Source organism: Natator depressus, chromosome 13 (genome assembly GCF_965152275.1).
Source record: "Natator depressus isolate rNatDep1 chromosome 13, rNatDep2.hap1, whole genome shotgun sequence".
NCBI classification, from domain to species: domain Eukaryota; kingdom Metazoa; phylum Chordata; order Testudines; family Cheloniidae; genus Natator; species Natator depressus.
The window spans coordinates 34,911-100,995 of NC_134246.1; the positions used below are offsets into that span (position 1 = coordinate 34,911).

Genomic DNA, 66,085 nt, shown 5'->3' on the forward strand with positions numbered 1-66,085 from the left:
TGTATATGTGTTCATTTTTAAACAAAGGTGTGTGAGTGGAAAGTAAAAGTTTCCTTTGCAGGTTAATAAAAGTCAAGAAGGGAAAAAGAAAAAAAAACAAAGAACGAGCTAATTCAACCCTGTAGCTGGCAGGCTCGGTCCAAAGATAAGACACTGGCCTGCCCAAGGACACTACTTGCAGCTAGAATTTGGCTGACAGCCAAGAAAGAGGGGGGCTTAAATGTGCCCAAGCAGCTGTAAAATCTGCAAAACACTGCCAGACATTAATAAAATGTGTTAGGTCTCTGTATTTACAGGTGAAAAAAGTCCTGCTCCAAGGATCCTGAGCAAACCTGCCATTTGTTAAAACCAGGTGACTGGGTCTACATAAAGGTCCATCAACAAAAGACTACTCTGGCCCCATGCTGAAAAGGCCCTTATTAAGTCCTGCTAACTACCAACACCACTGTAAAGTGCCAAGGACTGACTGCCTGGACCCATGCTTCTTACTGCAAAAAAACCCCTTCACCTTAAAATAACTTCACTTTAACTACTGATCAGCCTGTCCCTCCTTCTGGGTTTTTTCTTTCCTCCTTTTGAACAGCAGGGAAAAGGACAAGGTAAAGTGCTAGTAACCTCTCCCTTGTCCACTGACAAAGCTAACCTGCATTCAGTATTTGCTAAAAAAACCAAAGCACTACAGGGTAACGTGCTAGTAACCTCTCCCCTGTATAATGCAAAACCATAACTGTTCCAAAAGAGAAAAAAGAACGCCTGCTCTGCTGAAACCACCAAAATCCAAAAATTCCTAACTGCAAAAAACATTAAAAATTGGCCTTGGTGGCAAAGACAGAGCATTGTACATTGGCAGGGAGGAAGTTGCAAAATGTATTCTTGGAAATGTGGAGTAAAGTGGTAAGGTGGGTTTATTCCAGGGGTTAAAATCTGTGCTTGTGGGCAAGTACCATCAAAATGCACTGTCCTCCCTAATTGTCTTCCGAATGATAAATACCAAAGATGCCTTACAGCCACAAACATTAGTCCCACCATCTGCCACCACTCCTTTGCAGGTAAAGGTTCCTAAATCCATCATAGCTACGTTAAGTTGGCGCTGGGACCCCCACCTGATCCTAACAAGCCATCGGACGAGCCACTTCACAAATGAACGCCACTTCCAACCCGTGGACTAAGCTTTCCAGTTATTGAAACCTTTACAGCCCACCAGGACTTCTTGTGTTCCTGTTTATTGAACTTACATTGGTGGTGTTGTTTTTTGTATGGTATAGAAAAGGATGCTGACACTGGTATGGTTTGCCTAGGGTGTTCCATTCTGGGACTAGTACCACTACTAACAGGGCCAGCCATAACATGCATAGGCCGTTACACCGTGAGACTTCAAATGGTACTTAAAAAGGTTGCCTTGAAGTTAAAAGACTCAATTAGTGGTTTGGAATCACTGGTAAAAACATTAAATAAGGAAGTACAACAACTCAGAACGTATTCCCTCCAAAACAGGTTGGCCTTAGACTACCTTTTAGCATCCCAGGGAGGGGTCTGCGCTCTCATTGGGTCCTGTTGTTGTGTGTATGTAAATAATAGTAGCTATAAAGTCTATTAGGAAGTGGTACGGGCAGAGGCCCACGCAGAAGTAGAAGCACAAGCTGCCTACACCGCCCCTAAAAGCAATTGGTTGCAAACTCTGTTTTCGGGGTGGGGTTTATCATCATGGCTTAGTGGTTTGTTTAGTTTATTACTTAAAATTTTCCTTCCTGTATTAATTGTACTAATAATATTATGTTGTGCAGTGTTGTGTATTAGAAAGCTTTTGCAAAATATGTTAATTCGTTCTTTTCAAGGCTATTGCAAAGTGCTCATGCAAAGTAAATTGTAGAATAAATAGGCAGGAATGCCTACAAAATCAAAGGGGGGACTGTTATAAAAAAGTGCTTATATGCTATTTTATATGAATGTTCAATCAGTTTGTTCTTATAACTTAGCATAAGTTACTAACTTAGCATAAGTAATTAAAGTAGTTAAAGCCTTAGGCCAAGGTCAAGCTAATCTAAAAGAAATGCTAAAAAAGCAGCTACAAAACCAGTTCAAACTGCCCGTTATCACTGAAGATTAAAAAAAAAAAATACAAGAAGTAGAACTGACTGTCTCCCAGAGCAAATCCAGCGCCCGGCAACGGACTGTCCACTCAGCAACAAAACTGTCCAATGGAAAAAAGCAAAAACCCCTACTCAAATTAGAAAATTGAACTTTAAACATGGGCAAGGGCGGTGTTACCAACTGTAAAGGGTATAATTGCTTGCAATTTCTGAGGGGCGGGGTCCCTCTCCGGCGGCACCCAGCTCAAGCTGTATTTCTGTACACCTATAAAAGATGCCTGTGTAAACTGAACTCTGAATCTAAAACACTGTGAAATCCTAAAGTCAAATCAAGCACCTAAAGGGGTAAAAGCAAGGGCTAATTGTTTTTTCCCCTAGCAAAATCTTAACAACCGGTTCCCTATAAAAAGTTCTGATTTAAGGGATGTGCCCCAGTATGTATTTTTTGTACCAACAGGCTTTCCATACATCTGTATTTTCGCAGGAGGAATTTTTAAATGATTTAAGAACCAAAAAGCCTGACCTGTCCGGGAAAATACGGATGTATGTTAACCCTGCCTAAAGCTCTTTTTAAAAAATATGGGCCTGAACTAGAAATGAGCGCCGTTTCACACGTGTGGGTCCCCGCCACTCCCTGGGGGTGACCAGATGTCCCGATTTTATAGGGACAGTCCCGATTTTGAGGTCTTTTTCTTATATAGGCTCCTATTACCTCCCACCCCCTGTCCTGATTTTTCACACTTGCTGTCTGGTCACCCTAGGGTGTGCACATGTGTGGGTCCCAGCTGCTCCCTGCCCCCCTCATTGAAGCAGGTGTGCAGGGTTACTGCCCTGGGAACTGCAGGGAACCAGTGGACGTGGGGCCAGCTGCAGACAGGGGCGTGGGGCAGGGCTAGCTGGAGGCAGGGAGTGCAGGGCTGGCTGCAGGCAGGGCAGGGGGTCAGGGGGGTGGCTGGAGGCAGGGCAGGGGGTGCGGGGGTGGCTGGTGGCAGGGGCTGGCTGCAGGCAGGGGGTGTGGGGGTGGCTGGAGACAGGGGCTGCCTGCAGGCAGGAGGTGCAGGGGCTGGCTGCAGGCAGGGGCTTGCTGCAGGCAGGGAGTGCAGGGGGTGGCTGGAGGTAGGGCAGGGGGTGTGGGGGTGGCTGGAGGCAGGGGCTGGCTGCAGGCAGGGGGTGTGGGGGTGGCTGGAGGCAGGGGCTGGCTGCAGGCAGGAGGTGCGGGGGTGGCTGGAGACAGGGGCTGGCTGCAGGCAGGGGGTGCAGGGGCTGGCTGCAGGCAGGGGCTGGCTGCAGGCAGGGAGTGCAGGGGGTGGCTGGAGGCAGGGCAGGGGGTACGGGGGTGGCTGGAGGCAGGGGCTGGCTGTGGGCAGGGCAGGGGGTGCGGGGGTGGCTGGAGGCAGGGGCTGGCTGCAGGCAGGGTGGTGGGTGCTCACGGGGAGAGCAGCTCAGAGCAGCCCAAGCAGCAGGATGCAGACCAGGCCCAGCAGAGCAGCTGGGGACCCACCAGGCAGCAGCGGGAGCCCCAGGGCCAGGGGTTGGGGGAGCAGCAGCAGCACCAGGACTCGTGCCAGGGCCAGGCGGTAGCCCACATGGCTCCAGCAGTGCAGCGCCCCAGTGGCCGGAGGAGGAATTACATCACTTCCCAGCAAGAGCCCAGCAAAGCCTCAACGCCCCCTGCAGGGAAGCGGGTTAACAACCAGTTCTAAAACTGCTTCAAAATGTAACAACCGGTTCGCGCGAACTGGTGCGAACCGGCTCCAGCTCACCACTGCCTCTGTCCCTATCCCCTGGTGTATCTACCACTCCTCCCAGTTTAGTGTCATCTGCAAACTTGCTGAGGCAATCCATGCCATCCTCCAGATCATTTATGAAGATATTGAACAAAACCGGCCCCAGGACTGACCCTTGGGGCACTCCGCTTGATACCGGCTGCCAGCTAGACATGGGGCCATTGATCACTACCCTTTGAGCCCGACAATCTAGCCAGCTTTCTATCCACCTTATAGTCCATTCATCCAGCCCATACTTCTTTAACTGGCTGGCAAGAATACTATGGGAGACCGTATCAAAAGCTTTGCTAAAGTCAAGGCATAACATGTCCACTGCTTTCCCCTCATCCACAGAGCCAGTTATCTCAACATAGAAGGCAATTAGGTTAGTCAGGCATAAGTTGCCCTTGGTGAATCCATGCTGGCTGAGTCAGAGTCTAACATATTCATAGATGCAGAGTCAAAAATAGATAGTATTTTTAGTATAGTATAAGTAACTAACACTCTTCTCTAAAAGGCAGATCTCCCTCGCTCTTTGTCTTACCCTATAACCACTAAAGCATAATCCCTCCCCTTGTCTTGAGAAATTTTGCAACTAGAAATTATAATTCAGAACCACAGGAAAAAGATGACAATGGGAAAGAATATAGCACCCCCCAACTCTCCCCTTGTAATCACACAAATTGATCCTGTGGGATATGCCCTAAGTTTGCCTATCACAGTTTGTTTGACTGAACCTTTTAAAGTAAAAATCTTGAGCAAAACAGTAATTTCCCACTGTTTGTAATTCTATAGGTTAGTCATGATGATGATGTGCTAACGCCATACTTACTTGCCTTCTTGTAATTCTGGAGGGACTACACTTCCCTCATTTCCTCATCTATGATGAACTGCAGACTAATTGTGAGGCATTGACGTGACTGTAAAATTGTAGTGCCAGAGATACATAGATTTCTTTAAAGTGCAGTTATAGGCTGAAATGTAACTCTTTAGAAATAATGCCTTTGAATATGTGTATCTTTACTTCTTTTGTGTCCTGTGGTCCCCGTGTATCTGTCCAAATCATAACCACCTTGTTTACTGCAATCACTCCTGAGCCAATCTGTCTTTGGCAGAGTAAAACTGATTCTGTCTTAGTCACAACTGCCAAGTAAGTTCCAGTTCCAGGGTTTTTCTTGTTGGTGACAACATTAAAAAACACAAAGAGCACAGGATGGCTTTTAAAAAAGTGTGCAACACAGTCAGCTATAGGCAGGGGGGATGCTGAAGATGCTGTGCCTAAGGGTGCATAAGGTGTAAACCTGGCCCTGACCACTTCCCTTGGGAGTTAGTTCCACTGGTTAATCACCCTCCCAGTTAAAATGTGTTTCTTATTTCCAATTAGAATGTGTCTGGCTTCAGCTTCAAGACATTGGTTCTAGTTATCCATTTCTAAGCTAGACTAAAGAGACCATTAGTATCTGGTATTTTCTCCCTGTGAAGGTATTATACACTGTAAACAAGTCACCTCTCTGTTTGATAGTGTAAACAGATTGTGCTTCTTAAATCTGTCATTGTAAGGCATTTTCTTCTGCTCTCGAATAATTTTTGTGGTTCTTTGCTGCATCTGCTCCAATATTTCAACATCCTTTTTAAAATATAGACACCAGAACTAGACGAAGTATTTTAGTATCAGTCTCACCAACACTATGTACAGAGGTAACTACCTTTCTACTCCTATTCACTGCCCCCTGTTTATACATCCAAAGATTGTGATATTCCTTTTTGCCACATCACTGGAAGCTCATGTTGAGTTGCCTGGCCACTATGACTATGACCTCTAGATCCTTTTCAGAGTCACTGCTTTCCAGGATACTGATCCGCATTCTGTAGGTATGGCCTACATTCCTTGCTCCTAGATGAAGAACACTACATTTGGCTGTATTCAAATGCATTTTGTTTGAATGGGCCCAACTTACCAAGCAATTCAGATCTCTTTGTACGATTTCCCTGTGCGTATCATTATTTACCACTTTACCAATATTTCTGTCATCCGCAAATGTTATCAGCAGTGATTTTATATTTACTTCCAGATCACTACTAATCAACATTTTCATCCTCAGGCCTAGTACTGATCCATGCAGACCCCTGCTAGAAATACCTGTTTGGATGACGATTCCCCTTGACAACTACCTTTTGAGGTCTGTCAGCCAATTCTTAATTCATTTAATGTGTGCTTTTAGCGATACTGTATAATGCTAATTTTTTAAATCAGAATGTCATGAGGTACTAAGCCAAACATTTTAGAGAAGTCCATTACATCTGAACAGTTATCTTTATCATCCAAACTTGTAATCTTTTTAACGAATGAAATCAGTTTTTTTTTACAAGACCTATTTTCCATAAAAACCATACAGACTGGCATTAGTTATATTACTGTCCTTTAATTCTGTATTAATTGAATCCCATAGCAACTTTTTAATTCTTTTGCCCAGGACTGATGTCAGGCGTATCAACCTATAGTTACCCTGGTCATTCTGCTTGCCCTTTTTTAATATTGCCACAACATTAGGATTCCTCCAGTATCCTAGAATTTCCCTGATATTCCAAGTTTTTAAAAAATGAACATCAGTGGGCTAGAGATCACCTTACCCAGCTTTTGCTGGGTGCAAGTTATTCAGAATTGCTAATTTGAAAATGTTTACCCCAATAGATGTTCTTTAACATCCTCACTGGTTACTAAATGGATGGGAAAGCACTTTGTCATCCTTAAGGGATAAAAGCACATCACTCTGCTTCTTTCCTATTCTATGGGATAGAAATGTTTATTGATCACTTCTGCCTTTTCTGCATCATAATGAACAATTTTACCATCTCCATCTGCTAAAGGGCCTATGCCATTGCTAGGATTTCTTTTTGTACCTAATATACATTTATAAAGTCCTTATCCCTGCCAGCCATGGACTTTTCCCTGATGTCTTTAGCTTTCCAATTTTCTATATTTCATAGCTTCTCATTTATATTGACTACTCCCTCTTTCCCCTTTTTCTCTATTGTTATATGTTGCTTTATATTTCTAATTGTTGCTTTCACGTTGCCACTGAACCAAGCTGAGCTTTTAGCCCAAGTTGTTCTCTTTCTTCATCATGGAATCATGGCTTTTTTGGACATCTAATAAATGCTTATTAAATAACTCCCAATTTTAGCGTTCGAGTTTGGATGGTCACATATTGAAAGAAGAAAATTACTGCTCTGTGCCAAAGGCTAGATGGACAGAGGGACAAACATGCTTCAATTCCAGCCAAAAGAGCTGCTTAAAATTCTTAGGACAATTTTCACACTGAAAACAGTGACCACAACCCTAAAAATGCCACCCTTACGCTAGATCAGGGGTTCTCAAACTTCATTGCACCGTGACCCCCTTCTGACAACAAAAATTACGCTGTGACCCCAAGAGTGGGGGGGGAGGGCAAAATCTGTGCTCGCTCCGGGTGTAGGGAGGGGAGCCTAAGCTTGAGCCCTGCCACCCAGGGCTGAAGCCCTGGGGTTTTGGTCCAGAGTAGTGGGGCTTGGGCTTTGGCCCTGAGCCCCAGCAAGTTAACACCAGCACTGGCGACCCCATTAAAACAGAGTCGCAACCCACTTTGGGGGCCCAACCCACAGTTTGAGAATTGCTGTGCTAGACAATTGGCTGATTTCAACACAGGAAATTGAAACAGTGTATTCATACTCATGCATAATTTATTATAGAGGTGGTTGTCACCATTTCATAGTTGAAAGGCCTTTTGAGAGTCATGAATGAAAATATTTGCGATTAATCCACGCAAGTTGGGGGTTTGTTTCTTTGTTCTTTGGAGAGTTTCAGAAGGCCAATATAAGTCTTCTTTAATGGCCAGAAGATGCCTTGAAAATGCCTGGGGGGGGGGGAGGAGGGAAGCGGGGGACAAGAAAAAAAGAAAAGAAACACACACTGATGAGTTCAGCCAGCCCTGCCTTTAAACACAATGCTCTATGAAGTCCACAGTTCAAACATAAGTAGATTTTTGGACTTCTTCATGCACAGGTTATTAGAATGTTGATTTTAAAACAAATAAGTTATCAATATACTTTGTTGTAATGGAATGGATTTCCACCACCAACTGAAGTTGTTTTCATTACTAAGCGATTAATTCAAAGTTTTCTCTGTCACCATGTTGCTCCAACTGCTGCCCCAGCTTCCTCCTAAATACTTATGTTCAAATTACTTGTACATTATTGTTCCGAGAACAAGCAATACAAACACATCTTGCTGATCATGAGGAGCAAAAAAAGACAAACCAAAATCTACCATGTAAGAACACTGATAAAAGGGAAGGAGAGGCACATGCACTTTCTGCTTAGTGTGCAGCTTTGATCAAAATGCTAGTATTCATAAGAAATAGAAGAGGAAAAAATACTGAAATCAGTATAATGTCATCAGTTTTATCTCTGGTTTGGTACCTTCATTTTTTGCTCCATTCCCCACCCTCAAATCTCAAAAAAGATACAGCAGAAATAAAGAGGCTCTGAAATGGGGGTGACAAATATGACCAAGGACAGACTTCGGTATGAAAAGAGACAGAAAACATTAGAATTATTTACTTTAGGGAGGAAACAATTAAAAGGTGATATTAAAGAAATAAAATACTGATTGGTACAGGAAAGTTTTGGGCACGTATTAACCTTTACTCATAACACAAGAACAAAGGGATGTTCAATTAAAGACAAGTTCAGAAATAAAAGACAATTATTTTTTACACAACACAGCTTGTGAAACTCATTGTCACAAAATAGCATAAGCTGATTAATTTAGAGGATTAAAAAAGGAGGAGGCATTTACATAAAAGAGAAGGGTTATTAACTTCCTGCTTCAGGTGGTAAGCTCCTAAATGACAGGGATAGGAAGAACCTTCCCCTATGGACTGCTTATTTCAAAATGTGACTATAAGGGTTCATGCAGTTTCCTCCAAAACAGCTGGTACTGTCAGAGACAGAATTCTTGACTAGATGGCTTACTGGTCTGACCCAGTATTGCCGTTCCTGTCTTCCTATGCAAAACATTAAATTGCTTGTTACAAATCAAGGCTCTGTTTCCAAAGACATAGAGCTTGACATAGAGCTGTGTAGGAAATCCATCAGGTGTATGTGTGCGTGTGTCACAGCACTTAGGAATTTTAAAATATTTGACCTGGCATTACGACATAATGTAAGTTTATAAGTCACAGCTAAGACACATTGCTGAATCAACATTTGGCGTGGAAACAATCTTCCTATAAGGAATAATGTTAAGTCAATTTATTCAGAATGTACACATACTGAACTCTTCTTTCATGCCTTGCTGGTTTTAAAGATAGAAAATTAAAAACAAAATTATGTTATGCAGCTCAACTTCAAGCACTAACAAAATAGGGAGAGGCCACTGTGAAGCTGAAACTTTCACCTGCCTTGTTTTAATTCTGCTTGCAATGTCCATACAGAACTTCATTTGCAGCAGTCTCTCAACATAAGTGATTTGATACCCTTTCCCCTAAAAAAAAAAAAAGTTAAAAAAAATTCAGCAACAACAGACCAATGGTCCCATGAGACCATACCACAGCCCAGAGGGCATATCCCAACATTCATGAATTACCCCATAACAGCAAATCTCTCTGTGTGTGTTTGTGTGTTAAACAAACAGACTCCAGCATGTGGTGATTTGTGCCCATAAAATTTCTGCCTGTATTTTTGTGTTATGAAATGAACTACTGGCGCAAGTCAGAATATTTGACCCTCTAGCTATCTGATTTGTGCCCAGAGGTAAATTCGGGCGAGGGGTAAATACTAAGTTGTGAACCCACAATTCAAGTGGAAAATATTTGTGTAATTTGTGCCTGAAAAAAGGAGACCACCCTTTTAAAAATGTGATTCTCTTTCGGGTAGGTGTTTATTACCATATGAGAACTTTACTCTCCAGGGATATGTGGCAGTAAAGGGGATTGGTGACCACTAGCAAACCAGTCTACTTTGAACGTGAGGGAAAAACATAATTCAACAGGCTCCAGTGATTCATCCATGAGATAAGTCAAGTCCCTGGTTCTGAGGAGCTGGAAGCTCTGCTTTGAGCATACAGCAGGAAAAAAGACCTATAAATTATATAATTGCCTATGGGACATATAGGGGAAAAGATATTAATTCTTACTGACTCAAAAATTACTCCTCCTCATCCCTAGAAGTGATACATCACTATACCTGAAACCTGGAACTCCTTTCTCACTAAGTCAGATCCCTCTGAACAAGTAACTTGTAGATTCCACTACCCTGGCTTTTCCTCCTGTCTTGCATAACTATAGTGACTTTAGAGCCTATCAGATAGCATACTGTCATCTGAAGATTTAAACGCATTGTCTGAGTGCCTCACCCACCTCATTTGAATTGTAATTGGTTTGCACAGAAGGAGAGGCCCAAGGTTTTCTCTATAAATGGTGTTTCAAACACAGCTTGAAGCCTTATCATACAGCACCATACCTGCCCAGAGGAACACAGAACACGAGTCACAGACTAGCAAGAAACCATGGCTGGTGAGTAAATTACAAGTCTCTCAATAAATACTCTGCGAGCAACTGAATAAGGCTATATTCCCTTATTGGGATAGTTTATTTAGTGGGGGTTTGTTGCAAAGGGCTCTAAGTGTTGCATACTCTATATTCTGGGATTTGGAATAAGTTGTATAACTGGTAACAGATATTTTAAACATTTATTTTCCTAAATTTTTAATAATACAACAAACAGAGAAAATAAGATATTCCATACGTTGTAATACTGGAGTACAGTATTACAAAACAGATGCAGAGCACAATGGGTTGTGGAGAACCACTAAGACTGTTCAGATGCATCACCCAAGAATTTACCAAAGTGTACAGAATGTGATTATTTTATGCTGGTCAGGTTAAATATTAGGAATTTAGAAGGCAAGCTAGAGATACGAATCAGAGAACATAAGAACATAAGAATGGCCATACTGGGTCAGACCAAAGGTACATCCAGCCCAGTACCCTGTCTACCAACAGTGGCCAATGCTAGGTGCCCCAGAGGGAGTGGACCTAACAGGTAATGATCTAGTGATCTCTCTCCTTCGATCCATCTCCATCCTCTAACAAACAGAGGCTAGGGACACCATTCCTTACCCATCCTGGCTAATAGCCATTAATGGACTTAACTTCCATGAATTTATCCAGTTTTCTTTTAAACCCTGTTATAGTCCTAGCCTTCACAACCTCCTCAGGCAAGGAGTTCCACAGGTTGACTGTGCGCTGAGTGAAGAACTTCCTTTTATTTGTTTTAAACCTGCTACCCATTAATTTCATTTGGTGGCCCCTAGTTCTTATATTATGGGAACAAGTAAATAACTTTTCCTTATTCACTTTCTCCACACCACTCATGATTTTATAGACCTCTATCATATCCCCCCTTAGTCTCCTCTTTTCCAAGCTGAAAAGTCCTAGACTCTTTAATCTCTCCTCATATGGGACCCGTTCCAAACCCCTAATCATTTTAGTTGCCCTTTTCTGAACCTTTTCTAATGCCAGTATATCTTTTTTGAGATGCGGGGACCACATCTGTACTCAGTATTCAAGATGTGGGCGTACCATGGATTTATATAAGGGCAATAAGATATTCTCCGTCTTATTCTCTATCCCTTTTTTAATGATTCCTAACATCCCTTTTGCTTTTTTGACTGCCACTGCACACTGTGTGGACATTTTCAGAGAACTATCCACGATGACGCCAAGATCTTTCTCCTGATTAGTTGTAGCTAAATTAGCCCCCATCATATTGTATGTATAGTTGGGGTTATTTTTTCCAATGTGCATTACTTTAAATTTATCCACATTAAATTTCATTTGCCAAGAGCTAACTATTACTAATATAGGCATTTATGGTAGACGTATTTTGTGAGCATTAATAATATACTTCTGTGGACTCGGTCTCATGTCTACAAATACTTACTGAAAACTAGCTTTTAAGATGGAGTTTGTGTGTTAACAGAGCCTGTGTTTATAGAAGTGTTTGTGTGTTGAGCACACATACGGGGCTAGATACCATCCTGTAGGTGCAGGGAGTGTGCACCCCTTGTACTTGCAGGAGCAACTATACCTGATGGGGACAACACCTTTAAATCTAGACAGGGCTTCATATGAGCCCAAGCAGTGAAGTCTAGCCTGGAGAGAGATTGTGCCCCTCTCTTGGCATACCCTCTTTGCCAGAGTTTGGAGCCTAGGCTCTGCAGGCATAAGGTGAATCGGGACCATCACTTGGTGAAACTGATAAGAGAACCGTGTCCAAAGAGCAGAAACAGAGAGCTTGATTTTCCTTTCATACTGATGTAAATCAAGAGTAAATCCACTGAGGTCAATGGAACTACACAGAGGAAGTGAGAAGAGAATCAGGCCCATGGACTCTAAAAGCCAAGCATTTTATCTATACAAGTTGTTTGGGGTTTTTTTAAATTTATTGGGGTGACTTGAACCACTTACTATCTTGGCATATTCCTCGTGGATTCGTTTTGCCAATACTTCCTAACTTGTTGGTGAAAGTGCAGTGTATGGTCTGCCAGTGCCCACTAGATGAATTTCTAAATGTACCAGGTGGGCTCTGACATTCCATTAATCTAAATGTTCATCTCTAAGAAATGAACCAAGAAGCAGGAGGGTTGGAAAGGGGTCAGGTGTGTATTATGGGCAGGTACCAAAAAATCTGCTCCACTAAATATTGCTTAAGTAAACAGCCATGAAAAATGCTACTGGGCTGTTTAAGAGAGCTCTTTGTTAACAGAGGGAGTATGTGTTAAAACTGGACAGTAAAAACAATAACCACAGATTGCAGCAACAGGAAAATAACCACAAATCCACAATTTCCTCCATGTAACATTTGCGCAATGATGTGCCAACATCATAGCCAATATTTTAACAAGTGGCTCCCCAAACATTTTCCACTAAACCTCCAGTATGCTCCATGTACCATTGGCATATGCTCACAGAAGGAAGCAGGAGAGAATAGGGAATCTGTCCATTTGTGTTTTTCTCCATTTAAACAGAACTCATTCTCATAACCCTAACTGCAGGAACAGGAAGAGGCAGCCCCACTTGACAAACAAGACAGCACTTGGTGGATGTGGTCAGACTTTTTGTGAACCACTCAGAGCACATTCACAGCCCCGCCCAGTGTTCCATTTGTGGGATCTGAGGCAGGGGTGTAGACCTGGGGAAAAGTTGTGGGGGATCCTCCCCATGGTACTGTTTAAATGCAGGACCTGCCACTTGGTGCTATCAAGGCTATTTTAAAGGAAATATTTTGCTCTACAGCAGATCCAAATGAACCCAGGTAAGTCATTTCTGGCAGGGCTAATTTAGCAGTGTCCAGAAAGGGGGTTGAGAGCAACTCCTCCAGACCCAGGGAAAGCACCCAAACTTTCCACTCAATTTGACTGCAGAATTTTAATAAGGGGTTCGTGGAGCCCCTGCTACATCGCAGGATTCAGCTGCTTGTTTCACAGTCTCCTCTCAGTCACAGTCTGACAGCCTTCAGCCCTAGTAGCATAACAAACAATTAAGGTCTGAGTCATACTCAGAAATATCATGTGTGGACACTAGAACTATAAAGTGGGGGCTCAAGGAAATGCAAAGCAGATATTTGTTCCAAACCCTAGAGAAAACATTCACTGCCATGTAGAATGGTGATAACAAGAGACACTTCTCACTTGTAAGTAGAATATGCAGTATTAGCTGGAGGTCACATCTTCTGTATATTATCTACACTGCACTTGTGGAATTGGTGTAAGTGATATGCATGGGAGAGAGATGGAGACAAATGCTTAAACGAAATCAGAACTAATTCTGAAGGGTCCTGGATGGCCATGTTAAATCTGACCCCAAGGTCTAAACAGGTGTCTTGTCTTGATGTGCCAGAGACCTGAGCTGACTTCCTGCTCTTTGGAGCCACAGGGGCTGAGTTTGCTGCAGAAGTAAGTCACATCACTGTTTAAAAAACAGGAATATGTCTCAGCTTTATAGGTTTTTGGAGTCCCCTGCTTCCTTCCCAGAGGCCAAGAGGATTCCCCTGTATGACCCTGCTTTATACCTCAAATTTTCAGCCTCACGTCACAGCCAGTATTTTGACTGAAAGAATCAGTCAGTAGAATTAAACTGCATTCTTTATTCAAGCAACTCACTCTCAACTCTACCATCTCTCTCCTCTCAGATGCTTTCCCAGCCTCCCTCTAGTACTGCATTAACCAAATCTTGTTCTATTTTAGTCAGCACTAGCTACAACAGTCTCTGCTTTGAGAGATGCCATGTCCCAAGAAGCTAGATAAAATGCTTGCAAAATGAACAATTGGTTCCTCTGTGTGATGGAGACACAAACACAGGAAGAACCTCCTCCATCAAATTGCCTCCCATTGCCCCAAGTCACCTGTACTTAAAACATGTACAACTCCAAAGAAGATGCCTGAGTTTTTTTCTGTCCATCACTAGAGACTCCTCTGCCCCCACAAGGCCTTGAGATTCTCCTTACCTTTATTTTCTCTTCTCACAGCTCTGACATTGACAAATAGCAACTGGCAGCTTGAAGCAAATGCGAGTGCACACCATACTGATAAATACTCCAGCACAGAGCTGATTGTGAGGAGAGGACAGGCCTTCACCATCACCTTGACCTTCAACAGAGCACTGCAGACTGGAGAGAACTTAACATTCACTGCAGAAACAGGTAATGCCCCCTCTTCAGTCCCTCACACAAACAAGTTGCTGCCTCAGACTGGTGATGTCCTTCCCCTGCAGATGCCCACTCACCCTGTCAGAAGCAGATAATAATGCCCGCACGAACTCATCCCCTCAGAGCTATTGTTAACACAGTTGTACCTACCCAGGTGACCGTGCAGGGTGTTAAATGTATGACTCACTTAAGCTAATAGTATTTGGCAACAATTTGTCTATAACATGCTGACATATGGTACAATCTCACTCATCAGGGGTTGCCTCTCTGCTGGGTTGAATAGAAATTGTATGTAGTTTCAGAGTGCAGGAGAAATTTCAGTGTTCTTAATCCTCTTTGAAAGGGCCACAACCATCACTGCGAGCTAAGACCCAGGCTGTATTTGACATCTCCAGCACAGCGAGCAATAGTACCTGGAGTGCAGTCCAACAATCCACGAACTCCAGCTCCGTCAGCATCTCTATTTCCAGCCCGGCTAATGCTGCCATCGGACGCTACAAACTGAGCGTGCAGCCTGCCTCAGGTGGTAGGGCCTCCCATCGGACCCTCGGAACATTCGTTCTGCTCTTTAACCCTTGGTCTTCAGGTACAGACACCTTGGGTTTCTCTCTAAGTAACTCACTGCAGCTTTAATATGTGTAGCTTGCCTATCTGATGTACAGCAACTGAAGAGTAACAATATGTACCATAACACTGAGCGCGAAGAGTGGGAATCAAGAGTGTCCTAGTACCTTCCAGTGACACAAAAAAACAGCTGAATGTCTTAGAGATTTGCTGTATAGCGCACAGTAGGGAGTGCACCCCACCTCCTCTCTGTGCAGAGTCAGGGTCCTGTGGGATTCCCAAGAGGGAAGCTACAAACTCATCATGGTCACTCTGTAGCTTTTGTGTGATTATGGAGTCCTACCAGAGAGCCCTTACGCTGAAAGGCATAGACTGAGCCCTGTATCTCCCACAGCTCAGCACCACCATAGAAGGGAGGAGACTGGGCACTACTAGGCACTGTACTATCCCCGAGAAAAAAAAAGACAAGGCCCTGAATCTATCACACACTTCCTTTCCCCTGCAGGACAGAGACTTAGCCACGGGTGTGTCTTCGCTATCCCCCGTCCCTCTTCCTTCACCCCACAACTGCAAAAGGGTTGAATTTCTAAAATCCATTGAGAACACTGAGAGCAGAGCAGATGGGTGTCTACAGGAGCTCATCTGAGGCTTTCAAACCCCTGCCCCATTGTGGTTTTACAGCATCTCTGCTTTGGATTTTCAGGGGATGATGTGTTTATGCCTGACAGCTCTGAGCGCAAGGAGTACGTGCTGGAAGAGTTTGGAATTCTCTTTGTGGGCAACGTAAACTATATTCACAGGCGGGGCTGGAATTATGGCCAGGTAAATGCAAAGTGAAGAACTTGGTGTTTGGGCCTCCTTTATTCTCACAAGCTAGACCAATACTTTGCCTGCTCTTTCTAGTTCATACTTTATGCTGCATTATGTGCTGCACTGTCTTTGAGAGACCTTCTGGGGCACTGGCAGCCCTAGCCATGTTCCTCTTTACCTCCCAGTGACTTATCTGGACAACAGGAGCCTGGTCACAGGCATCAGGCCTCATCTCATGCCCCCCTTTATACCAATTCACATAAAGGTCAGTATCGATAACTGCGCATTTCTCATAAACCAGGACTCCCATAGTTCAGCTATAAATGTTTTAAAGTCTCTGCTGGATAACACTGTACACAGACAATCTGTGCATCTGATGAAGTGGGTTCTAGCCCATGGAAGCTTATGCCCAAATAAATTTGTTAGTCTCTAAGGTGCCATAAGGACTCCTCATTGTTTTTGCTGAGACTAACAAGGCTACCACTCTGAAACTGTACACAGATGTAACTGCTGTGATGCTTGGCAGCACTATCCCAACTGTTATTACACAGTCATAAATTCTGAGGCCTGAAAGGACCATTGCGATCATCTAGTTTGATCTTCTGAATGACACAGGCCAGAGATTTGTACCCAGTAACTCCTGCACCACGCCCATAATTTATGTTGGAGCTCAAATGGCTCCTTAAGAAATATGTAGACTATTATTTCAAATACTGATTTAGACTATTGTACCCTTAAGATTTATAAGGAAGAACAATTTGCATCACCTATATATTAACTTATTTTTAAAACACAGTTTCAAGAGGACATTCTGAATATCTGCCTTTCCATACTGGATAGAAGCCTAAGCTACCGTCAAGACCCTGCCACTGATGTGTCTCGCAGAGATGATCCCAAATATGTGGGCCGTGTGCTCAGTGCCATGGTAAGAAAAGGGTTGATTTACTCAGCATTAGAAACATTGCAAAAGCCAAATCCACTAACTGTTTCTTTAAAAGCAGTTCTTTAAAAGCAGATGGAAGATACTTCCCTGTGAGGGTAAATCCACCGTTTGTGTGGCTCAGAAACCACAGTGATGGACAACTACCCAATTTGTGCCTGCAAGTTCTTCTTAGTCTATGGTATTTCTGAGGCATCTATCACTTTGGCATCCAGTTGTCAGACAAAATAAAGAGTTCATAACTCCATTTCCCCCCTTAAACAGAGAGTGAGATTGAGAGTGGGTCTGGTGGTATTCACAGAGGTCATTCCTGGTAGTCTTACATTTTGGCTTATTTGATCACTTCTGGTAAGGAGTTCTATAGGCAAGGGATTTTTTTATTGAGAAGGCTCTTCCCCAGAATCCTAGATGTTACTCCTGATCTCTCCAGTTGCTCTGCCCCTGAAGTAGAGGATTTTATTCTCTGGGGCTAGCATTCCTTCCATGAGCACTAAATTGACTTAAAAATTTATAAAGGTAGCAATAAAAGCAGGAGACAAAATACTATTAAGACTTCTGCATCCAGCCAAGACATTTTTTCTAGTAGTTTCAGTTTAAAACCATGAAGCTGCTCTAAGTCGGTCCTGGGGCCGGTTTTGTTCAATATCTTCATAAATGATCTGGAGGATGGTGTGGATTGCACTCTCAGCAAATTTGCGGATGATACTAAACTGGGAGGAGTGGTAGATACGCTGGAGGGGAGGGATAGGATACAGAAGGACCTAGACAAATTGGAGGATTGGGCCAAAAGAAATCTGATGAGGTTCAATAAGGATAAGTGCAGGGTCCTGCACTTAGGATGGAAGAATCCAATGCACCGCTACAGACTAGGGACCGAATGGCTAGGCAGCAGTTCTGCGGAAAAGGACCTAGGGGTTACAGTGGACGAGAAGCTGGATATGAGTCAACAGTGTGCCCTTGTTGCCAAGAAGGCCAATGGCATTTTGGGATGTATAAGTAGGGGCATAGTGAGCAGATGGAGGGACGTGATCGTTCCCCTCTATTCGACACTGGTGAGGCCTCATCTGGAGTACTGTGTCCAGTTTTGGGCCCCACACTACAAGAAGGATGTGGATAAATTGGAGAGAGTCCAGCGAAGGGCAACAAAAATGATTAGGGGTCTAGAGCACATGACTTATGAGGAGAGGCTGAGGGAGCTGGGATTGTTTAGTCTGCAGAAGAGAAGAATGAGGGGGGATTTGATAGCTGCTTTCAACTACCTGAAAGGGGGTTCCAAAGAGGATGGCTCTAGACTGTTCTCAATGGTAGCAGATGACAGAACGAGGAGTAATGGTCTCAAGTTGCAATGGGGGAGGTTTAGATTGGATATTAGGAAAAACTTTTTCACTAAGAGGGTGGTGAAACACTGGAATGCGTTACCTAGGGAGGTGGTAGAATCTCCTTCCTTAGAGGTTTTTAAGGTCAGGCTTGACAAAGCCCTGGCTGGGATGATTTAACTGGGAATTGGTCCTGCTTCGAGCAGGGGGTTGGACTAGATGACCTTCTGGGGTCCCTTCCAACCCTGATATTCTATGATTCTATGATTCTAAGTTGTAATGTACATCTCCCCACATAAGGGCTTGTTTGTGCTGAAACTTAGCGTGTTTCAAGCTGGGGGAGTACATCTACAGTATGCTGCACACCAGCTGGCACATGGATCCTGATATGATGCACTTAAAGTTCTGTAAAGTGCTTTGACCTACTGCTGTTATTTTTGGGTGGGAGGAGCAGAGGGGGCTAAATATTTTCATTTCTTGATTAAATACATCTCCTACTTCCCTTAAAATAAGATGCCTTGTTCGTGGCAAGCCAGTTCCCTGAAGCAGTGGCTTTGCCCCTTGTATAATGATTAGGGCACTAGCCTAAGATTTGGGAGACCCAGGTTCAGTTCCTTCCTCTGACACAGTCTCCCTGTGTGACCTTGGGCAAGTCACTCAGCCTCTATGTGCCCCAGTTCCCCATCTGTAAAATGGAGTCAGTAGTAGTGTCCTATGGCACAAGGGCATTCTGGGGATCAATATAGTAAAGACTGTGTTGCACTTTGAGATCTACTGATGAAAAAGCACTTACATAACAGTTATAAGAGGTATTAATTATTACTATATGCCACACAGGGCTGTTTCTCCCTCCTTTCCTTCTTCTACTGCAAACTATGCTATGTGTTAATCTATGGTATATTTTTTTCCAGGTCAACAGTAATGATGATAACGGTGTGGTGCTGGGAAACTGGAGTGGAAATTACTCTGGTGGAACAAGTCCAGGCAGTTGGAATGGAAGTGTTGAAATCCTGCAAAAGTGGAAGGATACAGGATTTAGACCTGTTAGATATGGACAATGCTGGGTTTTTGCATCAGTGCTGACCACAGGTATGTTTCATTAACACAGACGTGTTTGTTGTACAGGCTCCATTATGGGAAATGCTAAACACTGTATACTGAGGCCTGTTTCAAAGCACTGGCAGTGTCAGAGCCTGGTTTGGCCAGGATCATTATCCAGAAATATTAGCTGAGGATAGTAACATAGAAACTTTGTATTTCAGAAATACAGGTTTTTAATTATTTGTTTTGGTTTCTTTAGTGCTCAGGTGTCTGGGGATTCCTACTCGTGTGATTTCAAATTTCAACTCTGCCCATGACGCAGATAGAAACCTGAGTGTGGATGTATATTATGATGAGTCTGGAAATCATCTGAACATGGGGAGTGACAGCGTCTGGTAACCAACTACTCTTCTAAATATCTGCAGTATTAAGCATTGACATCATTGGGACTTATAGATGCAAGTCAAAGGCATGATTTGGTCCTGTGCATTGACGGGATAGATACAGACTCCTCAATCAAAGTGTGTAGATTCCCACACTAAACACACTGTTAACGTATAGTTAAAGCTGCAACTCAAAACAAGACACACATCATTAAATAAATAACAAAACAATAAAAAGTATGGAAACCACCAGCTCGGGTGACCCCAATCTTCACACCCAAATTATGGTCTCTCTCTCTCTCTCTCCAAAGAGCAGAACAATTCTCAGTGATCAGCACTATTTAATCCACATGTACTTCATTTAGTACAGAGTCTAATTTAACAAAGAGTTACGACAGAAAGAGTTCGAACAATACTACAACTACAGGACCAAAGTGGATACAAAAATCTAAGGTGTCAACCTGAAAATATCACACAATGGGACTTCATTAGTTTGGGTTCAGATTTTTAGAAGGGTGCACACAGTGGTGCTGGAACAATTTTTGTAGTGGGGGTGCTGAGAGCCATTGAACCAAACTGTAAACCTTGGATATGATGGAAACCACTTCAAGCCAGGGGGTTCAGCAGCTCTCCCAGGACCCCTAGTTCCAGCACCTATGGGTGTTCATTAAGATGTGAACTTTCAGCATGACCAGGACACAAGCTTCCTTTATACAGGTATAACTTGTCCCCATATCAGGTCACTGGGGTGAAAATCCACAGAATTATGCTCAGAATTAAATGGTAGATGCATAAATTAAGGTACAAATTTAGTGTGATATTATGCTGTGCAACTGCAGAGGTGCTCAGGAAGGGAGAGCATCCTGGGTGCAAGGACCAGGCATAATCTCAGTCCTTGTACTCCAGGGAACACTGTAGAACCCAGTGAAAGCTGAGAGTGCTCAGAACCTTTCAAAATCAGGTCCAAGGCTTCCTGTATATCTATAAAATGTCTGGGATTGTTTTCAGTTATGTCAGACATAAAATTCTTGTTGATTTTACATTTCCCAATGAAACTCCCATCCAGAACTTCAGGTTGAGATTCTCAGGATCAAGTCTGAAATATTCAGTCTCAGGAGAGAACATATACAGAATTACAACGTTTGCTATAGTAAGCAATAAATGACAGACAAGGAGTGCATTTCCTGTAAATTAGTGGGAGGCTGGAAGTGCTGAGGGCCCTCAATGAGGGCCATTACTTGCTGAGACATGCCTGATCCAGAATCAGGATAATTTCTTATTTCGCATGGCTTATAACAGCAATAAAGTAATATTTATGCTGTTTCATTTACCATTCTGTTATTTTCTTAGCTATTAGAGACCAATACAGAAACCAATGGGAAACCATGTCTCACTGCGAATGCTTTGTTAGGGGGTATAATGTGTGGCTAGGAAATGTATTAAGTTGTGCAGACATTTAATGTATTTATGGACCCCATTCTCCCTTATGGTCTTTCTGCCAGCAGCAAAGAGTAGCCAGAAAGCCATCTTCATCAGAAACCTGAGGGTTTCCCCTAGGGGAAGAGGAGGTTTTGGATCACCCTACTGGCAACTCCCAGTTCACAGGATGTGGCCAGAGCACTGCTGCACTCCTGTAATCCCTGGCTGCCACAATATGCTTTTGGGGCTGTAAGCATCTGAACATAATTTAGAACTCCCCTAAAGCTGCAGTGAGTTGTGTCCTGGGCCGAACTAGTTCCTGGCTCAAGGAGCCTCAAAGGCAACATGAAGCCTCTGTTTTTGTTTGTTTTGCTGGTCCTTCAGCATGAACAATTTGGTCAGATGAGAGAATCTGGGTTTACAGACATGTAGAAGTGGATACAATCAGTGACCCTCCGAAACTTGCTACACAACTGTCACACATTAGTTGTTTACCACGTTTATTCTTGTCTCTAGGAATTTCCATGTCTGGAATGAAAGCTGGTTTACCCGAAGTGATCTGGGGCCCTCCTACAACGGATGGCAAATTCTGGATTCAACTCCCCAGGAGAGAAGTGCAGGTACAGGGATTTTAATTCAGGAAAATGTTAAAGCAGGGGGACAACTAGTCACTCTCAGGACTTGTTGGGGAGAATGAGGAATTCAACCCTGGCCAAACAATATCACTTCTCTCCCTGCCCAAAAAGGGAGGGAAATGAGAACATTCATCCCTTTCCACCGTTAAGACCTTAGTTTACTCCTTGGTGCCAAAACACAAAACAGGCTTCCCTATCCAGTTTCTTCCAGAAACTCCTATGTTTTCAGCACAGAAATCTGCAGCTATTGAAAATTAGATGGCAGAATAAAACAAATTGGATTTATCATCAAAACAAATAAATACAAAGTCTAAGCTGCTGACTGGAATGGACAACTTTAAGGGGGAGAGGGCTGGAGTGGGGTGGCAGGGCTGTATAATTCAGGGGTCCTTGACACACAGTTTATGTCTAATGTGCATTGCTTACATTCTATTAGAGAGCTTTGACTAGTCTAGCCCTAATTGATTTTCTTTTCCTTGATACTCTAGGAATATATCAGTGTGGTCCTGCCTCACTTATAGCCATCAAAGAAGGAGATGTAGACCTTGAATATGATTGTCCATTCGTATTTGCTGAGGTGAATGCAGACCGTATCAGCTGGACTTACGACATTAGGCGTAGACAGGCAAAGCCGATCTCTTCTGAGACCAAATCAATTGGCCAGATGATCAGCACCAAGGCAGTAGGCAGTTATGGCCGTGTAGATGTCACTAATAATTACAAATATGGAGAAGGTAAAGAGAAAATCCTCTGTTTTGTGATAGTAGCACAAAAGCTTAATTCTTAAAATGGTAGAAACATTGTAATAGGAGCCAGTACTACAACAGCTAGGACAAAAGTTACAGCTAGTTACTAAGACAAGGGGAAGATGGAAGGTATAGTATCGTGCCATACCATTTCTGATATGTCCGTTTTGATTCATGAGATCTGGGTAATGTTGCTCTTAATTACATTGTGCAAAACATGTCCTGTCCCATCCTGTCCATGATAACACAGGCTGCTCAAATTGCATTTGCTACTGACAACACAGTTGTTAGATAGTTTACAGGTACTGTATAGAAATCTAAGATAGACAGATAGCAAACTCCACAAGAAGGGCAACGCTTTCAAAAGGACCTCAACCGGCCGCGAAATTCGCACCTTCAGTTTTGCCTGTACAAAATACAGAATACAAACATCTATTAGCTAAGTTTGCATGTGCAAAAAAGAGTAAGACACAAAGATATTAAAAATATCTAAAGGGGGGAAGTGCTGATAATTCAAACCCTCATATTAGAGTAAGGCCTGTTCAAGTAAGCTGCAGGCCTGTCAGTCCCATCGGTTTAGAGGGCTGCTTCATGTTACAGAATAAAGTGAAGCAAGTTGGAATTTATATTTACCACTTGTACAGCCCTAGGAAAAGTTGGATGAGGAAAGGTTTCGGAACTAAGCTTTAGTTCCTCTCTGGAATTAACAGGTTTAGCGCTCTCAAGTTTAAGGACAGCAACTCTGAAATGAATGCATGCCTGTCACTCATCCAACAGGTTAATAATGGCTGCAGTAAACAGTTGCTCTGTCTCCCCTGGGGGCAGATCTGTCAGGGCCCTACATCCTGGCTGGGTAAGCATCAGGCTTGTCAGTTAAAAGTGGAGAGACAAGATGGTTGTCTCTCTAAATATCCTAGGACCAACGCCACTACAACTACCCTGCATACAACATTTACAAATGGACATATTTTACTGGTTTTTTTATTATGATTTTCATGGCTCACTCTTTCTCTCTAATAGGCTCTCGGAAGGAAAGAGAAGTGTATGAAAAGGCTCGTACAAAGCTGGGTCGAGTATATGGTTTTAGTGCCACATCAGAGAAGCGACCACAAATTGATCAAAAGCCTGACATTTCAGGGAAGTTCAAGGTGGATGGCTCCTTACAGATCGGCAAAGATGTCAGCCTAATCTTGGTTCTCAGAAATTTGACCTCTGATGCTAAGACTGTAAAGGCAAATCTGACTGCTTGGACCATCGTGTACACTGGGAAGCCAATTCATAAGGTCTGGAAAGACTCCCTTTCAGCTACTTTTGCTTCTGAAGAAGGTAATTTTTCATATAATTGTGTAACCAAAGAAACAAGTTTGTCGTAACAGTATGAGAGAATTAGATTTAAAGGTGGCAAAACTGAGGGAATGAAGAAATCTACTAAGAAAGGTGCAATGTGAAAGGGTCTTAAATTCCAGCGTGGAAGGAGGCTGAGGATTCCTAGGAGACACCATCTTTAATCCAAAGCAGGTTAAAGTTCTTCTAAAAGAGAAAAATCTAAGAAATAAAACATTTCCCATATGGTTCCCAAACACTGCTCAGATATAGGGGGTGAAGGAAACATACCAGAAATGAAGAGGTGGTGGCAAGTAAACCAGAATACTCAGTTAACCAAAGCTAGTATGGAAAAGATAAGGACAACAAAAAAGCAAGATGAGTTAATGGCAGCCAAAGGGCTTCTGAAAAGTTACATGGATTTTTATAATGGGAAGAAGCAGCACAGTAAAAGGAAGAAAACTGGTTCATTGGGGGGAATGAAATTATTGATGATTCAAAAGTGGTTGAAATGCCCTGTTTATACTATATCTTGAACAAAAAGAAGCCTGAATTATTAGTTCAGAAGGAAAATGCTATAAAATAACTTTGGATAAAGTGCAGATAGAGGAAAGCTTGAGAAAATGCAAGTACACAACACAAGCAGGTCCAGGTGATGTGCATCTTATGGAATTAGTCATGGATAGGGCCTGAGAGGATTTTCCCATTACAATTAAATAGACACTAACTAGTTAATGAAATGCAAAGTGGCAAGTTATCTGCCTCATAGAATCATAGAATCATAGAATATCAGGGTTGGAAGGGACCTCAGGAGGTCATCTAGTCCAACCCCCTGCTCAAAGCAGGACTGATCCCCAATTAAATCATCCCAGCCAGGGCTTTGTCAAGCCTGACCTTAAAAACTTCTAGGGAAGGAGATTCCACCACCTCCCTAGGTAACGCATTCCAGTGTTTCACCACCCTCCTGGTGAAAAAGTTTTTCCTAATATCCAACCTAAATCTCCCCTACTGCAACTTGAGACCATTACTCCTCATCACCTTCCAGAAAGAACAATGGGGAGGAAAAAAGGGGCAGAGAATGAGGCAGAAGGAACTGAAAAGGAGAAACCAACCCCAGTCCAGTCCCAGACAGGCAGACAGGCAATGCAGCAAGAAGTGAGAGAAAAGCAGGGGAAGCTCATGTCCTATCTAGCACCAGATACTGGGTGATAGGAAAATACTCATTTTAGGTGAATGACATTTGTTAGACTTTTGCAAGTGCATCTCATCCTATTTATTTTTAAAATTTTATGTTATTATTGCCTTTCAGAGAAACAGTTTCCCGTTAAGATAACATATGCTGAGTACCAGCAAAATTTAACAGGAGACAACATGATTCGAGTAACAGCTTTGTGTCAAGTTGAAAGTGGGATTGATGTGGTGGTGGAAAGAAACATCACTCTGGATAACCCTGACCTTGTCATGCAGGTAAAGATCTGTCCCTTTGCCACCTGGAGAGAAAGAGTGCTTCAGTTGCTTTACACAGCTTCAGCACTGGGGAAAGGGGACGGCGAAAGGAGATTTAGACTGGATCTTTTGTTCCTACATCAACTGTCTTTTCCATTGACAGAGATGCTCTGTTCTCATCCTGACATGGTGGGGTGTCTTAAGAGTGCCCAACATTTGATGACTCATAACATCATTTTCTGCTTTAGAATGTGATCATGCAAGTATTTGGTCTGTGCAGGTCCCCAGTGATGCGAAGGTGAATGAACCAGTGAATGTGGAAGTGATATTTACCAATCCTCTCGACCAAGGAGTGAAAGACTGTGTGCTGCTGGCAGAAGGCAGTGACCTGGTGAAAGGAAAGCTTGAGATAGAGTAAGTACAAGGAGCATCAACTTCTTGACACAAACGCTGCACACAACAGGACTTAGGGTTGGGTGTTTTTGAAGCAAATGTTGGCATGACACATTTTTCCTTCTGGCTATGACCACAGAGGTCTGTCTGTGGAAATGAGACTCAAGAAAACAAAGACGTGATTTTTAATGAGGCCTCAACCTGACCTTTCTTTTGGCACTGCAGTTTGTAGGTGCCAATAACTGTGGGCACAAGTTGGTGCTATTTATTCACCCATTTACCTGATTGCACTCACACATTGGGTAAAAGTCTAAATGATATAAGTGGGATAAACATTCAGTGGGGCTGAGGTCCTGGCAGCCAGTCTGCAGATGCAATCAATTAAACTTGAATATTGTGGCAGTGCCAACCAGGTCACTCCCTACTATACAAGGCATGATACAGAGTAAGTGATGGTTTCTACCCAAAAAAGCTGTACCTGTTAACCTTGGGTCCTTTTAAAAACTTTTTTAAATGAACTGTGTGTGTGCAAATCTGAGTATTTGTCTCTCTCTCTCTGATATTAACCCGTATCAGGTAGGTAGAGGTGCAAGTATGCAGATTTGTGCCTGCATTTCAAAATGTGAACATTTCAATAAGTTCAAATTTTTCAGACAGAAATTGCACCCTCAAAAGAAGGCCATCCTTCTGAAAATGTACCCCCATCTCTCTCCATGCACAACTACTGCTGGTGCAAAATTCCTCCTGCAACTAGTATATGGAAAAACTGCTGATAAAAAGAGGCTGGGTTTTAATAATCCAGACCTAAATCATAATGTTTAGAAAGCCAGACATGCTAAGACTTTGAAAGCTATAAAATTTGTGTATTTAGAGATTTAAATATATTAATTATGGAGGGACAGAATGGAAGGAGTGGTGAATATTGTGATAAATACTTTTTTAAAACAAGAGACTATTTCTCCTCAATAGTAACCATTGGCATATATGATTTTTCAACCTTGGTTTTGAAATTCAAAAAATGTCATTGTTTTGGGAGATGTAGACGTAAAGTAGGGGTTAGATCAATAAATTGAAACCCTTACTAATTAGGGGGCACTAGTGTATTTGCTACTGATAAATGAGGAATGGGATAGCTATAAAGAGCTGTAATATAATAGATGCTATCCGGTTCATTTTTCATACATGTTTGGATCATTAATGTCTTGTAATGCTGGTATTTTACTGTAGAACCAGGAAGAGTAAATTTTCAGCCAGACCTCCATCTGGCCTTCACAGATCTGCACACACAAACTTCTACATGCACTTGGCAGGTACAAATGCCTGCCAAATATTCTATTTGTCTATGCCCTTTAGTCTAACACCTGCATATCCTTAAATGTAAGTGAAAATGCTAACCAAACTCTGAATTATCTATTGCATACTCACAGTAGGGATCTCCAAAGTGGCCGAAGACAGCTAGGTACCCAACTCCCAGCAAAAGCATTGTAGATCTAACTCCTTTAGGCCCCTTTGGATGCCCATTGTATAGCTCCTGCTCCCTCCTGACAGAAATGCATAGGGAGGATGGCTGGCAGGGAAACTCAAATATAAAATACAAGGCTGTTTTCAACTGATATTTCTCCTTTTGTTTCTGTTTTTTAGAATACCCTCACTACAGCCCAGGCAAAGTTCCAAAATACCATTTGAAATCATTCCCACCAAGAGTGGAACCAAGCAACTGCTCGTTAATTTCTCCTGTGACAAGTTTCCAGATGTCAAAGCCTTTGAGACCATAAATGTGGCCAACTGATTATAAGATGTGCAGTGGTCAGTTTGTCTGTATAACCTTGAGTGAAATAGTATAAGAAAGTTCCTGTCTTCTGTGCACAATTAGTAAATCAATCTATTTCTGCTACAGAAACAAAATCCACACCCTGTCTGACAGGAAATATCCTGTTACATAGTTTTACCAAATTCATGGCTGTGAAAAATGCATCATGGACTGTGAAATCTGGTCTTTTGTGTATTTTTACCCTATACTATACAGATTTCACAGGGGAGACCAGCGTTTCTCAAACTGGGGGTCCTAACCCAAAAGAGGGTTGTGGGGGTAGTTGCAAGATTACTGTTGGGGGGGTTGTGGTATTGCCACCTTTACTTCTACACTGCCTTCAGAGCTGGGTGGGTGGAGAGCAGTGGCTGTTGGCCAGGTGCCCAGCTCTGAAGGCAGTGCCTCACCAGCAGCAGCACAGAAGTAAGGGTTGCAATCCCATACCATGCCACCCTTACTTCTGTGCTGCTGCCTCAGAGTTGGGTCAGGACCCTACAGTTACAATACTGTGAAATTTCAGATTTAAATATCTGAAATAATGAAATTTACAATTTTTAAAATCCTATGACCATGAAATTCACCAAAATGGACTGTGAATTTGGTAGGGCCCTAGTTATACATTCAGTACACAATGTGAGGGAGGGATTCTTCATATACTGATGTAAATTTCCAAATTTTAAATATACTATCTGCACTTCTCTCCCAATTGTGTGTCTGGTTTTCTTATGCCTTTTTAAATTGGGACGCTATTCCCTGTGGCCCCAGGTACTGATAATCTGCTGTGAGATCCGGACCCTTCTAGAGTGAGCAATACTAAATCTATATTATTTTAACATTGAACATGACTTATACTGTGCAGAAAGGACAGGATATTACAACAATTTAAGCCACCCTTATGAAAAGGTTCTCTAGAATTTAATAAGGATGGAAACCAATAGGGTTCTATAGAAATTACTCAAAAAAGTTATAGAATAGTAAGATTCTTTTTATGGCTTTTAAACCAGCCTACAGAATTCTATCACAAGCATATAATTTTCTATTAAATTCTGTAAGTTTTTCTAAAGGATATTCTCTATTAAAGAGCTACATTGTTTTACCTATCCCGTTTGGATCCTCAGCTTCTTCTCTAGCATTATTGTCCCTGCCCCCAAGACTTTTTCACATTGAGATAGTTGGTGGGACCTACGCTGTGCTGGGTGCTTTCCAAACAGAGGAGGTCACAGTCCTTATGCTAAAGAGTGAACAATTAAAAAAGATAAAGACAGGTGAAGTGTGGCAGAGAGGGATATGAGCTCTAGGCGGACAGTATGTCTACACTGCAATTTACTGGTGTGATTGTATCTTGGATCTTGGATAGACATACCTGCACTACCTTTCATCTACCTAGCATGGCTAAAAGTAGCACTGAAGATGCAGTGGCATAGACCCCAGCATAGGCTATCAACACGAGTACATAACCAGGATTTCAGATGGGCTTGTACAGCATGGTACTATAGCCATACTCAGAATGATCAAGGGGATGAGACACCACAGGTTGGGTTTGTTTGTTTTTTTATGAAATTCCTCTCCCTCCGCCATACAGTTCCCATGTTCCCACCCACCAATCCCCAGATTCAGCTGCAGTAATTTTATCTTTCTGCCTTCTAGTTTACACTCAAAAACACGGTGCAACTTCCCTTGGCTGAAAAAAACCTGCTCCCCCTCAGTCTCACGTCCCTCTACTGCCCCACCTTGGTCTCTACATGCCAATACACTAATGCACAGATGCTGTCAAGAACTATGGGCTTGAGTTCCCTCAGCTGAGTCTGGGACTTATCCCTCAGGCCAGTCAATGTACCCAGCTGGGCTGCAGCAGAGTCGCCTGATTGGCCAGCCTAGACAATTGGCTGCAAGGAACCAACAGGTTTGCATTTAAGCTCAGCAGCAATGCTCACACCTGAAGCTGTGATCATGCCTGTGCCTACCTCATTCTTGTCCTACTCCATCCTGCTCCAGCCCCGCTCCCTTACCTGGTTCCTGAATCTGGCTCTGACTTCCTGTTTCTGGCTCTTATCCTGAGGCCAGACCACAGGGGTGTCTGTGATGGTGCACCCCATAAGGCTTCATGGAAATATGCTTATGAATGTATATATGACATAACTAGAATATATTTTATGCTACATATGCCATGTAACATATCTCTGTAAAGGTTATGGTTTACTGAATATATTCATCCTATCTGTATGCATGTATCAGTTTTATATTTGAAGTTATGCATATTGGCTGTGAACTGGCTTGATTTTTAAATAGCCTTTGTAAAGCATTTGGTCAACTTCTTGAGAAAGGAATGTGCAAATTAAGTGCCCAGTCAAGAAGCACTTAAGGGACAATGGATCTTGGAAGGCTCCAATCCACATAAGAAGTCTACATGAGGACGTTCAAGGTAGCAGGTAAGCAATGGCTGCTGCCTGTAAAAACTGAGTCATGCATGGACATGTGACTTGCCCATGTGACTCCAAGACTCCATCTTGGAGCTGGACTTTGCATAGGAGAGAGGAGGGGGTCTCCACCCATAAGAGAAAGTCTATTTAAAACCCTGGGAGACCCCTCCATTTGGTCTTCAGCTGGCCAAAGAGAGAGCCTCTCCACCCCCAAGGATACCTGAAAGAAACTGGAACAAAGGACAGTAAGTACAGGGGGTGTGAGTGATTGTTGGACCCAGACTAGAAGGAGGCTAGTCTGTAAAAGGAAGCTTACTGGAATTCCTCTAAGGGTGAGGTTTTTATCTGCATTCAGTTTTATTACTGTATTAGACATAGATTTGCATGTTCTATTTTATTTTGCTTGGTAATTCACTTTGTTCTGTCTGTTATTACTTGGAACCACTTATATCCTACTTTCTCTATTTAATAAAATCACTTTTTACTTATTAATTAACCCAGAGTATGTATTAATACCTGATTGGGGGGGGGGGGCAAACAGGTGTGCATTTCTCTCTCAGTGTTATAGAGGGCAAACAATTTATGAGTTTACCCTGTATAAGCATTATACAGGGTAAAATGGATTTATTTGGGGTTTGGACCCCATTGGGAGTTGAGCATCTGAGTGTTAAAGACAGGAACACTTCTTAACCTGCTTTCAATTAAGCCTACAACTGTTAGGGGACGTGGTTCAGACCTGGGTTTGGGTTTGCAGTAGGCTAGCAGGTCTGGCTCAAACCAGGCAGGGCACTGGAGTCCCAAGCTGGCAGGGAAAGCAGGGGCAGAAGTAGTCTTGGCACATCAGTTGGCAGCCCCAAGGGGTTTCTGTGATCCAACCCATCAGTGTCATTTAGGAGAGTGTCCTTCCCTGTCCCCCTCCCGAGTTTCATACAGGAGGTGTGCTCCCAGATGGAGCTCTTAAATACAGCACAGCCTTAAGCTTTGTCTACACTGGAACTTTATTGGAAAAACTTTTGTTGTTCAGGGGTGTTTAAAAAAAAACCCCATAAAACAGCCCCCTAAACAACAAAAGTTTTACCGATGAAAAGCACCTGAGTGAGCTACTGCCACTCATTGGGGGTGGAAGTTTTTTGCCAGCAGGAGAGCTCTAGCCTGTCAACAAACAGCAGCTACACTGCATGCCTTTTAGTGACACAGCTGTAGTTGCACAGCTGTGTCCTAAAAGGTGCATAGTGTAGACAAAGCCTTAGTGTGGAATGTGAGTTCTGCAGAGAAGAGGTGCCCCTGGGGCAGAGAGTCAGTATTTTGTAAGGATGGGGCACTAAGGCATAGAGAGACTAAGGGCCAGATTTTCAAAGGTATTTAAGGCACCTAGTGGGATTTTCAAAAGTGCCTAGAAGGCTAGGTGCTTTGTAAATCCCACTAGATGCCTAGCTGCATCTTTGGGTGCCTAAAAACATTTGAAACTCTGTCCCTAAGGCACTAGTAGGATGTTTCCAAAAGTTAAATTATCTATTCCAAGCTTAGTGAACTGCAAAAAAGTGATAGAAAGTAGTCTATATTTTTCTGCACTTGTTTCAATTGTATTCAAGAGATAGTAGAAAAAAAATTCAGAATATACATTAAAATTTTAAACCTAACCAGTGTCCCTTAAGGGACTTGACACAAGATGTGAGAACATGTTACTCTTAGAGCTGAGTGGGCCTTATTTATTTTAAGTCTCTCTTTTTTTAATATAGGAATTGGAGACAGTGCTTCTGTCAGCTAATTTCTAAGTTATCTACAAAAAAAACCTTTAAAGTTTTCAGGTGCCTAAGTAGCCACTGGAATCACAGTTACAGTTTCCGCCCCCACCCCAAATCTGAAATGAAGCCCCTGCCACCCACATCCTGGTCCCTGACAGCAGTGTGGGAAATAAACCAAAATTCAAGGAAAAGCAGCACTGTCCATAGGTGACAGAGAAGATGATCAAGCATATGCAGCTGTAACCTAGTAGGGTGACTCTCAGCCTAAAAGGGCAACACACTCAGAGAAGGTGGCAGAATGGGCTCAGTTGCCACAGGTTTTCATCAAAAGACATCATCTTCTTGCCCAGGGGGAGGCTGTCCTTCCTGAAGCTATTGCTTCTGCCTCCCTCTGGAAGAGAGGGGGGCTGTAGGACTTCCCTTTTCCTCCACTCCCCACCTTCCTCCAGAGATGCTGCTGCTCTTCCTTCCCCCAACCTTAGGGGAAAGGGCTCTGAAGCTTCCTGTCCTCCTCCTGCTTCTCTCAGGTGGGGAGTGGGGTTCCTCTTCCTCCTATGGCTGCTCCCTTAGTCTGGGAGGCAAGGGAGCTCCCCTTCCCCTTACTGTTCCTCCTCCATGTCTTCTCTTTCTGCCCCCAATTCTCCCACTCTTCCTGCTCGCATGCGTAGAATTCAGACTGGTGCTTGGATTTTGCATATGGGTGGAAAAGAAATAGAAGGGACATTAGTCACCACACCACAGTGGAGTTTAAACTCATTCTAAGTCCTGTTTTTATGCTGTCTAACTTTAGACTGGGGTGACTGATGGACAAATAGGGATGCCTGAACTAGGGCATGAAAATAATATTTTTCAGAGAATTTGGCAGGTGTCCAGCTGAAGATGTAGCATAGAATATCAGGGTTGGAAGGGACCTCAGGAAGTCATCTAGTCCAACCCCCTGCTCAAAGCAGGACCAATCCCCAATTAAATCATCCCAGCCAGGGCTTTGTCAAGCCTGACCTTAAAAACTTCTAAGGAAGGAGATTCTACCACCTCCCTAGGTAACGCATTCCAGTGTTTCACCACCCTCCTAGTGAAAAAGTTTTCCCTAATATCCAACCTAAACCTCCCCCACTGCAACTTGAGACCATTACTCCTTGTCCTGTCCTCTTCTACCACTGAGAATAGTCTAGAACCATCCTCTCTGGAACCACCTCTCAGGTAGTTGAAAGCAGCTATCAAATCCCCCCTCATTCTTCTCTTCTGCAGACTAAACAATCCCAGTTCCCTCAGCCTCTCCTCATAAGTCATGTGTTCCAGACCCCTAATCATTTTTGTTGCCCTTCGCTGGACTCTCTCCAATTTATCCACATCCTTCTTGTAGTGTGGGGCCCAAAACTGGACACAGTACTCCGGATGAGGCCTCACCAATGTCGAATAGAGGGGAACGATCACGTCCCTCGATCTGCTCGCTATGCCCCTACTTATACATCCCAAAATGCCATTGGCCTTCTTGGCAACAAGGGCACACTGCTGACTCATATCCAGCTTCTCGTCCACTGTAACCCCTAGGTCCTTTTCCGCAGAACTGCTGCCTAGCCATTCGGTCCCTAGTCTGTAGCTCTGCATTGGGTTCTTCCGTCCTAAGTGCAAGACCGTGCACTTATCCTTATTGAACCTCATCAGGTTTCTTTTGGCCCAATCCTCCAATTTGTCTAGGTCCCTCTGTATCCTATCCCTCCCCTCCAGCGTATCTACCACTCCTCCCAGTTTAGTATCATCCGCAAATTTGCTGAGAGTGCAATCCACACCATCCTCCAGATCATTTATGAAGATATTGAACAAAACCGGCCCCAGGACCGACCCCTGGGGCACTCCACTTTACACCGGCTGCCAACTAGACATGGAGCTATGCTATTTATTCAAAAATGACATTTTAATTGTTTTCTGACATGTCATGATTTTTCAGCCAATCTGATCGCTCTCAGAACATTGACACGGCTCTTTAGGAATCATTTAAGGGGTCACTGTAAATCACAGAGCATTTTCTAGGCGAGAATGATTTTGGAATCTTCATCGTTATGGACTGGATCAGTACTAGGGACACCAGTATTGAAAGATTATCAGCAACATATTAAATATGGAAACCCATCAACTTCCAGATCAGTACAGAGCTCTGAGGCAGAAATCAGACTACTTAAATTTCTTTTTGGGAGACCTCTGTCAGCTGGGTACAAAAGAAACTAGGGAGGGAAGAACAGAGGGTGGCATTAAGCTTGTTCAGGTATTCTTCAGACAGAAAAATTCCAATCTGAGGTGTGTTTTTAATGAAGGGTGTGTTAAGCTTGAGGTCAAAAAAATGGCATAATTAATCTTAGCTCTTGATTTCCATGTCTTTAATATTTGTTTCTAAATAGTGTGTACAATGGCAGATGTTCTTTGAATTAGCATTTAGTAACCTTAACTGTTAGCTAACAAAGTAGTGTGTGGAAACACATGTAAAAGCCAGAACAGCTTCAGACACTCTATCTAGCCTGGTGATTTAAGAAAAGAAGTGGCTGGCTGACTGTACATTTCTAGGACTCCTTCTGTGTAGACTAGGTGAACAGCGGAATTAGGGTCTGTCTACACAGGGATAAAAAACCCATGGCTGGCCCGCATCAGCTGACTTGAGCTCACAAGGTTTGGGCTCCAGGACCAAAAAAATTGCTGTGTAGACATTTGGGCTGAGGCTGGAACCCAAGCTCTGAGACCCTCCGCCCTTGCAGGGTCCCAGAGCTTGGGCTCCAGCCCGAGCCCAAATGTCTATACCATGATTTTTCAGCCGCAGAGCACGAGCCCAAGTTAGCTGACCTAGGCCATCCATGGGTTTTTTTTATCCCTGTGTAGCCATAGCCATGAGCAATAATGAGTGGGTGAATCTGAGGCAGCTGTTAAGGCTCTGACTCACCTTACACCAGTGTAACCCATAAATCAATTAAGTTGCACTTACATAAGTGAGAGGAGAATCATGTCCTTTATGAGCTGTAATGGAAGTTCCAAGAGAGTTTGAGAAGCCAAAGAGCTGGACACTTACCACTGCCTACAAATTAAGAGATTAGTTTTAAATTAAAAACTCAAGTTGGGATACTGAATGGCCCCAAAGGATTGAATGGCATCTGCTGTGGAAATCACATGACTTTCCTCTTTGTAATGATGAGTAACAAGGTACACTAGAAAGAGGTGCAACCTAGGCATCTTAATGAAAGAGAGGGTGGAGGAACTTGAACAATAGATGAAATCATTGTGGGGAAAAAAATCAAAGTCAAACCATACAGAATTTGAAAGAAGACACACCCAGGACCCTTCAGGATGAGTTCACGTGACTCAGATACGGAGGAGGAGAAAGACACAATGGCAACCAGGAAGAACTGTAAATGCAAAAGACATTAATACTGACTTCCAACCTTATAAGGGATAGATTATTTTATGCTTAAAACTACAAGTCTGGAAGTCAAGAGGCCTCTGCTCTATTCCCAGCTCTGCCACAGATTCACCGTGTAACCCTGGGCAAGTCATTTAACCCCATGCCTCTGTTTCCCTATTCTGTAAATATTATAATGCTTCCTTACCTCACTAGACCATTGTGAGGACTAATTAATTATTCTGAATTGGTTTCAGAACCTTGGATGGAAGAAGTTAAAGCAGTGCAAAATAATAGCAGAAGCACTGACCACAATAGATTTTCTGCCCTTGAGAAGAAGAGCTGCTCAAGCACTTCTGGCTGTGCACTCCATAGTGAAGATCCTGACCCAAGATATCTGTGACCCAGATTAACAGAACAACACAGTATGGAATCATACTGTATAGCATGCTGCTTTCTGCAGGCCAGGCTAGGGGAGGAAAATGGTGGAGTATATCCTTCAGAATGTCCACTGTACTTTACAGGACTAAAGTAAAGGAGGACTAGATAAGATTAAGATGAGGCACAGAGGCACCACCATGAGGAATGATATAAATACCTAGATTGATTAGACAGTCTGGAAGGAACCTGGGAAGATGGAGGCAATATTCAGAGATACTTTAAATAGCAACTGTTGTGGAGTTGATACTGGAGACAGCGTGAACTTATTTGTGGAGGAGAGTTGGAGATTCATAAAGTAGGGGAAACCCCTGTGATATAGAAATGACTCTTCAGATCAGTTTGGCTATGTTTACACTAGCACTTTTGTTGGTATAACTTACATCGCTTACATAAGTTACACTGATAGAAGTGCTGGTGTGGACAGCGCTATATTGGCAGAAGACACTCTCCCATCAACACAGCTATTGCCACTCGTTGGGGGTGGTTTAATTGTGCCAACAGGAGAGCTGTCTCCCATCGTCTTAGAGTGGCTACACAGGAGACCTTACAGCGGCACAGCTGCATTGGGACAGCGGTGCTGCTGTAAGGTCTCTAGTGTAGACATAGCATTTGTCTCCACTTAAGCAGAAGAATTACCTCTTGGATTCACAATTGGCAAGATTTGTTCAAAGAGCTTTAAACTAGGCAAGATGGGGGGAAAGGGAGAGCTTTTGTCTTTGTGTCTCAGTACTTCCAAGACACAAAGTAAGGCAGAAGTGGGGTTGTTTTATTTTTAATCTTCTGTTTCACAAGTGTTAACATACTTGAGTGTCCTTACACAAATGCAAAGAGTATGGGAAATAAATAAGGAGAAAGAGTGAAACTTCATGATTCTCATTACTGGAATGTCTAGGGACAGAGAGAAAGGAGAGAGACAGAAAGGGAGAGGAGATGGACTGGATGGAATTTACAATGGCAGCAGTAAAGCATTGTGGTGAAATTCTCTGTGTTATGAAACAAGGAAAGAGGTACATGGAACAGCATCTTCAGAGCCCCACAACTGGAGGAAAGCAGGAACAAAACACTCTGAACCATTGTTGATAATGAGAGGGTGGAGCTGAGGTAGTAAAAATGACTGTAACTTAATGAACACTCTGAGTAGGAAGACATTCGTCTTCCAGAGGGATTACAGAAAGCAACTACCGATGCTTTAGAGTGGTGAGTGACTGAAGGCACGGGATGGCTGTTGTCTGTTTCTGATTGGGGCTGCGGGTTTTTTTTGTTTAAAAGTTTTTTAGTGTCTTGGTGAACACCACAGTTGGTGTTCTACAGTTGTCAATGAGGTGGATGGAGCTGAGGCAGAAAAATGTTATGTGACTTAATGAACAATGTGAGTAACAAACAGAAAGACTGAAAAATAAGAGTCATGTTCCAGAAACAGTATGGAAACTGGTGAAGGCACTACACTTCAAGTAGTGAGTGCCTGAAGGTCAGAACTGGTTGATGGCTGTTTGTCATCGGGGCTTGGTGTTGGGTCCAGGTAAACGTCAGAGTCTGTGGCCCTTGTGGATACAAAGGAGGGTGAATCTAAGGTGAGGAGGGGAAAAAATGACTGAACTCCACGAGCAGCAATCAGATGAGCTCAAGGGAGTTCCCAGTGGGAGTTTTGAGAGTTTGAATAGCCTGGCTCTGACCACTTACAAAAAAAGGAGCAATCTTTGAAATCAAAATGTCAGTGGAGACACAGAACAGTCACAACAGAGCCATGCTTCCTGATGTGGAAAGTGGGCAATGTTCCTCTTTCTGAATCAAATCCAGAGGGCTAACCTGAATGCTGAGACTTGGTTCCTTTTTGGAGGATGAAGTAAAAAGGTTCAAACAGCAGTTGAAGCTTCTAGGAATATTAATTTTTATTGATCTAAGGGTTACAGTACTGATAAATAAAGAAAACTGCCCTCAACTTTTGAAGTCTCCTGGTTTCCTCCATATTCAAATGGTTCTGCATTTTCTGAATTCTAATCTACATCATCAGGCTGGGGCATCCACTGGGAAATATGAAGTTAGCACCTTCTACTAAGGGAGATTCTCAACCATGGAGATATTTAAACAAGGAGATTTCTAAAAACAGTTTTGGGAAATCTTTTTATTAAGGTCTAACCTAGTCATTTAGTTACTACCTTAGCCAGGAAAATAATTACTGGGGTTTGTTCGGTTTCTTCCTAGGTTTTACTTTTTGAAACTAAAAACCAGACAGCTTTCTTGTTAAGTCTTTAATGAGAGCTGAGAAAAGGCTGTTGGAGCTGACAGGAGCCATTTCCCCACAAAAAATACTTTATTCCTTGTATCTAGAAGGGGTTGCATATTGCAATGATGGGTGCTATCCAAATATGAGACAGAAAATTGGATTGACAATTTCTAATTATTCCCAGATCAGATATAACACAGAGCAGCAAATAGCTATAAACTTACTCTAGGTGAAAATTCAGCATTGTACAGCGAAAGTAGCTTTTTGCAAACTATATATATATTGCTGCTGCTGCTAAACAAAAAAAAAAAAAAAAGTCACTCTTCAAGCAAGAAGTGACTCTGACTTCCATATGCCTCATATACCCCCACTCACTATTTCCTCATTCCTAAATGTGATTTATTCATGGCATACCTAGGATTCCCAGTAAGAAGTCCTACTTGTCAGGGTATCCAAGCAAATGTACTTCTTCTGAGTAAACAAGTTCAGCATCTCTTCCCACAGTTACACCCCATGTTAATCAGGAAAATTGGCATTAGACTGACATAAATTATAGGAACTAGCTGATTGTATTTGACAAGTCTACAGGGATCAATTACAACTGCCAAGCACCTCGCCCACCTCTCTTGAATTTCAGATGACAGAAGCAGACTTTGATCTTTATTATTAAAGTGGATGAGATTTCCCTGGGGAATTAAGTAGAAGATATCTACAGTTCATACACAGAGAGAGAGAGAATGGCAGGTGAGTTCAACATGTAATCTGAGTGTTCATCAGCATATTAATCATGTCCTTAAGAGTGTTTTCTTAAGAAGTATTTATTGGAAGTGTCTGCATAGATTGCTTATTTCAGAGGGCAGTTTTGCATTGTAATTTACAATTGCACTGCATTTTAATGTTGTTTTGTTATTACTGTCAGCTGTATTTGTGATCCTGTAGATTGTATGTGGAAACTAGGGTTTCAATTTACTGCTGCCATTCACCTTGTCTAATCATTTATACAAGTGCAAAGTGTGTGTAAAATCTACAAACTACAAATCTGAATAGTAGTATTTTATACCTACTTTGCACTAGTGTAAATGACTATTCAAGGTGGAGGGCAATAGTGAATTGGGCCCTAAGAAGAGAATTACATCTTCTAATTAGAGAGGTGAAAGAAATCTGTCCAACGCAGTTTTTAAAAACCCTAGGTTTCCCTCAGGAGACTATTCTGCAACCTAACTGTCAAGTTTTCCCAGCTATTCAGCCTAAATTATGTTCTAAATTCAACCTCTTTATGTAATCCTATTACTCCTTGTTATACCCCTTCCTTCATTTTTTAATATTGACAGTCCATCATCCTGTCCCCCTTTTCACCCCAGTTAGATAGTCCCTGAAGTGCTAGGAATCTGGTGTCAACAATTTCTGCTGCCTCGTCTGAAATGCCACCTGCTCATCCTTGTAAAGTGGGATAATGACAGAGCCAAATACTTTTCTTTTCATGACTTCATTATATGAAATGTGGAAGTTCATTAAATCATGTGAGATGAATGTGACAGAACACAACACAACAAGCTCTTCAAGCCCTGATTAACCATTGGGCTTAGGTAATGTACTAAACAGTTTTCCCTTCAGTCCAACAATCCTCCAGCAGCAAAATCTCTGCTCCTGTGACTTCTCCAGCCTTCTGCTGCCAGTGACTGACTTCTGCCTCTGGGAATTAAATATACTGGCTATTTCTTCAGCTCTTCTCTCTTATTTTACAGATCTCACGCCAACACAAATCAGCTGGCATCCTAAAGCCAACACTAGCGCACACCATACTGACAGATATGCCCACACAGAGCTGATTGTGAGGAGAGGGCAGGTCTTCACTATCACCCTGTGGTTCAACAGGCCATGGCAGACGGGGGACAACTTAGCATTCGTCACAGAAATAGGTAACTCCTACAGAAACCTCACTAATCCCCCGTCACAGAGGATTAATCTTTCCCCATTTCAGGTCCCCTCTCATCTCGCTCAGAGACAAGTTCTTCCCCCTCACTCATTTCACTTTTGAAGCAGTGTGTCTCTAATGTGCTCATTGTAAGCGTGAGATCTGTACCAGTTCAGACCTCTGTCTGTGACCCACAAACAAATACCCATTCTTATAAACACTGCTGTCTGTTGTTCTCTCTGCCAGGGCCAGCCCCTTCAGAGGCACATCACACCAAGGCCATCTTTAACCTCTCTGAGGTGGGGGCCAGTGGCTGGACTGCAGTTCAAGGACCCAGTGAGTCCAGCTACATGAACTTCTCAATATCCAGCCCAGCTAATGCAGTCATTGGACGTTACAAACTGAGCCTCCAGATCACCTCCGGCAACAAGGTCTCCTCCAAGTTCCTGGGGCACTTTGTACTGCTCTTTAACCCTTGGTGTTCAGGTAGGAACTGAGATATTTGCTCTTCAAGGTATTAATTAAATTTTATTGCTTTCGCAGCATGCACAGTGAGCTCATGCCTCAGCCCTGCTTATTTAGAGTTATCGCAGGTAGCAAATTCAGCTATTTTAAACATTTTAAATATTTGTTTTGACTATGAAATATATCCAACCTCTGCATGGGTGGTAAGTTCTAACTGTGTCAGTGAAATATCCAGCTGTGCAAGGTGGCCCTGTAGGATGTTTCTAGGGGACCCAGAACACCTGATTTCCACAGCCAAGAGAATGGTGAAAATCTGCTGAAAAAAATGCTTGTACCTGCCAAGGCCTGAGTTAGAGGCACTGTGATTTCTTGTAGAAGTTAATACCTTCACATACTCCTAAATGTAAGTAAAGGGCCCAGCACTTCCTACATCCTTCACAGACGGTGCTGGCCAGGTGAAGGCTGGGCCAGTCAGAATTCCTACATACCCTGAAGGTTTGTGACATGAAGGAGCCCAGTGTCCTGTGCTTCCCCACTTCTTTCACAGTGGATTGGGAAGGGTACAGCTCTGCTTCTCCCATTTTGCACCTCTGTAGAAATGAAGAGCCCTGAGATCAGGTTTTGGGCAAATAAGTGATGATGGAACGGTAAAATTTAAGGCTTGAGTTACTCTCCTAATTTTAAGGGAATTATCCCTAACCACCCAAGCCACTAACCCCCAGTGTAAAGGGAGAGGAACAAGAGAAATGACTGCAGAATTAGCAACAGCTTCCTCCTCTAATTACAGAGCAGCAGCCCTCACATCAGTAATTAGGGTTCTGAGTCAGAGGCCACCCCAATGACTGAGTCAAGACCAAAAAACCTACTAATTAGCTCAGAATGCCTTGCAAGGCACCATAATAATAATTAATGAATAATACTTAGGACACAGAGGCTGTGTCTACACAGAATTTCCCAGGGAAATGGCTTCTGCACAGCTACCTGAAACACTACCTGCTAGGTAAGCATCTGGACTGGTGGAAACAAATCTGTAGGTACAGAACAACCTGTTTGCCTGCAGTGCAGACACTGTGGCGAGCCACTGCTCAACGTGGGTGCTGGGGCAGCAGCAGTGGTGGTGGCAGGCTGAGTCTCATTGTTGCTGGTAGAAAATGGAAAGATGGAGAGGAAAAAAATGTGGCTCTCCCGTTTCCGTTGTCCCAGTTTAAACCCTGGGGTTTGGAAGAGCAGCTCCCCAAATCAGGGTATCAGAGGGTTCTGAGGCAATGGCCAGAGAAGGGGGAGCCCTAACATCAGGCAGCATGACTATTACCTAGCTTCCTAATATTCTACCCTGTTTAACAACAACTCCCTGGTGCCAACACAGGGAACGGCTCCTGCCTGTGGCTGTGCGATACCACTGAAGCAAGTACCACTACTGAGAGGAAGTGGAAAAGGAAGATTCAAAACAGATTTTGTTTGTTCTTGTTTTAGTCTCTGTAACTGAAGTGCTGAGGTGCCAGGAAGAGCGGCACAATGGAAATGAGTAAATAACAGTCACACTCCAGGCAGGTGCTCACAAAATCCCTGCCCTAAGCACAAGAGCTGTCTCAGCCACTCTATGTGAACAATTTATCCACAGCAAACGCAGCCCATTTCAGTTCGTAATGCATAGATCACTCCTTGGCACAGTTTGCAAGGCCTTACACCCACCTTGATGGCATTTGTTTTTACCTACAACGTGAGAACTGTTGGACCTCATATCTGATCAATTCTAAAATTTCTGGGAATGTTCTAGGCATCAATGGGCAGAACCCTATTGATTTGGGGTTGGGGAAAGGGGGGAGATTGGAAAAACTGAAAGGGGGAAAATGGGAGACATGGCATCCCTGCAATCTGTTTAGCACAGCCACGGACTCAAGCACCTCTGTAACTGTCTGTTCATGGAAGAGCTGGTTGATGGCTCCCATTAACATCTGCCAGCAGAACAATACCCCTAACTCTGCTCTGAGGTAACAGGGGGACATACTCCCTGGGCAAAAGTGGGGATATGGGCTAAATGTGCACACACAGAGCCCCTGCTATGCAAGGAGAATGGGGAATAGAGGTGCACACATGCAAGGGAGAAGGGGGATCCTGCTGTAGAAGAGGGCACACTGAAACCCTAGCAAATGGGAGTGGGGGACCATGGTATGGAGAAAGTGGTGCACAGAGGCCCCTGGCTTAGGGGGTAAGGGGAATGGAGTGGAAAAAGGTGGCATAGAGCTACTGACAGTAAGGAACTGAGGGGTACACACAACCCCACCATAAGGGTTATTGGGGGAGTTGCAGGGAGTCCCTGAAATAGAGGGGTGTGGGATGGTGGCTCACAGGGAGTTTGTGGGAGTAGAATGGTGGGATGCAAGGAGCCCCTAGTATGTGCAATGAACTTTGCTCCAGCAGCTACAAACCCCTACTATTTACAAAACAATTCTGAATATCAAACTTTTTCCAGCATACTTTGGCTTTTGGGTGTATTTGATAGTCAGTGTGGGCGACTGGTCCCCAAAGGCAAATGGTACTGTTTTTTACGTGATTGGTTGGTGACAGGTTGGAGGTGGAAGGAGAGGGCACTAGTGCAGAAAGCCACAGGGAGCTGTAGAAGGCCTAGAGATTCCTACGGTGCTAACTTTAGAACTCCATATTGGCAACCAGCAGCCGCCACAGTGCAGTGTACAGCACAGGCTGAAATCAGGGGGTGGGAGCATAGCTGCTCCTACAGATCAGTTTTATTTTTTACATCACTTGCTTTTTCACATTAGTCTCTCTTCACCTTCTACCACCCTCACTCCCCTACAAAGACAACAAATACACAATACCTATGGCAGCACTGATGAGGCAAATATGCCTGTTTACATATGTGCATTTATATAAACTATTCCCCAAATATTTGTAAACAGAAAACCATTGTACCAATGCTCACGGAAAAGCAAGCCACAAGTGCTGCAAACAATTCAGAATTTGACTAAATATTCACACACAAGAAAAGTTCATCCCTAATTGCCCCGTCATTGAGTGCTATTTTAGCGAACGTGAACACGCTAACCTATATTGCCTATTAAAAATGTACATTAACCATCCTGTGGCTCTCAAAGCCTCAGTGGAAGAACTCTCCAAGTGCCATGCCACTGCTGAGGAGCGATGGTAACATGAGAGTAGACAATCATACCCCCTTTGGCTGAGACTGGGGCATGGCTGAGGTTCCAAACAGGACTGAGGTGTGTTGTTTGTCTGAGGAAGCAACTGAAGGATATAATTTCCTCTTCTTCATGAAATGGGTGTCCATCATTAGTTCAAATTTGCAATGTAGGGGTCTGATTAGATTAAGTGTTACCAGAAGATCAGGTAGTAGCAAGGCAACAGCCATCAGGAAATAGCAAGGACTTTTACATTTACATATGGCCAGGAGGTTAAGACTGTTTCTCTGAATGTGGATCTTGCAGCTGTCATCCAGACCTTTGTCGCCTTGAGGTTAGACTACTTCACCACACACTATGGCTATGTCTACACTACAGATCTTACAGTGGCACAGCTGTATGGCTGCAGCTTCTCTGCTATAAGATCTCCCGTGTAGCCTCTCTATGTCAACAGGAGAAAGCTCTCCTGTCAGCACAATTAAGCCACCCCCAATAAGCGGCGGTACCTGCTCGCCCGCCGACATAACACTGTCCATACTGGCACATCTGTCGGTGTAACTTATGTCAGGCAGGGGGGTGTGTTTTTCATACCCTGACCAAAAAAAGTTTTACTGACAAAAGTGCTAGTATAGACATAGCCTATATGGGTTATATCTTAAACCCACTTGGAAACTGAGGCCAGTGTAGAATTCAGCAGCTCAATAATTAAAGCGGAGTATCATGCAATGAAGCACTGTACTCCAGCGCTCTATGATCTCTTCTGGTTGTCTACTGTTTTTGTGGTGGAAGTAAAGATGTTGGTATCAATCTATACATCCACAAATGGCTTAAACACTACCTTAGAGATGCCTCTCTCCCCAGGTTATACTGCTGCAGTTGCAATCAACAGAGACTCACAAGTTGGAGCCCCTTGGTATAAATGAAAAGAGCTACTGGCAAGGTGTTCTTTGTGAAGCCCCCTCAACTTTGCAACTTGTTCCCCCTCTTGGTCCTAAAATAGCCCCAGACCTTCAGGACATGTTGCAAAGTTCACACCTATTTGATAAAGGTGGGGAGAACCATGAGGGTAGGAAAGAATTGGAAAAGGTGAGGATTCTTGTAGTCTAATTTAACTGGTTTACTGAGGGTCAAGGGAGAAGGGATTGCTGCTTAGTCATAATGAAGGGAAGGGAACTTTTTATATGGGTTTTAAGTTTTGTTAAGGATACTTCTAATGAATGGAAAGGTGGTCTTTATATTTGCATAAATTTAAATAAATCAATATGTGGAGGGTTGGCTCTATAACAGTCATTTATGGCAGCAAAATATTAGACACAAAATGTTCAGTAATTATCTGGGTGACTGCAAAAAGACAGGGAGATTTGGTTTACACTGAGCATATGCTCAACAGGGAGGAAAAAGTTGGGAAGCAGTAATGATGAAAAAAGATTGCAGGTTGATAGTAGACTTCAGACAAGATATGAATTGTTGCACTTTGGCTGCAGAATAAAAACACAATCCTAAGCATGTGCATGCACACATCACAGGGCAGAAAGGTCATCATCACTCTGCATGTAGCTCTAGTGTAATTATAGCTGGAATGCGGGAGAAGGCTGGGACAGGGGGTTGGGTGAAGGAGGGGGTGCAGCCTCTGGGAAGGAGTTTGGGTGTGGGCGGGAGCTCAGGGCTGGGACAGGGGGTTGGGGTGCAGGCTCCAGGAGGGAGTTTGGGTGCTGGAGGGGGTTCCGACCTGGGGCAGGGGTTTGGGGTGCAGAAGGGGGCTCAGGGTTGGGGCTCCAGGTGGTGGTGCTTACCTCAGGGGCTCCCAGAAGCGGCTGGCATGTCCAGCTCCTAGGCAGAGGGGCCTGGGGCTCTGCACACCACCCCTGCAGCTCTCATTGGCTGTGATTCTCAGCCAATGGGAGCTGCGGAGCTGGTGCTCAGGGCAGGGGCAGCATGCAGAGCCCTGTGGCCACTCCTGTGTCTAGGAGCCAGACATGCCAGTTGCTTCCAGGAGCCGCAGGGAATCTGCCTTAGCCCTGTTGCGCTGCTGACCGTACTTTTAGCAGCCCGGTCAGCACTGCTGACCGGAGCAGCCAGCGTCCCTTGTCGACCGAGTGTTCCAGTTGAAAACTGGATGCCTGGCAACCCTCATGTAGTGTGCAAGGATATAACCAAGGAGCCATGAAGTGAAATTAACAGAGGAAACATTGAGGCTGGGTCTACACCTAACATTTAGGTTGTCCTAGCTACATTGCTATGAAAAATTTCATGCCCTGTGCAATGTGGTTAAGTTGACCTAACTCCCACTGTAGACGCACCAGGCAGACAGAATAATTCCTCTGTCAGTCTAACTACCACCTCTCAAGGGAGTGGATTTATCATAGTGACAGAAAATCCCTGTCACTGTAGTCAGTGCTCACACAGTTGTGTAGCTGCAGCTGTGGCACTGTAGCACTGGTAGTGTAGCCTTATTCTCAGACTGGATATCAGAGTAAAACAGTTCTGACACTGATGTGTCTCAGGCAGGGGGAGTCCCAGTGCTGGGATTTTTAAAATTCGACTGGACAAATCACTAGGAAATGTACAATAGGGAACAATACTGCCCTTAAAATAATACAGGGTCTTTTCCATCCTTAATTTCTACAACAAGGCAGAAGAATCCAAAGAAGCAACTTGGGCTCTTTTTCTGCATCTTCACTGCTGCAACGTACAGTGAACTCTAAGGTGCAACATGAAAATCTGGGATAGTCCCATGCAACTTGAGTTATTTTTATTAATTTTCTCCCACCACATACTGGACAACATACTCACACTGAACTGTACAGATTCAGGGATACATAACAATGAGATGTGATCTTCCTGCTAATAGATCCACTTACTCAGACAAACATGGCTTTGGCTGAAGTTTATCATCAGTGTTGTTGCCAAAGAGGCCTAGAGCTCACAGAATGCCACACAGGTTACATCAAGGGAATGAAAAAGGTTTACCTGGCTTTGAGCTTATTGAACTAATTTAGAATGTGCCCTCTTGAAAGGAATGGAAATCTCTCTAGGTATGACCTATTTTCATAACCAGTTTTTACCGTTGCCTAAGGTAGTTTTTAACCACATACTTGCTAGCCAATACAGCAAATAAGAAATGTGCTTGTTAGATAAAATGTGATTGGCTCTGCTATTTGAATAGCAAGTTATGAAACTGTAACCAAAACCAAAAGAAAGAAAGAAATAGGTAGACATGATGGAGTGAAGCTTTTCATAGTTATGCAAAGAGAAATAATGGAAAATGACTCACAGATGAGCTTTGTACTGCCCATAGATTGGAAATGTATTGGTGGGGGGGAGACATGGATCTTGCAGGTGTACAGGAAATGTTAACCACAGAAATGACATTAACATATGACTGGATAATGTAAATATGTAATCAACTGCAAAATGTAATGGGAAAGTAAAATACTGTAAACAAGCAAGATCTAAAACTCCAGGATCAAGAGAGAGAAAGTTGGAACATAAGTGAGCTGCAACCTCTCTCCCTGGACTTGGTCAAGTATTAACCCTTTTTGTAGAGAGTGCTGATTAATCTTTGATGTATAATCATTGATGAAGAAATTGATTGAGCTTGGTTATGTGACCTCTCAATCAATAAGCTACACTGAACCCTCTTACAATGTCCTCAGTTATAGGTGCAACAGCACATCTAACTTTGGGCTTTCAGGTGATGATGTCCACATAGCTAATGAAGATGCAAGACAGGAGTATGTTCTGGACGAAAATGGAATCATCTTTATTGGAAATGCCAACTATATTGAAGCTAGAGGATGGTACTATGGGCAGGTAAGAACATAAGAATGTTCATACTGGGACAGAACAATGGTCCATCTAGCCCAGCATCCACTCATCCGACAGCGGATGATGTCAGATGGTACACCGGGAACGAACAGAACAGGGCAATCTTCAAGCAATCCAATCCCTTTTGTCCAGTCCCAGCATCTGGCAGTCCAAGGCTTAGGGATGGTAACAGGATGGAGTTGCATCCCTGACCATCGTGGCTAATAGCCATTGATGGACCTATCTTCCATGAAAGTATCTAATTCTTTTTTGAACCCTGTTATACTTTTGGCCTTCTCAACATCCGCTGGCAATGAGTTCCACAGGCTGACTGTGTGCTGCGTAATGAAGTACTTCCTTTTGTTTGTTTTAAACCTGCTGCCTCTTAATTTAATCAGGCAACCGCTAGTTGCTGTGTTATGTTAAGGGGTAAACAAGACTCCCTTATTCATGGCCTCCGCACCATTCATGATTTTATAGACCTCCATCATATCCCTCCCACCCCAGCCAACTCTTTTCCAAGATGAACAGTCCCAGTCTTTTTAATCTCTCCTCATACGGTACCTGTTCTGTACCCTTAATCATTTTGTTGCCCTTCTCTGTACCTTTTCCAATTCTAAAATCTTTTTTGAGATGGGACAACAAGAACTCCATGTAATATTCAAGGTGTGGGCATAACATGGATTTATACAGTGGCATTATGATATTTACTATTTTATTATTTATCCTTTTTCTAATGGTTCCTAACACTGTTAGATTTTTTGACAGCCACTACACATTGAGTGGATGTTTTCAGAGAACTATCCACAATGACTCCAATATCTCTTTCTTGAATGGTAACAGCTAATTTAGACCCCATCATTTTGTATTATAGTTAGGATTATGTTTTCCAATATGCATTACTTTGCACTTATCAACACTGAATTTCATCTGCCATTTTGTTGCCCAGTCACCCAGTTTTGAGAGATCCCTTTAATACTCTTCACAGTCTACTTTGGATTTAACTATGTTGAGTAGTTTTTTATCATCTGCAGGATCTCCTCTGGAGCCTTTTTAAAAAATTGGCATCACATTAGCTATCCTTCAGACATCTGGTACAGAAGCTGATTTAAGTGATAGGTTACATACCACAGTTAGTAGTTCTGCAATTGTATCAACTATAGGAGATGTACTTGGGAACTCAGGTCTTTATCCCACTTTTGATTTCATGTTCTCTTATCCACATTTGTCTCTTTGGTATCTGTACCTGTTTATTTAGGGCAGTATGAGGGGAGTCAGGATATTTGCTTTATTTCCAAGAATATCTTATGCTTCTGACTATGGTTTTATGTATGTCAATTCTGCTGTTCAGTGCAGCTATAAGGAGGACAAAGGAGCCCCAGTCCAGTATTAATGAATGCGCTCAGCATCATGCACAGGCAGAAGTTTTGCCTGAGAGGAAGGTACATAGCTAAGCACCTCATCAGCAAACTGAGGATGATACTTATACACGTATCTTATTAGACACCCATTCTTCACTCACTCACTCACTCACTCAAGAGAGCAGGGTGAAAAAGGGATGGAGTGTAAGTCAGCAGGTGCAAAGGAAGCTGGTGAGCTGGGGAATTAAACCTTGCATTCATTTCAGAGGATTACATCCTGAGTTTAAAACTCTCTGAATAGCCTCAGCTCACATTTTCATTGGAGGACAATAATGTTGCCCTCGCTGCAGTGCACCACACAAGAACTTGCAGGAAGGGACAGGTTCTTCCTAACATTCTATTCCCTTGGGCTTTATCAGTTTGCTTGCCTTAGCTTGTAAGGCCTTTGAGGTAAGGACTTTCTCTGTGTTATATGTTTATGTAGTGCCAAAACACCAGGGGGTGCCCTGATCCAGATTACAGCCCATAGGATACAAATACAGATCTAATCAATACAATAATTTGCCTTGATTGAATTATCTTTGGAGCAATACAGTTCTACTGCACCAGTTCATCCCTGGTGTAACTCTATTGAAACAAAACAGTTACCAGGATGAATTTGGCTTATTTTGATTATACCATACTTCTCCAGTCTGGTATCATAGAATCATAGACTATCAGGGTTGGAAGGGACCTCAGGAGGTCATCTAGTCCAAAGCCCTGCTCAAAGCAGGACCAATCCCCAATTTTTGCAGCGGATCCCTAAATGGCCCCCTCAAGGATTGAACTCACAACCCTGGATTTAGCAGGCCAATGCTCAAACCACTGAACTATCCCTCCCCCTCTATTATGTCCTGTCACTTAGCCAGCACAGCAGCTGTGTGCGCTGCACTCCAGCCAGAGGGCTCTGTGTACCTCCAGTCCCAGTACATCTTTGTGTTTGGATTTCTCAGAAAGAGGAAGCTCCTGGGGAGTTTATCTTCAAATTCTGTTTGAAAAATTAACTCTCTCTTTACAAGGCTTTGTCTCTTCTGGTTACAGTTCCAAGATGGCATTTTAAATACCTGCCTTACCATGCTGGATCTGAGCCTGTACTGTCGTCAGGACCCAGTCACCGATGCGTTCCACAGAGGAGATCCTAAATATGTGGGGCGGGTGATCAGTTCAATGGTAAGGAATGGGTTATTTGCTCTCGGTTTCAAACATGCCTACGAGCAAAAAGCCGTAGCTGCATAGTGGAACTCAGCAAAGTTCAACAGAACCATCTGTGTGTGAATAATGTGACTGAAGAACTTGACACAGGACTTCTCCTTTTGTTAATTCTATGTCTTTAATATTTTAGATCAACGGGAATGATAATGATAACGGGGTGCTGGAGGGAAGCTGGGATGACAATTTCTCTGAGCATGAAAACCCATCCAGATGGAATGGTAGCGTGGTGATCCTCAGGAAGTGGCGTCAAGAAAATTACAAGCCTGTCCAGTACGGCCAGTGCTGGGTTTTTGCAGGCGTGATGTGCACAGGTACATCTTAGAAAAAATAATGCTACTGAAATGGAGGTGTTCTGTAACCTCCATCACTTCACGAGCATATGAGTACACTAGAGCTGGAAGGGGTAAACTTCAGCATGGGGAGACATACCCACGCCAGCTCTGACCAAGCTAGTGCGTTAAAAATAGAAGTTAAGCCCTGGCAGTGCAAGCATCAGGAAGGGGCTAGCCACCCTAAGTACAATCCCATCTGATACCCTAGATACGTACTTAGGGCGGGTAGCCCCTCACGCCACTGCATCTACACTTCCTTTGGCACACTAGCTTGATCAGAGCTAGCATGGGTATGCCTTCTTGAGCTGCAATTTGCACCTTCTAGCTCCAGTGTCAAGATACCCTACAAAACACAACATGACTCACTCAACACTCGGAAACAGTGCTTCAAACGCTGTGAAAATGCTGATGAGTCACAGCCAGTGAAACTAGTTGATCTGGAGTGGCTGAGAAACCAGGTGTTTAGCATTTAAACATTTTCAATAAGACAGTTGGAGCATTTCTGTATATTTGTGTGTTTCAGTCCTGAGATGTTTGGGGATTCCAACTCGTTTGATTTCAAACTTTAATTCTGCCCATGATGCGGATGGAAACCTGAGTATTGATAAATACTATGACAGTGCTGGAAAGTGCCTTAACATCAGCAGAGACTCCTCATGGTAAATATAAAAGCTTCTGTATCTCAGCAACACTTAGAGATAGGGCATCAGTTACCAAAAAAGCAATGCTGCTCTGGCCTCTGCGCTAGTAAATACAGCGCAGCAGCAGCACAGACCTGAAGGAAATCAGAGAATCTTCATATAAAAAAAAAACCTGATAAAGCAGTTTCCAGATTGGAAGGAAACTGTACACTGAGCTACTTTGCTCTTGATTTAACAGTATCTGGTTGTCCTTTGGCAAAACACCCAAAGGACTTGAAAATTAGCAGTAATTTAAGAAGTTTAAGATTTCATGCACCAAATCTCTCACCCACCAATCTCTTAAAAAAAAAAAAAAAATCTTGTTCCTGCCCATGCAGTCACATGCAATTCTGTTTCTCTCATGCTCTTAACAGGTTTACTGATGTAATGACCTCTTGTCATCACACATCTATGCTTCAGTCTCCTTCACTGGACTCTTGGGTCTCCTCCGGTGAATAGGTGACCAAAGTTTGTTGACCAACCTTAAAATTAGGCCTTCCCCTTATGGAAATAAGCAACACAAAAACCAGTCCAAAAACAAACAACTATCTTCCAGCCCTCCCCAGGTTCAGTAGTTCCGTCTTGTTGCTAAAATACCAGCTCATGCCCAGAATTACCAATAGCTAAGTATTCAAAAATCATGAGTCTGGGCCCAAAAAGTCATGGCACTAGTTTAAAAATCATGTTGTGTTGTTGGTTTTTTAAAAATACATTTTGGATTCATTTTCAACTGCCTTCTGGTTTCTGAGCCTTTAGACTACTCACTTCATGTTTTCCAGCTTTTCTCTACAACTAGTTGGGCTAGTTTGTTTTTGTTTTTTTTAAATGAAAGTGGAGATTCTCAAGATTCTCACACAACCAATTGACGCCATCATGTGGGGCTTTAAGAAAAACACCAGATATCACAAGACTCACAATAAAATTTTAAGAGTTGGCAACATTTCTTGGCTTATTCCTTGCACCAGTAGTCTATTTATTGCTGGAGGGCATAACGCAGTAGTCTTTTGCCCTCCCTGGACTCAATCAGTGGTCCTTTTGTTCTCACCAGGACTAATTGGTTCCTTACCCTGATAATACAGAATTGAAGGGGATTGGGTCTTCCTCTTTCCTTCCCTTCTGAAATTCCCCATCCTGAGGCCCCTGAATAAAATTAGAATTGGAAAAGGTACAGAGAAGGGCAACAAAAATTATTAGAAGTATTGGACAGTTTCCTTATGAGGAGAGATTAAAAAGATTGGGACTGTTCAGCTTGGAAAAGAGACAACTAAGAGGGGATATGATAGAAGTCTATAAAATCATGAATGATGTGAAGAAAGTGGTATTTATCCCTTCACATAACACAAGAACCATGGGTCACCCAATGAAATTAATAGACACCAGGTGTAAAAACAAACATAACAAGTACTTTTTCACACAATGCACAGTCAACCTGTGGGACTCATTGCCAAGGGATGTTGCGAGGGCCAAAACTATAACTTGGTTCAAAAAAGAATTAGATAAGTTCATGGAAGATAGATCCAACAATTGCTATTAGCCAAGATGGTCAGGGACACAGTCCCATGCTTTGGGTGTCCTAAGCCTCTAAGAGGGGGATGGATCACTCTATAATCGCCTGTTCTGTTAATTCCATCTTAAGTACCTGGCACTGGCCACTGCGAGAAGACATGATCGTGAGCTCGATGACCCAATATGGCCATTCTTATATTCTGTGTTCTTAACTGAGCTGTCAAGCCCCTACCAGTGCTATTTTGCCTCCAGTCTTTCCTTTTTGCTCTCACACCTTTCAGGGTCCTTTCTGTGACCTGTCTCCCACAGACTACAGCCCCATTTCTGAGCTCAGCATTTCTCTCACTCTCTCGACAGGGAACCCCTTCCCTAGGTTTCACCATCTAGTGCTGCAGGTGCCTCCTTCTCCCTGCAGGTTTCCCTTACAGCCCCTCCTGGGCCAAGGTTTACCCAGCTTCCTTAATTGAGAGCCACCCTCCAGGTCATGTTTCCACCTGGAGACTCCCTAACTGAGCTACAGATGCTTTCTTATATAGTCCTAATAGCCACACGACTCCTCTGGGTCACTGTCCCTCTGAGGATGCCCTTTCTTAAAGGCTGAACCCCAGTAATACCCAGATAGTATCATTTTCCCTTAGGGAAGCCATCATGTTCTGTTACAATCCCAAGAGACTCAATGTTACATCTCAGCAACACCTTAAAAGCATCACATTCCATTCTTGTGCCCAGAGTGGTAATATGTAGGTCCTCCGAAGGATCTCTTCATAGTCCCATCATTAGACAGATTGGCTGGATTTCTGCCATTCTTTTGAACCGCACCTCTGTTCATTCTCACCTTCAGGGATTATCATGTCTGGAACGAAGTTTGGTTCATTCGAAGAGACTTGGGAACACCATACAGTGGATGGCAGGTTCTAGATTCAACTCCGCAAGAGCAAAGCAAAGGTAACAGATAAAGTTCCTCTTATGAAGTTGTCCCTTTGCTGAGACTCAAAGTGCCTAATAAGGTTGCTGATTTTTCTTCATGCCCTAGGGATATTTCAGTGCGGTCCTGCTTCTGTCAGAGCCATCAAAGAAGGTGATGTAGACTTGGACTATGACACCCTATTTGTGTTTACGGAGGTAAATGCTGACTGCAACCAATGGATTGTCTACAAAGATGGAACCAAAAAAAAAGTGTATTGTGACACTGAGAGAATTGGCAAGGCCATCAGCACCAAAGCTCTGGGCAGCAATTCCCGTGTGGATGTCACTAACAATTATAAATATCCAGAAGGTAAAGGAAAACTATCACAATGAATTTCCTCTTGGGTTCTCAGGACTGGAGGGTTAGGACTGGTTGCATATTTTGGTTTAATCACTTCTCTGCTTCATTTGGAACGATATTCCTGGCAATACTGTTTTCAGCCTTGCTTCATAAAACAATGGGTACCACATTCATGGTGTGTGCTGGATGGAATCTTTAGCAGGAAATGCACTGGCCAATATTCTGCAGTACATCATTTCATAGGTACATTTTGCCACCCAAAGCAAATCAGCAATTAAAATTTCCTGAAAACCGAAGTAAAAAAAATGATTGTAGAAGACACCACTAATATCCTTGAAACTGAGTCCCATCTACACTACCAGCTACATAAGAAATCTCTAGACCTCTCTGTGCCACCAAGGCACTGGCTATGTCCAGGCTCCACTCATGCTATTAGCTATGACAGGAACTGGATCTGCGCAGGCAGCCGCATGCACTCGCTACATCCTGAAATTCTGAGGGTTCCACAGGAACATCATTCTACTTGTTTCCATCAGTCATTAATTCTGCTTTACAACTGGGACAATTCCATGGTTTCACTTTGAATGAGCAAAGTTTAACATGTTAACTACTGTGATATGAGGAGATTCAGATGGGTAAATACTTGTTTCAGTTCCTCAGTCACCCTTCCACCCTGTAACTTCACCAGATCCTCCCTGCTAGCCCCTTTTCTCCCTTTCCTCATCAGAAAGATGTCCCCACCACTCCCCACCACCTCACCCTTCCTACAGCAATACCCCGTCTTCTCGGAGTGAATCATCCCTCTTTCTCCTTGCCTGCCTACCTGTAGCCAAGGGCTCATTTCCCCCTCTGACTCCCAGACACTCCTGTGCACATTCACTCTTGGCTGCCCTGTCTCCACCTTGCGGTTCTGGCCTGATAGATGGATGGAGAATTAGTAATGGGCGTCAAGTTGCATTTATTCATATTTTAATATCCCCAGTCCCCCACAAAACACTGTCTTCTAATTGTGGCCTATGTAGCCACATGTTCCTATCACTTATACCCTCATCCTCCCTCCAAATGTTTGTTACACCCACTTGTTTCATCTTATCTTAAATACAGTTGTTAAGTGATTCAGGTCAGGGACTGTCTTAACAATGTGTTTCTACAGCCCAGTGGGGCACTGGTCCTGACTGAGGCCTCTGGGGACTACTACAATACACATAACAAACAATAATAGAGCACAAGCAGGACACCAGTGTGGATTTTCCCCGGTGGAGAGATGGAGTCAAACCTACTCCCGACAAGAGTCTGAGCCTTTCTTTGCTCCGTGCTGCTGTGAACCTCCTTGACTTCCAGCAGCAACTACCTCTCTCAGAGTAACAAACCCCCAGAAAACAGTCAAGCATTTTCATCCAAGGAACTACTCAGATTTTTAAGGATTAAAACTGTATTAAACTAAATGGAAACAGATTTAAAATCTGAGTACATGTGTCATCCCCCACATAGCTTGTATCATAAAGGTTGTCATTTGTCTGCCTGATGGCTCTGGAATACTGCAATTAGAAGTTTATTTGTCACAAAATACAGTTCAGTTTATTCATGGCATGAAATGCTCATAGGTTGAACATTCAGACTGGCAAGAAATGCTGTGCTGACCTAAGCGGGACAACTTTTTTCTGCTACCTGGCTTTTATGGTTTTAAGTCATGCTGATGCTATGACATCAGTGATTTACAGACACATTTTCTGAAGTGGCCATTGATATTGGGTGCTTTAGTGTCCAGATACCCGACTTCAAACATCTAGGATCTGATCTTTCACAAGTGCTGAGCACCTAAAGCATGAACTGAAGTTAATGGGAGCTGGAGGTGCTCTGATAAAAGCATCCTGAGTTGAGCACCTAAAATCAGTGGCCATTTCTGGAAATTTGCTCAGGATGTTTTTAATGCAACCATAAATAGTGTAGAGGTTAGTTATCAGAAGGGCCTGCAGAGTTACAGAGCAAGGTCCTATTGCATACTGTAGTGAAAGACAGGAGACAATAGGAGCCCTATGGACCAGCAATTAGCAGGAAGACAAGGTGCTTCATTTTAGTGACTGTTATAATTTCACTGTATCACAAATACTTAGATGTGCAAATCCCAGATCCAGGGAGCTACAATACAAATGGGATCTGCAGGTACCTCAGGTTTGTGGGTAGTGCAGAGCTGGTATACTAGACTCTCTTTATAACCTTAACCTAGGAACTATGTAATGGAGACATGGCTATGAAATTTACTGATGTTTCCCTTTCACCCAGGCTCTCACGAGGAAAGAGAGGTGTATAAAAAGGCCTGTGCCAAGGCACGTGGATCACACCTCACAGAAAGACTCTCAGAAGCTCCTAATGAGGGATCATCAGAAACAGTTAGAAAACCTGAGGTCTCTGGGGTATTCAAGCTAGTTGAACCCCCTGTGTTTGGCAAAGATATCAACCTAATCTTAATTCTCACCAACCTGTCCTCTGAATATAAACCTGTAAAGGTGAACCTGAGTGCATCAACCATCCTGTACACAAGGAGAGCAGTGGCAGAGATCTTGCAGGCAGCCACATCTGTTGATCTTGGTTCTAAAGAAGGTAACTTTTTTCACATGATTGGACAGTCAACAAAACCATGTTCTTAAACTGAGAAAATAACTATTCATAGTCAAAAGGACAGGAGAAAGATACACCAAATGCATATCTATATCAGCCTTGCAATTCTTGCAAAATTGCCCAGGAACAAAATCTGCTTGTCCATCCTTTACTAGTATGACGATTATAGTGTTAAAAAAGAAAAAAGATGAATTCCTCTCTGTGGTGGGCTAATCATAGGATATCAGGGTTGGAAGGGACCTCATCTAGTCCAACCCCCTGCTCAAAGTAGGACCAATCCCCAATTTTTGCCCCAGATCCCTAAATGGCCCCCTCAAGGATTGAGCTCACAACCCTGGGTTTAGCAGGCCAATGCTCAAACCACTGAGCTATCCCTCCCCCAAATGGGTCAAAATGTTGCAAGACTAGGCTATGTTCTCTCTCTCAGTCAACAGGGATCACTGAAGAGAATCTAACAGAGGAGGGTGTACATGCAGTAAAAACAAATTAGGATACAGTAAAAGTTTCAGCAAAGCTCCATGTCTCCTTAATGAGGTTAGGGTTAATAAAACAAGTGCAAGATATACAGAACTTCTTCATCCCAGAGGGCTGCAGAGGAAGAAGCTATTCTTTTTCCATACATAGCAGAAAAACTGTAAGGAATGAGACAATAAGGAAGGGGATTGGGCAGGGACCTTGTGATAATTGGCCCAATCTTTCACCCAGTCAGCAGAGGTAAAATCTAGAAAAGGATACATGGAGGGATAGACCAAATGTCTTACCCAGCCAGTTGTCAGTAATATAAGGACAGGTATACAATTAAATGTAGAGGGCCAAATTCAGCTTTCAGTTTCACCAGTGTACTCTCTATTGAAGAGAGTAGGTTAGACTGAGGAAGCAAAATGGAATTTGTACCAGATAGCAGAACTGTCTGCAGCAGCCAGCAAGGAGTGATGCAGAGCAGGGGCTTGCAGGCAAGAGATTCACATGGAACCAAGCATCCTCTGTCTGTGCCATCCTGTAAACACATACTACAGAGAAGACAAGACTAAAAACAAAGTCACCCGGGGCATCTGTGAAATTACTGGAGTCTGATACTTTCCAAATATGTTTGCATTTCAGAGAAACAGATTCAGTTAAAGATCTCTTACGCCCAGTATGAAAAGTCCCTGACTGATGATAAAAAGATCTTAGTGACTGCCTTGTGTGAAGTCATGCACACACAGGAGGCAAAGATGTTGGTGGAGAAGACCATCACTTTAGAGTCTCCAACCATCTTCATCAAGGTAAAGAGCTGTCTCCCTGCTGCCCTTAATGGAAAGCAAATGGAAGAGTTCTCACAGAGTCCTGTGGCTAGAGCTCAGCCCAGAAGATGGGCTGTTTGCCAGAAGCTGGGAACAGGTGACAGGGGATGGATCACTTGATGATTACCTGTTCTGTTCATTCCCTTTGGGGCACCTGGCATTGGCCACTGTCAGAAAACAGGATACTGGGCTAGATGGACCTTTGGTCTGACCCAGTATGGCCATTCTTATGTTCTTATGGGAATTCTAGGATCAAGTGTGAAAATCCAAACCAAGTTTTCCAAAAGTGGCTACTGAGTTCTTGTTGCCCAGCTTGAGAAACCTTAAGATGTCAAGCTGGGAATGAAAAGATCAGAGGCCACTTTTGAAACTTTGCCCTGACTCTCTGTGTTTATTTACCACTTGTGTTTTCTCTTCTGTAATACAAATGTATCCAGGCACTTTCCCTACCAAGTCACCTTCCAAGTCAAGTGCCATCAGATCATTTGTTTTGGATTAGTTATAAATTTTCCATTCTTACTTTAATTATTGTAGCTTTCTGGCTGCTCTCAAATGACATTGCCCTGTCCTGAAATAGACTTGGAGCCTGAATTCACACTAACATGAAGGCTGATTTATACTGTTTTGCATCTTTAATCACTATCAAGAGCACGTTCAGTGCTCATTGTACTACAGAAAATCAGGCAGCAAACTAAAGGACAAACTGATTTAAAAAGACATGTTTGAGTAAATCTGAGCCTCAAATCTTTTAAAATATATACATTTCCCTGCCTCCACTCAACTGCACAGCTAATACCAGCCCAGCTTCAGCACCAAGGAAAGGCAGGAAAGGGGAGATGCACATCAACCAGAAGTTAAATTCCATAGTTCTACCTATAGCCCATCCATCCCCTGAAGGAGAAACATGCTCTGCCCACATCTGCATTATGTCTGCCACTCCATTCCTGGGAGAGTGTCTGACACCTCCTGAAAAGTTTAACACCGTTGACTGTTCACAAGTAAATGTCCTGCAAGGGCGGGAGGAGAGAGCATAAGAACTGTGAATCATCAGAAATGTTTGTCCCCCCATTTAGATTCCTGCACAGGTTGTGGTGCACAAGCCTGTTACTGTAGAGATCTCATATGCAAATCCTCTCCCAGAGCCAGTGAAGGACTGTGTGGTGCTGGTGAAACTGATGAATCAAGAGGTCAAGATAGAGTAAGTAAAAGGGGGGTCACCTGTCCATCACTTTTGATAAAAGACTGACAGAGTCCTGACCTTGGTATCTTGGTGAGCAAGACTTAGAACATTTACATTCCATCTTCAACATGCATTTTAAACTAAGTATGAAACTGCAAGTCTTAGGAAATACATATGAACAACAATGCCCAGATCTGCTGGATGTGTTCTCAGTGTGCCATCAGGTCTTGAACATGTGATTTTGAGGTTTTCAGTCCATCAGGAATCTTTAGTGCAACACACGAAACAGAAGTAAAACTTCAGGAGATTTCCCATTTTCAGGTGAAATTTATTTGTTATTCTTGACTTTTTGTATAAAAATATTGAAGAGGAAGTGTGGTGGAACAGGTTGGCGAGTCTTCAGCAAGGCACCTAGAGCAGGGCTTTTTAGTTCTGCTTTTAAATATGTGGGAGCTACTCAGACAGTACAGTGATGAGTCCAATATACAATAGATAGATAAAAGCCTGCCATAGCTTTCTTCCTGCCAGCATAAGCAAGCAGGGTTGCTTTGGCTTCCCTTAAAATAAATAAATATTGGTGAATGGGAAGCTGGGGAAAAAACGTGCCTTTGCAAAGCATGTGAGCAGAATGCCCCGTTAATTATTGTTTTGCCAGGCATTGTCTTTTTGAGCTCTTCAGTGAGGAATCCACAATGTTCAATATTCTATACTGGGTCTAACAGCGTTTTTTACCATGAGCTGGTCTGGCTTATGCTTCCTGTGGGAACTATAAAAGTCCCCTTACTAATCCATAGGGGTCTGCAAAATGAAATTCCACAGAGGGTCCCTGGAAGCTATTGCCTCTGAATTATCAGCTCAGTTCAGGGGAAAGAAAAAAAACAAAGCCCACCACACGTCAGCCCCTAGGCGATGATGATGGGGTGTCAGTAACGCAAGTGCCTGACAACTGGAGGGGCTCTTTAAAATATGAGTTTTTGCCCATTTTGAGGACCCAAATCATCAGTCTCAAACCTGGACAGTTGACAGCTCTGTATTGCATCTAAATATGGAGATATGCAGTAGCACTCTCCGCCCTCTCATCTCTTTCCCTTTATAAATCTAGCATTTCTTATTGCTTCCTGATCCACACAGGAGCCTTGAGTCCCAACTAATTCCCAGGAAACAGGGCTGCCCTTCAGATACTTCAAATCATCTCTTTGGTGTGACAGTTGTAGGTGGCTTTGCTTTTCCTTTCCACTTTAGCTTGTTCCTTGGGCCTCTCTGGGATACATAATAGGAGGGTTTCCTATCTGAGCCTGAACTCACTGATGTTTTCTTTGTTTTAGTGTGGCACCACTGCGACCCAAGGAGCGATCAAAGATTTACTTAGAATTCACACCCCACAGAAGCGGTGCGATGCAGCTGCAGGTGGACTTCTCTTGTGACAAGTTTGCCTATGTTAAGGGATTTGAGACCATCGATGTGGCCCTCGGTCAGTTGCAATAGTTGTAATGTCTCTGATCACAGAGCCAATCCCCTATTTCTACACTAGCATTAAAAAGCATTTTTCCCTGCACAATCCTAGTGATGACTGTAAATTAGTACATTTTCATTCTGAATGTCCTTGTGAAGTGCAATGCAGAAAAATAGCTCATCTCTCTGCATTACAACAACAGGATGACTCTCTTGCTTCCACAATATTTCCTTGTCTAATCTCAAATATCTCTATTTGTGTTTCTTTTTCGCCTCTCTACTCTGCAACTCTTGTCCTAGAACAAATGCAACAACATAAAGTACATCCTGTGGATTCTCTCCTGCCTCGGGTGAATTGAGAGTGACAGAGTTAAACAATGATAATATTACAATATTCCTAAGGGGATGGGGGTTGTATTTGCTTCAGTGTTTTACTGACTTTATACATTGACTCTTTGCGTTAAGATTGGTCAGAACATTGGCTTTTCCCATAGGTGTTTAATTACAGTTCCAGTCTGGCTGTGATTTAATCCCAGTTTGTTAGCAATTAATAAAACTTTCAAAGAATGGTGTCAATGAAGTATAATTTCCTTGTAATGCCAGTGATATTGTGAATTATGTATCCCACAGAAATAGCATGGGAAACTCAAGGTGTTGAGGGTTCTTTTTCCAGATTTTACAAATTAATCAGTAATGGAATATTTTTGGCAGTGCCTACTTCATTTCTGTACTTTTGTGCTATGCTACTACCTCTATATCTGCATAATAAGTTACTGCACCATGATAAACTTTGTCAAGCAAAACAAAATGTAAACTAGTATTTTCTTCCAACTTCCTGTCTGACCTCTAAGAATGAGAAAGACAAACATTGCAATCAATTTGAGGCTGGACAATCAATTCTGGGGACCTGGAAAAGCAAATCCAGGACACTAAGCATTTCCATAATCCATGCAATACACCTATCACATGTTCCCAGTCAGCCACAGAAGCATTTGGAGAAAGAAACCAAAGATATCACCACCACAAACTGAGAATTCTTGTGCATGTCAGTGTCACGCCCACTCATAGAACAGAGTTGGGGGTATGACCCATGCACATTTGACACAGTCTAATTTTAGGGCAGCATGCTGTGACCAAGAAGTGTCTAGGACTGTAGAAATTAAAGTCTTGTATTTACATGCAAAATCCAGTGTTATTTCCTCCCCACCCCTCCCCCCAATAAGCTGATCACAGTTACACAAGCAGCACACTGTACAGCCAGGCCAAAACGTCAAATGCATACTTTTGCTCATACTTGACTTGCATATGTAATCACCACTGCACACTTCAATGACGGTGTTTGCGTTCACAAACCTCAATTTAAGCCACCTTTACAGTACCCTGATCCTGGCACTGCAAAACACAGGGTCAAGTCCTGAGGCACAATTTAAGGGCAGCCTCAAGGGTTCTCTAAATTACACAAGGGACAGTGGCCCCTTAAGGGCCCATATGGCAACTGGGGTATCATGAGGTGGACATAGCTGCTGTCAGATTTGCTCTCCTTACATCAGGGTGTGAAAGAAGGTGAGATAAGAACTGCTATGCCAACCCAACCAGTTCAACTAACCATCCATTTAAAGCTGCGTTGTCACTGGAGCATTGCAAAGCAGCCTTAACAGGGCCAAAAAGCTGAACCAAAGAGTTGTAACAAGTTTGAGTAGATTAATCAAGTTTCAGTTGTTTGTTAGAATCATAGAATATCAGGGTTGGGAGGGACCTCAGGAGGTCATCTAGTCCAACCCCCTGCTCAAAGCAGGACCAATCCCCAATTTCTGCCCCAGATCCCTAAATGGCTCCCTCAAGGACTGAACTCACAACCCTGGGTTTAGCAGGCCAAAATTATCTGATGTGATATAATCCCACTGTTTCTTCAGTTGGTCACAGAGTCTTTCAGGAAAAAACTGGTTTAGCAGAGACAAGATCTACATTTCTGTGTGTGAAAAATAAGACATCAAAGCAGCAAAAGGACACAGACTTTTTTTTCATTTATAAGCACCCTTGAAATTAATATGGAAGACAAGAAAAACCCAGCACAAAGATACAAGATACCTAGAACAGTGTGATAGGAAGCTCCCCTAGTTCTTTCCCTTTGAATTTGATCACATTGTACTGAAATCTCATAACAGCTTCATTCCAGGATGAGTTGCCAGCTTTTGTTTCTAGTTAACTCTTGAGATGGGGAAGATGAAAGGACCAGAGGAGAGAAAGACAAGGGTCATTAGTGTAGGCAGTGCTTACTCACTCAGGAAAAACAGCTCTGCTTTCAAAAGCTTTCTCCAGGGCAAAGGGCCAAACAAACTGGAACTAAGGCCTGGTCTACACTACAAGTTTATGTCAGATTTAGCAGCATTAAATCTGAATTAACCCTGCACCCGTCCACACAACAAAGCCATTTTTTCGACATAAAGGGCTCTTAAAACTGATTTGTGTACTCCTCCCCAACGAGGGATTAGCACGGAAATCGACATCGCCATTTCAAATTAGGGTTAGTATGGACGCAATTCGAAGGTATTGGCCTCCGGGAGCTATCCCACAGTGCACCATTGTGACCGCTCTGGACAGCACTCTGAACTCAGATACACTGGCCAGGTGTACAGGAAAAGCCCCGGGAACTTTTGAATCTCATTTCCTGTTTGGCCAGGCGAGCTCATCAGCACAGGTGACCATGCAGTCCCAGAATCGAGAAAGAGCTCCAGCATGGACCGAACGGGCGGTACTGGATCTGATCGCTGTGTGGGGAGAGGAATCCGTGCTATCAGAACTACATTCCAAAAGACAAAATGCCAAAACATTTCAAAAAATCTCAGAGGGATTTTTGAGGGACATGAGGGACAGAGGCTACATCAGGGATGCAACACAGTGCTGCGTGAAGCTTAAGGAGCTCAGACAAGCGTACCAGAAAACCAAAGAATCAAACGGACGCTCCAGGACAGAGCCCCAGACATGCCGCTTCTACGCTGAGCTGCATGCAATTCTAGGGGGGGCCGCCACCACTACCCCACCCCTGTCCGTGGACTCTGAGGATCGGATACTCTCCGCCATGGCTGAGGATTTTGTGGATGGGGAAGATGAGGAGGAGAAGGATGAGCTTAAGGACAGCACACAGCACACCATTCTCCCCGACAGCCAGGATCTTCTTATAACCCTGACTGAAATACCCTCCCAACCCAACGAAGCTGGAGAAGGGACCTCTGGTGAGTGTACCTTTTTAAATATAATACATGTTATAAAAGCAAGCATTTTTTAATGATTAAGTAGCCCTGAGGACTTGGGATGCATTCGTGGCCAGTACTGCTACTGGAAAAGTCTGTTAACATGTCTGGGGATGGAGCGGAAATCTTCCAGGGACATCTCCATGAAGCTCTCCCGGAGGTACTCTAAAAGCCTTTGCAGAAGGTTTCTGGGGAGAGCAGCCTTATTCCATCCTCCATGGTAGGACACTACAACGCCATGCTAGTAGCAAGTAATCTGGTATCATTGCATGACAAAGCCTGGTAGCGTATGGTCCCGGTATTTGCTGGCATTCAAGCAACATCCATTCTTTATCTCTGCGTTATCCTCAGGAGAGTGATATCGTTCATGGTAACCTGGTTGAAATAGGGGAATTTGATTAAGTGGACATTCAGAGGTGCACGTTCCTTCTGAGCTGTTTGCCTGTGCCTGAAAAGATATCCTCCCTGCAGTTAGCCACGCGGTGGGAGGAGGGGGCCATTGGCACTGAGCTGTTCGCGTTTGGCTAGCAGGGATCTTCCCTGATACCAGCCATGCGGTGGGGGGAGGGGAAAAGCGATCATCCCAGAGAATTGGATGTGGGGGGAGGGGGTTAGTTTGGTTTCTGCTGCTGCACGTTAACAGGAAAACTGCAGCAGTAAATGGCCAGCTCAACGGGCTTTGCTTGGTATGGGAAAGGAGAGGGCTGCTGTTATGAAGATTGCAGAAGCCGAAAGACTATGGCTTACCATGGCCACCTGCAAGCTGAATTCTGTTGCCCGGCACTGCATGTGTGATCTCTAACACCAACGCTGCAGGCACTCAATATAAGATGCAAAATGCAACCTTGTACCAAAATCTCATGTGCTATGTAATGTGAATAGTGTTGTTCACCGTGAAAGAGTATAGCCATTGTTCTGTAAAATGTATCTTTTTAAATACTTCACTCCCTTTTTTTCCTCCAGCAGCTGCAAATGTTTCAAGCCTCCCTCCTCCATCCCAGAGGCTATCTCAGATAAGGCGGCGAAAAAAACGCACGCGTGCTGAAATGTTCTCTGAGCTCATGCAGTCGTCCAGCAGTGACAGAGCTGTGTGGAGAGACACAATAGCAGAGTACAGGATGGTGGCCGATGAATGTGAGGAGAGGTGGTGGCAGGAAGATGAGAGGAGGCATGAGGAAACGCTGGGGATACTGCGGGATCAAACGGACATGCTCCGGTGTCTGGTGGAGGTTCACGAATGGCAGCAGGATCACAGACTGCCGCTGCAGCCCCGCTTAACCACCCTCCCTCCTCCCCAAGTTTCATAGTCTCCCCACCCAGATGCCCAAGAACGCACCCAACCACTCCACCCCCATGGACAACCCAAGCAACAGAAGGCTGGCATTCAACAAGTTTAAAAGTGGTCTTTTCCTTCCCTCTTACCCACCTCCCCTCTTACCTCACAAGGTAGCCCGGGTGGGGTATCTCCCTATTTTTATAATCAATTAATAAAGAATACGTGTTTTTTAAACGATAGTGACTTTATTTCCTTTGCAAGCAAGCTGTGATCGAAGGCGGGAGGGCGGGTGGCTTACAGGGAATTTAGAGGCAACCAAGGGGGCGGGTCTTCATCAAGGAGAAACAAACAGAAGTGTCACACAGTACCCTGGCCAGTCATGAAACTGGTTTGCAAAGCTTCTCTGATGCGCACCGCTTCCTGCTGTGTTCTTCTATCCGCCCTGGTGTCTGGCTGTGTATATTCAGTGGCCAGGCGATTTGCATCAACCTCCCACCCCGCCGTAAATATCGCCCCCTTACTCTCACAAAGATTGTGGAGCACACAACAAGCAGCAATAACAATGGGAATATTGGTTTCACTGAGGTCTGAGCGAGTCAGTAAACTGCACCAGCAACCCTTTAAATGTCCAAATGCACACTCTACCACCATTCTGCGCTTGCTCAGCCTATAGTTGAACAGCTCCTGACTACTGTCCAGGGTGCCTGTGTACAGCTTCATGAGCCATGGCATTAAGGAGTAGGCTGGGTCCCCAAGGATCACTATAGGCATTTCAACATCCCCAACAGTTATTTTCTGGTCTGGGAAGTAAATCCCTTCCTGCAGCTGTTTAAAGAGACCAGAGTTCCTGAAGACGCGAGCGTCATGAACCTTTCCTGGCCATCCCACGTTGATGTTGGTGAAACATCCCTTGTGATCCACCAGTGCTTGCAGCACCTCTGAAAAGTACCCCTTGCGGTTTATGTACTGGCTGCCCTGGTGGTCCAGTCCCAAGATAGGGATATGCGTTCTGTCTATAGCCCACCACAGTTAGGGAATCCCATTGCAGCAAAGCCATCTAGTATGACCTGCACATTTCCCAGAGTCACTACCTTTGATAGCAGCAGCTCAGTGATTGCGCTGGCTACTTGCATCACAGCAACCCCCACAGTAGATTTGCCCACTCCAAATTGATTCCCGACTGACTGGCAGCTGTCTGGTGTTGCAAGCTTCCACAGGGCTATTGCCACTCGCTTGTGAACTGTAAGGGCTGCTCTCATCTTGGTATTCTTGCGCTTCAGGGCAGGGGAAAGCAAGTCACAAAGTTCCATGAAAGTGCCCTTACGCATGCAAAAGTTTCGGAGCCACTGGGAATCATCCCAGACCTGCAACACTACGCGGTCCCACCACTCTGTGCTTGTTTCCCGGGCCCAGAATCAGCGTTCCACGGCATGAGCCTGCCCCAAGAACACCATGATCTCCAAATTGCGGGGGAACGCGGTTTTAGAGAAAAGTGTGTTCAGGGCCTCATCACCATGCTGCCGTTGCCTCCTCGCCTGGTTTTTCAGGTGCTGGTTCTGCATACGCTGCACGATAATGCGCGAGGTGTTTACAATGGTCATAACTGCTGGGGTGAGCTGAATGGACTCAATGCTTGCTGTGC

The 66,085-nt window shown here is 43.5% G+C and overlaps 2 protein-coding genes across 2 annotated transcripts; both read left to right on the forward strand.

The window, feature by feature from the left end:
• The first annotated feature begins 10,193 nt into the window (after positions 1-10,193).
• Positions 10,194-30,182, forward strand: LOC141997381 (protein-glutamine gamma-glutamyltransferase E-like). Its single transcript, XM_074969726.1, has 13 exons — positions 10,194-10,410; positions 14,426-14,599; positions 14,949-15,191; positions 15,873-15,991; positions 16,776-16,904; positions 19,147-19,324; positions 19,536-19,671; positions 21,595-21,698; positions 22,202-22,447; positions 23,480-23,785; positions 25,092-25,249; positions 25,509-25,642; positions 27,263-30,182. The coding sequence occupies exons 1-13, from the start codon at positions 10,404-10,406 to the stop codon at positions 27,408-27,410; spliced, it is 2,082 nt and encodes a 693-aa protein (XP_074825827.1). The 5' UTR covers positions 10,194-10,403; the 3' UTR covers positions 27,411-30,182.
• On the forward strand, positions 30,076-60,473 carry LOC141997380 (protein-glutamine gamma-glutamyltransferase E-like). Its single transcript, XM_074969725.1, has 14 exons — positions 30,076-30,096; positions 38,281-38,387; positions 39,389-39,562; positions 39,805-40,044; positions 46,873-46,991; positions 49,427-49,555; positions 49,728-49,908; positions 50,453-50,588; positions 52,957-53,060; positions 53,149-53,391; positions 55,666-55,983; positions 57,103-57,266; positions 58,358-58,482; positions 59,790-60,473. The coding sequence occupies exons 2-14, from the start codon at positions 38,381-38,383 to the stop codon at positions 59,947-59,949; spliced, it is 2,100 nt and encodes a 699-aa protein (XP_074825826.1). The 5' UTR covers positions 30,076-30,096; positions 38,281-38,380; the 3' UTR covers positions 59,950-60,473.
• Positions 60,474-66,085: the final 5,612 nt, after the last annotated feature.

What these genes read in the sequence shown, in the direction of transcription:
- LOC141997380 (XM_074969725.1), top strand. An exon ending in CTTTAACCCTTGGTGTTCAG is followed by an intron (nt 40,045 to 46,872) that starts GTAGGAACTGAG and finishes TTGGGCTTTCAG; the next exon opens with GTGATGATGTCCACATAGCT. An exon ending in ATCAGCAGAGACTCCTCATG is followed by an intron (nt 50,589 to 52,956) that starts GTAAATATAAAA and finishes TCTCACCTTCAG; the next exon opens with GGATTATCATGTCTGGAACG.
- LOC141997381 (XM_074969726.1), top strand. An exon ending in AACATTCACTGCAGAAACAG is followed by an intron (nt 14,600 to 14,948) that starts GTAATGCCCCCT and finishes CCTCTTTGAAAG; the next exon opens with GGCCACAACCATCACTGCGA. An exon ending in GCCGTGTGCTCAGTGCCATG is followed by an intron (nt 16,905 to 19,146) that starts GTAAGAAAAGGG and finishes ATTTTTTTCCAG; the next exon opens with GTCAACAGTAATGATGATAA.